At 40.9% G+C, this 55280-nt stretch overlaps 5 protein-coding genes across 6 annotated transcripts; 1 reads left to right on the top strand and 4 right to left on the bottom strand.

Annotated features, from left to right (window-relative positions):
• Window positions 1-459: 459 nt before the first annotated feature.
• On the bottom strand, window positions 460-8008 carry vegfd (vascular endothelial growth factor D). Its single transcript, XM_069663105.1, has 8 exons — window positions 7081-8008; window positions 3884-4085; window positions 3679-3799; window positions 2732-2801; window positions 2475-2602; window positions 2271-2386; window positions 926-1091; window positions 460-642 (listed from the first exon to the last, which is right to left on the bottom strand). Exons 1-8 carry the CDS (start codon window positions 7192-7194, stop codon window positions 624-626), a joined length of 936 nt encoding a protein of 311 aa, XP_069519206.1. The 5' UTR covers window positions 7195-8008; the 3' UTR covers window positions 460-623.
• Window positions 8009-8328: 320 nt separating this feature from the next.
• On the bottom strand, window positions 8329-22159 carry pir (pirin). Of its 2 annotated transcripts, none has more exons than XM_069662419.1 (10): window positions 22069-22159; window positions 20968-21086; window positions 20792-20884; window positions 18243-18323; window positions 16058-16264; window positions 13164-13248; window positions 11155-11199; window positions 9517-9599; window positions 8982-9048; window positions 8329-8882 (listed from the first exon to the last, which is right to left on the bottom strand). In XM_069662419.1, the coding sequence occupies exons 2-10, from the start codon at window positions 21061-21063 to the stop codon at window positions 8764-8766; spliced, it is 876 nt and encodes a 291-aa protein (XP_069518520.1). In that variant the 5' UTR covers window positions 21064-21086; window positions 22069-22159; the 3' UTR covers window positions 8329-8763. The 2 variants fall into 2 exon arrangements, with proteins under 2 accessions (XP_069518520.1, XP_069518528.1); XM_069662427.1 differs by having other exon boundaries at window positions 20968-21064.
• A 507-nt stretch (window positions 22160-22666) lies between these two features.
• Window positions 22667-29461, bottom strand: LOC138589331 (uncharacterized). The gene is made up of 11 exons (XM_069659574.1): window positions 29426-29461; window positions 27314-27514; window positions 26360-26515; window positions 26050-26265; window positions 25209-25285; window positions 24886-25136; window positions 24115-24236; window positions 23789-24028; window positions 23217-23378; window positions 22944-23033; window positions 22667-22840 (listed from the first exon to the last, which is right to left on the bottom strand). Exons 1-11 carry the CDS (start codon window positions 29459-29461, stop codon window positions 22670-22672), a joined length of 1722 nt encoding a protein of 573 aa, XP_069515675.1. The 3' UTR covers window positions 22667-22669.
• A 2525-nt stretch (window positions 29462-31986) lies between these two features.
• LOC138591412 (uncharacterized) lies at window positions 31987-38430 on the top strand. The gene is made up of 7 exons (XM_069662007.1): window positions 31987-32022; window positions 32133-32245; window positions 33267-33363; window positions 33545-33926; window positions 35043-35162; window positions 35273-35412; window positions 36902-38430. The coding sequence occupies exons 1-7, from the start codon at window positions 32011-32013 to the stop codon at window positions 37115-37117; spliced, it is 1080 nt and encodes a 359-aa protein (XP_069518108.1). The 5' UTR covers window positions 31987-32010; the 3' UTR covers window positions 37118-38430.
• A 597-nt stretch (window positions 38431-39027) lies between these two features.
• Window positions 39028-50094, bottom strand: ace2 (angiotensin I converting enzyme 2). The gene is made up of 18 exons (XM_069662945.1): window positions 49906-50094; window positions 49658-49816; window positions 49420-49513; window positions 47997-48140; window positions 47743-47858; window positions 47540-47645; window positions 46365-46462; window positions 46055-46227; window positions 45231-45457; window positions 43856-44000; window positions 43583-43681; window positions 42301-42423; window positions 42025-42203; window positions 40486-40544; window positions 40242-40339; window positions 40021-40137; window positions 39222-39416; window positions 39028-39133 (listed from the first exon to the last, which is right to left on the bottom strand). Exons 1-18 carry the CDS (start codon window positions 50092-50094, stop codon window positions 39028-39030), a joined length of 2427 nt encoding a protein of 808 aa, XP_069519046.1.
• Between the last annotated feature and the right edge of the window lie 5186 nt (window positions 50095-55280).

Genomic DNA, 55280 nt, shown 5'->3' with positions numbered 1-55280 from the left:
TGACGCTGATGGGGGCCGGGACGGCGCATTACATTCCGCTTGCTTTTGTTCTCCTCACAGACTGTTTTTCCTGAATACGACACCCTGCTGATACGTGATTGGTCAATATTACTCAGACTACAAGTGGAAACCAGAACCCTTGCCGTTCCGGAAATCCACGTCCCTGCCTGTAAATAGAGATTAGTCTGAAGTAATACGACTGTATTGACTTAGTTCACTTTACAACTTATTTTTTCATGCAGTTCATCCTTCCAGTGAGTTCTGTACTCCGTCATGTTGATAGTGAGGAAATGAAGATAAACGAACAGTAGTGTTATTTTCTGAATAATCCATAAATTCAAAGCAAGTTCAAATAATATAAAAATAATCTTTAATATAAACTACATATTCAGTGCACAAAGAACAAATGTACAAATCATAAAAACGTTACACATTGATTGAAACATAAAGTAAGCTTGTTAAAAAATCAGTTAACATTGTCACGTGAGTTAATATCATCTTAATTAGTTAAAGTGATCGGCATAAATAGGACTGTAAATAAATTATGAGTCTTTTTTCTCTGCCTCCAAACATCCAAACATCCTTGGTGGGCAGGTTGTCGTAAGTATGTCCCTGGTGGATTTCTACTTGGGCCATCGGCATCTGTGAAAAAGAAGGGATCATTTAGAGGCAAGAAATCAGACACAATAAAGCTCAGCCTTCATCCTGGATGAACCTGAACTCAGCAGCCGTTTAAGTGCTGATCACTTTGTTTTTGTACAATTCATTCTGCATGTTTTCATGGTACAAGTTGCTTGTATGATAATGAGACGGACATGCCAGAAGAAAATGTTGTCTACAGGGTGTCATATGTCCCTTTAAAGTAGCGACCAGAGCGTTGAAAGAAAGTGTCTATTGCAGATGGATTATCTTATCAAAGCACTACCTGCAGGAGTTTTGATCAAAACGTTGTTGCCTCTGCGCACAGATAGAAGAGTTGAGATGACAGTGATTGCTTGGTCTTGTCTGAAGAGTCGGCTCAGTTCGAGGGAGACAGTCACAGCGCTCCACATCTATCTCACAGTCGGGCATCCACGAGCTGAGTGGAAACTCTGAGCAGGAAGTCATAATGGTGCGTTTAGGTTACAAAGACAGTAAAAGTACAGGAAAATCCTTTGAGCTATACTGCTAATGTGCTGCCAGAGACCATGCCAGCATGCTGATATTAACCATTAACTAATGTAAAAAATTTTGAAGGCATTTGGTCATAAAAAAATGAAATTTTAAAGAGTACTCCACAAATTAAGCATTGCACCCCGATAACATTGTTCAACTTATGATGGATGGTTAAACAAATATGAGCTGTGTCTTAGTTCGGAGGCTGCATCCTTCAAAAGACGCGGGCTACGAGGGATGCACTATTTGTATCCTGTGCAGACCGCTAAGGCCGGAGTGAAATGAGACAGTCTGGTCTACGGAGGATTTCCTGTTTGCGTCACCAGCTGTTCCCTCCCTTACCCTTGCCTCACCAAACGCCCTCCTGTCGCCTAGCAACAGGTAGCTAACTGGCTAACTAGCTGTCATAACTAACGTCACATGACTTAACCTATTATTTTAAAGATAATTTGTTTCAAGGCCCCTTTTGTTGTTTCTGTATCGCTAGTTATTCGATTGAGTTGAAACCAAACACATTTAAAAGTGTATTCCTTGATCCACCATCTCGTTGGTGCGCAATGAATCTCAGGATACGTTGGGCCACAAAGGATGCACCCGATGGATCCTTCGTGGCCCGGGAAAAGGATGGCGCATTTGTCGGCCGCATCTGAAGGAACCTTTGAAATGGGACAGCCTTCGATGTGCCGCTCCGACACAATCGGCCTTCAAATACATCCTTTAAAGGATGCGGGCCCTGAATTGGGACACAGCTATTTTCTCATAATGAGATGCAATTTTCTCTCTTGCCAAAGTCTTCCAACAATACAACTCCTCAACAATTCAGACATTGATTGGGCTTTATTATGGCAGCAGCAGCTGATGTAGTAAAGATGCCTCTCATTTTTGTGAAGTGAAGTTTATGAGTAAATTTAAATGTCAACGATCCCTCAAGTGTCACTATTTTGACTTCTCGGAGCACATGTTTTGACAACAGTTGGTGTACATAAAAACTGACTGACTGTTTTATGCACGATGTTATAGAAAGAGTGCTCATGCCAAAATTCCTAACAATATATATTTTCACACACACACACACACACACACACACACACACACACACACACAAACACACCCACCTGGTGTACTGGAAGGGTACGGTATGCATCTATCTGCTGCACAATCCCAAATCAACCCACTGGCGCAAAGTCTCCTGGAGTCCTCTGCGTCTGACAGCTGGCTCATGGGAGAACAGCTGCAAACAAACCACAAGATTAGTCAAAAAAAAAAAAAAAAATGACATTTACCATATTCATTTTAGAAATAAGAAGTTTTGGACTCACCCACTGCTGCTGCCCGGTTGAGCATTACGCCGTATTATGGCGGGCTCCATGCACCTGCACTCTGTGTGATTGGCTACTTTTATTAGCACGGGTTCTGGTACGAACTTGAATGGAATTACACTGAGGACCTGAAATAAACGCAATAACACGCACACACAAACATCTGTGTTAGACGGCTAAAAAGTATAGCATCTGTTGCAGAACTAAAACCCCCTGAAAAGGTTCATTCAAAGATAATCCGAGCTTTGATCACTCACAGTTTTATTCACATATTCAGTAGTTGTGTTTCTGCAGGTGACTCCCTCTTGGTTGCAGCAACCACTGCACCTGTCAGTAAAAAACAAAGTCACACCTGGGTAAAGTGATGTGCACAGCAAACATATAAAGAGCTCCACTGAGTTTTCTATGTTTTGAAGGATCATATTTGGTCAGAGTTAAAATAAAATCTTTTAAAGCATACAAAAAAATTAAACCATCCCGATAGGTAAATATATGATCCAACACATGACTGAAGAGATGGTAACTGATAGAATATGGCTCCGCATTTTGGGAACGCTTATTTGCTTTCTGAGATTAGCCAGCAGCCAGTTAGCTTAGCTTAGCACAAAACCGTACACAAGCCAATCTTGTTGTCATCTTAACCTCAAGGAAACATCAGGAAGTTGTTCTTTGTGACTGAGAAATAGTCCGGCACATTATACCATGTAAAACCACAAAGTAAGGGGTTTTTTTTGCAAACTGAATTTTGTACAGCTCAAACTAACAATCTATGTGTTTGTTGTTCATTAGAGGTGCTGGTAAGTGTACTTTGGGACAGATCAAGACCAGTTGTTTCCCCCTTTCTGCAGGCTTTCTGCTAAGATAGGCTAACCAGCTACTGGGTTCAAACTATTCCTTTAGTTCTACACATAGTTTTGAACTTATATTAAAGAGATTTGCTGTATTCTATTAACCACAACATTTTTTTTTTAAAGGCACTTGTTGTTGGTCCTTTAAATATTGTCAAGATTAAAGCACCTCTGCGGCTATATTGTCCATAACTTCTACAAGCACCTCTATAGGTTTGTAGAAGCCAAATATTGACATTGTTTCATCACTTGTATCCTGCTACTGAACATGACTGAATACATGTTGACATATTATTAATGACTGCTGTAAAGTTTTGTCAGCTTGTGAGTCCAATCTGGTTTCATGTTAAACAAACCTGTGGACGGACACACAAGGTGGCTTGAAGAACATGGAGGGGTCCGTGCCCAGCTCCTTGGCCACGTCCACACACGTTTCCCTCGGCATGCACTGAGTTCTCTGCCACTCTTCATCTATGGCTAAAGGAGGAAGAAAGGAAACGCAAAGTTCATAACCACTATACACAAATGTGCATGTACTGTATACTGTAGGTTTTATCTGACCTTTCAGTATCTCCAGGCTGTAAGACTCGGCAGCGTAGCGAGTGGAGCGATGTGAGCCCGCTGACGGTGGAGAGGAGAGGCTGTCGGGCTGCTGCAGCCTGAGACGACACTTCCACAACTTCCAGTCAGGAAAGTCTGCGAGCATCAGCAGCTCGTCCAGGCTGGAGGCTGACCGCACCTTCCTTTCCCACTGCTTCATCACCTGCACGAAGGAGTGTTATGAAAGGAGCTCATTAGCGCACAATTGCAGCCCCTCTGTGGACAAGTTGGTGGCAGTTACTAAAATAGTACCATGGTTAACATTAACTAAAGTTATTCAAATATTACATGTAGCCGGCCACCTGTGGACACCTAGTTTAGATGCTATAGTGTGAGCCTTTGCTAAAAAAACATTTCACAAGCTTCTGTTAGCGCTACAGCCGCCCGGAACCATAATACTTAGACCTGATGCATACCGCTGCAGATCCGAAACAGACGCAAGACTGTGAATGTACCTGCTGTTAACCAAGAACTTAAGTGATGCATGCTGTGTTAAATCATCTTTCCTGTATAGTTTTTTGCAAAATGTACTTGGCAACCAAATTTAGGGGCCTGGTGCTTAAAAATATTAGCTTCTATCCCTGATAACTTAAATAAAGTGCATACAGAGAAAAAACACATCCCTGTCAACAAACACAAATCAAAAGACCAAAGAAACTTCTATTTAAGCTATGCTAGCTGCATGGCTGCCGGTGTTTTCGGTGTCTGTCGGTCAGTCTACCACTTCAGACTGAAATACAGCAACAACTTAAGACTGTATACTTTTTTTTAGCACCATCAAGTCAAAATTTAATTTCTTTCAATCATTTGTTTGCCGGCAAAACAAATTTGCTTCATTTTGAGTGTAAGCTAAAAGTTAGCATGCTAACAGGCTAAAACTAAGAGGGATAACATGGGTTGTGTCTGAAATCACATGTGGTACTCTTATAAATCCATCATTTTGTGTATTTTTTCTTGACATTAGGACATTTTTTCAGACACAGCTCTGGTAAGTATTACATGCTTACGTTAGCATGTTAGCAATGCCAACTATTAATAGCGTAAGAGCTGCTAGCATGGCTCATAGTCTTGTTAAAAACTATACAACTAAAGCAAGTTAAATAAACGGGTAGACATGGGTAAAATTAAATGTGTTTAAAGCTTTATAATGTGCATTATTTCCTGCTAGCATGCTGAGGTTGAGTTGATATGACGCATGCTGCAAAGTCGACTTGGAGCACTTAGCCTGATGTCATAGCTATTAGTCAGAGTGTGATTATCAACAGCTGCTGCGGCAAATTTGTGTGTCTGCTCCAGTCTGCTTTTATACCTCCCTGAACACTGCTCATTCTGCAGACTCATGGCCCTGCTACCAAACAGTACGTCTTAATATACGCGGGAAGGATGACATGCAGCTGGATTTAAAAGAGGGTAGCTGTGCTGTCAACTCTAAGCATACACATGCACACACATACTGGCACACAGTTTAAAGTATCAGACGAAGTTTGGCACCTCTCCATTAAGAAGACAAGAGCTGTGATTTAGGGGTGGGAGAAACTGTTAAACCACCTGTCATGCTACCACAGTAGGGCAAAGTTCCCATGACGACATAAACCAGAACAAAATGGAAGCAGAATGGAGACCAATGCTAAAATGTATCTTTTTTTCTTTACTTACATGAAATATTATCTGTTGGAAAACATCAAAAATGTCCTGTATGAAAGTTTTTTCCTGTTTTAACTTGGGAAGGCCGATATGGGATTTTTTGCCGATATCTAATATGCCAATATTTTCCAACCCTTTTTGCCGATTGCTGATTTCGATACCGATAAATTACCCACGTTTGTTTTCCACCTAATTGCAGAGAACATCAAGTCTCTGTAGTGGAACTGATATCATGCGTACTCTTAATTTAGTGGCCAAAAACTGCTATACCGCAGACATCTTGTACCTTTCTTCATGCTTGACCAAATAGGTGTTGTAAAAAAGGTCATGTGTTTGATCACCCATGTTTCTGAGCGCACCTGAGTTTTTGTCACTTTTTAGTCTTTATTTGTATATTGTTGATAACTTTGCGCAGGCAGTGCGCGGCACACTCCTGCCGAGTTAATGTCGTAACATTACGTCAAGCTTTTTTAGGGAATCATTGAGCATTTAGGCAGAATTAAAGTGTTCTTTTATCAGCAGAAAATATCGGCAGAAAAGCGACATATCTGCCGATGCCAATATGTTATTTTCAAGCCATTATCTGCAGATACCATTAACGTGCCGATAATATCGTGCATCCCTTTAACGTGTTGAAAATGTATTAAGACTTTAAAGATCCAGGGATGTGACCTATCTGAGCATGAAAGTTATGCAGGAGAAGAGTTAAAATTTCAGACTTCCCAGGCAAATTTTTAGTGCGGTGAAAGGCAGGCACGTTAGAGAGCACAGTCATGGAACATTGCACTTGTCTGCACAATGTTTGCTTTATTTCCTCCGGACAACTGTAACGATCTGAGCCCTCTGATGTGTTCAGTGTGTTGCAGAACGGAGGGTGGGGCAGGTTGGCTGGGTAACTGCTTCCACTTAAATCAAAGAAAAAACAACAGAAAATAGGGAGGTTTCCCCCTGCTTAATTTGTACCAGGGGATGGACTGGCTAATGGGAAACAGAGGGGGAGAGCGCCTGAGAAAGGGATGACAGGAACGGAAAGGGAAGGTAAAGAGGGGGGGGAGTTCAAATGCAGGGGAGATGAATGACAGATGGAGAAAGGAAATCGATTAGGGAGAAGAGGTTCTCTGACGCAGATACGATGTTGTGTAGTTCCTCTTTCAGCCACATGCAAATGCAAACATGATTACTGTTGATTTTGGTTTAAGCGGACTGAACGCAGCGCAGACGTGAACGTGCTTGACTGTTAGCAACTGGACAAGAGTTAGGTCTATGATATAATGAGTGAACACAGGAAAAAAGTTACATAATACAGTGAAAAAAGAGGGAAACCAGGCCCTGAATGCATCACGAAAAGAAGAAAATGCTGTGCTTAAATTTCTCTGGACAACACAACAAATTATAGTACGTCATTTTTTGTTGCAAGTGGAAATAAATCTGTCATTATAGAACAGCTACAAGAACCTTACGTCGCTGCTTTAACATATATATTGCATACATTTAAAGCTCCACAGCACACTTACCCTGCTTCCTCCCTCTCTATGCATGCTGTGGCCAACGTTTATCCAGCTCAGCTCCACCACCAGAGTCACCAGGCACGAGAATCTGCACAGAGTCCGTCTCATCTTCATCCTCATCCCTTGGCTCCGCTCGCTCTCTCTGAGAAGCACGCAGCAGTTTGAGAGCTGGCTGCCTTTTCTGACTCCCAGACCAGCTGAGTCCCTCAGACCACACACACTTAGGTTCTCAGTGCTGGTATGTGCAACACAAACTCTTGATCTTCCGGCTGCAGCAAAGAGTGTGTATGTGTGTGTGTGTCTGAGCCAGACGTAACCTGTCACAGACACCCAGACACGCCAAATGGAGGAGGCTAAAGAGGCTTTAAAATGCACCTCTTGCTGCAGCAGCTTTGATGCAGAACCCAAAGTGTCCAGTTAAATATCAAGGAAATTACTTAGAAGAAAGGTAAAGATTTCCCTTAAGATGTTTTATCAGCACACTGTCTTTTTTGTCCAAATGTATTGGAGGCTTTTGAGATATTTCAGAGCCTGTAGCTAGAATATCTGAACAAATTTTTTGTTGTTCAAAATCCTCCTGAAAAATCTGCTTCCTTCTGACTTCCCTTTACAGCTAATTTCAGGGGTCACAGTATCTGTAAGTTTAACTTCCCCACTGTCAACCCTAAGTTCTTCAGATCCAGCCGTGGTTAGTCCATGTAGACACACAACTCCTTCCTCTTAGATGTGGGCTACCTGAAAACACAAGAAGCTAAACCTGCCTGTCTTGGGGTCATTCCTGTCGGTCCTGCTGCCTCAAAGCTCGCCCCTTTTTATTTGCTTGTGTGTCCCCGTCTTCCTCTTTTAATGTCTGTCTGTCAAGTGATCGAGTCCCCCCACCAGTTAAATCCCCTATCAGTGTCTGAAGTCTCTGGAGTTGCCAAAACGCACACAGCCTAAGAGTAGGAACATGTGTTTTAAATGTGATCCAGACCTCCGTTAAGTGTGAGGGGAAATAAGATGCCAGCACCACCCCTTTCCCACCGACACCCCACCCACTTGCCCATCCAGGCCCATTTGATTTAGGTTGTCAGAGGTAATCTACCAGGAACATAACAAAACATAACGGAGGAAATATGAGAACAATATTCAGAATTTGTATGCAAATTAGAAACAGCAGCTTGGGCATCTCTTCTGCCGGCTGAAAAATGCACTTGTAATCATTATAAAACGCACAGAAACACATTAAACATTGAATTACTGTGAAACCTTTACACTTTAATCTACATAAAATATGCTCAATTACCTTCATAACAACAACACGTGTGCAAGCATCTGCTCATAGTTTCAAAACTTCATAACGGCTCTGCTACAGTGTACAAACAGCAGGAGGAAAATGTAATAAAGCTTAAAGTTAACAAGGGGCGTGGAGAGCAGTTAGAAGCACATTTTCCCTCATATCTATATCTAACAAGGAGAGGGAGGTAACGCACTGCCCTGCTAACAATGGGGCGTGTTTCCACAAAGCACTTAAACATGGAACAAGTTATAATACACAATGGAAAGAACTAAAAGTCCCATAAACACACATACATATATCCTGAAAAATAAATACCCACATTTCCCTTAATTACAAGGAAACAAATTTCCGTTTTCAAGTGCTTCCACAGCAACAATAAGGCAAACATTTTCACCAGGGAAAAGTGCAGTTCAGAGAGAGTCTCTGATCTTGGACCTCCAGCTTACGGCCCTCTCAAAGCCATTTGTGCCAGTCTGGTAGTCCCTGAACGCCTGTGTGATCTCTTCCATTGTGGTCATTACAAATGGACCTGGTGGGCAGACACAACACAGGAAAGTGTTACATTACATTTATGAAGTTCTGTTTTTCACTTCTAAAACCCATAGAAGGAATAACACAGACGACGTACCGTGTTGTACCACAGGCTCTTTGATTGGTTCTCCAGCGATCAGAACGAAGTGGGAAACTTCAGAGCCCTGAAGGGAAAATAAGAGGCCATGCTTTTTTTTATTCATTGTGGTTTCCTAACTAAGGAAAGATAAACCTGTGGGGTCATAAGTCACAGAGGTTGGGAGCCACTGGTATTAATCTGTAAAGCTGAATACATGTTGAAGTTTTAAGTGGGAAAAATGAACAAACAAAGGTGCTATGATGCTAACAAGACGACTAAGATCAAGGGATTGATGTAATCCAACAATTAAACTATATTATAAAGAACAAGATGGACTGACTTCAGGTAACGTGCATCCAACAAAAATAAAGTAATCATCAAACACATCAGTAAATACGTCTTATCTTATCTTATGTCTGTGTGAACACACTGAACTCGAATAGACGCGAATCTGCAGCGAGATTACGAACAAAGTCAGTGCAAAGACGCGAGCAGATGCGAATTGAACGCAGTTACAGTATAATTTATTGTTGGATTCCCATTTAAGTCTCACCTTGTTTTCAAACTTGACACAGTCTCCATCTCCGAACACCACAGTGTGATGGGGCTCTACCTCCTGCTGCTCCTGATCCGGGCCTGAAACAAGACAAGAAACGCTGGAACTGAAATCTGTGCCTAGAACTCGACGATTTTAAATGACGACAGTCCAATCTCTGAACCCACCCAGCCAGGGTAGCTATCAGATGTTGGTTTAACAAATATCCTGGCCCAGATTTCCATTTGTAATCTTATTTTTAAAATCCATCTAGTAACTTGAGACAGCAGATTTATGCTTGAGTGTAAAGACAATTTCTACATATAGCATTTATTAATCATTAAAACCGTTTAAAAAAGCTTAATTATTGTCACATGATGGCCAATAGGTTCCATTTCGGCCAGCGCATTCTGCCTCTTGTGCTCTGCACGCAAATCATTTTCTTGCATGCAAACTAAAGCCTGCTCAAACGTGATTGGTGACCGTCAATAAAACTAAATTTACAGACGGACTACAAACTGAAACCTTAATGCATTCAAAAACTAAATCTTGACTTTTGCACCAAAAACTTGCTTACTTTCTGCTGAAGAGCGGGCATGTGCATCGTTAGTAAGTGTTGCAATTGTTTGATGAATTATTTCAGGGTATCACAGGTCTGTATGACTTGAATAGAAATACAGGCACCTGCACGTTTCAGACATTTTGACCTGGCGTAGCACAACTGCAGCACTAACAGTACTGAAGCTAAATGCTGAGAAACTCCTCATCAAAGCCAGCTGGTCGTGATTTGGCCAGACTACATGTAGAGTTTGAAGACTGTAGATTCAAAGAACTTCATTAATCTTAGCAGCTTTTTCCTCCTCTCATGTCATCAAAACATCTGCCTGCTATTACATCCAGTCTGAGAGATCCTGCTGCGTAATGATGGAGAGAAATCAAATCAGAATAAAATTGTATAAACGAACATTAAAAGGGGAATTCAGAGTGAAAAAAACAGATTTCAACAAACCGCGAGAGCCTCTGAAAATAAGTGAACTGTCTGAGAGTGTTTGTTCTCATGCGAGGGGAATTCCCTGATCACACAAAGTCGTCCAATAAGACGAAAACGGAGCATTTTGCAGAATAATTTCTTACAACCGTGCGCAGTTCGGACATGTCAGCGATGTGACTGATAGGAAGCCAAACTCTGACATGGTCATATTTTACACACAGTAGCAGAATGATTTTATTCTATCATATTGTGTTCAGTTCAGATTGAGCTGGAGCGGTCAGAAGTCTTAGGAGATCATAGTTTAGAGACAGTATATGAATCCATCAGGCTTTAAAGTGGAGCACATGGGCGTCTTGGCTGAATGTCGAAGGGAAGTTAATACTGGACGGAGATCACACACATTTTTGTAACGTAGATATGGCAGCAGGGAGAGCTGGGAGGGAGTGAGGGAGTGATCAAACACACTGAAGAGAGCGCACATGTCCAGCTACAGAAAGTTACCCTGTGTGCTTCCCTGTTATCAGGGATTTATTATTATCATTGTTACATTCAACTGAAATGTTGGACGATAAGAGACAGGATATTTGTTTTATGTATTCAGGAGCAAATTAAAGAGGTGCATATTGGGTCTTACTTTTAGAAGAGCATAAACGAGACAAACTCACCCACATGAATGGATCCTGATAGTGTGTAGATGAATGTCGTCCATCCTATCAAACACAGAAATGTTGTATGCTCTTAATAAGGAGGTTGTTGAACCATTTTAAACAGTTTCCTTCTCATAAACCTGCAATAAAAATCTTGGCCACCGGCTGGCGACAGAAATGAGTTATGGGTACATAATCATCACTGATGTATTATCACATTTTAAACTGATACCACGTTCTTGTACAATACTTTGCTTATTTAAAGAGTAGTTAAAGAGGAACATTAACCATTAACATAGCTCTGTTTTTGGTCTATGATAACTCCTAATGGAAGTATCTGGCCTTTAAGCTGCTTATGGCTCCACTTTTAGCTAGTTGTCTGTTTGTTGCTGAGTCAGAAGTTAACTGGGTTTTTGGAGAAAACTATGTGTGTAACTGTGTATTTTTGTCACCTGCAAAAATTGCTAGGCACATTCCTGTAAGCAATATTTATTTTTAATGTAACCTTTATTTTTGCAAGGAACAATCCCATTGAGATACAAACTCTCTTTTCTGGCCAAGACAGAAGCTTGAAAGTTTTACATTAAGAACAAACAACTGACTAAAGTAAGCCGGAATTATCATCAACAATAATATCAATCAACAATAAATAAACAGCATTCAGCAATAAGACAGGTGTATTAACTGGTCAAATAACACTTACCGTAAAATTCGGTGTAAAAGACGCATTTCTTTACATTCTTACATTTTTATCTAAAAAGTGGGCTGCGTCCCATATACCATGATAAAATGCAGAGGTATTTCATTGTATTTTACCCAGACGATGGCGCCATAATCTAGCTAAAGCTTTCCGCAGTCATGATCGCCAGTGCAGCCGCCGTTTCACAACAATCACTCAACGACCGCACCGGTAGCTAGCATGATTGCAAACTCGACATGGCGAAAACAGATGTTAGGCTTTAATTTGTGTGCTTTGAATGTGTTTCAAACTAAAATAATTTGTAATAGTGTTGAAATGAAAGAACTAACTGAAATAGCAGACTGCATCTTATATTTCGGTGCGTCTCATATTCTGGATTTTACGGTAATCCTTCCATGCTAATAAAATGCTCCAGTTTAAGATGAGATGAGGGAGCAAAAACATTATATAATAACAGACATGTGACCGAAGGCTGCAGCCACTCAAAGTTTTAGGAGTCTGTAGAGAACATAAATAAGAGGGCAGTTCATGAAGTAATGCCTTAAAAGAAAGAAAGAAAGATGTATACAATTATACTGCACTTGTAACATGCAGAATGTGGGTGTGTGTAAATGATTTTAAACTGTCTGGCCAACAAAGTACAGTGACAGAAACATACAGTATTAACAGGTAAAGGGGTTTTGTATACAGAAGTAACTGAAGTTTTCTTCCTTGAGTTGTAAGCTCGCTCTCTTTAATGTAACAAGCTGTTGTGTCCCACAACTTTACGAGGTATTTGTGTTAGAACTATAAAAGTCTGCTGATAGCATTCTAGCACGTTTCTCGTACTCTTACTGCAGCCTTTGAATAAAAAGCGAGTGTGAACCTTGTGTAGACTGACCTAGATCCTGAAGGAAGCCTGTAAAATGCTAATGTCATCATTTGGAAATTAGAATGAACGGTCGTTGCAAGTGATAACTGCAGGTTAATGCTGAATGCTACAACATTAGCATACGTAGCAGCCACAGCAATGTCCATCTTAACGGTACCCTGTTGAGTTTTGGACAAGTTTTTAACTTTTAGCAGCCTGTCATTAATAAAAAACAGATTCTATGAAAAATGAAACAGAACCGGTGAAAATGTTTCCATGATATGTCTCTTGCACTTCATGCTTTCAGTGACATGAAAGAAAGAGACAACTAAGAAAAGATGGCGAGATGATTGAGAACCCAAGGTAACCATGAGACGCTTTTCTGTAAACGTCCTTCCTGACCAGGTAGACACACTTTTGTTAAGAACCAACCATTTACCGACACACAATAGTGTATTAGAAATGTAATTCTCCTACCTGAGGGGACTGGCTGCACATGCATGGCCCCTTGCTGCGCTCTGAAGTCCAGGTACAAGGTTGGTGTCCTGGTGTAAACCTTTGACTAAAGGAAAGAAAAAAAGTCCATCAGAAAGTATGCATATTTTATCTAACACAGAAACAAGTACAAGCTTTAAAGAAAATCAGAAAACACATTCATGCTTATTTTAAAATAGTGGCGCCAGTAACTGTCATCATCATTTGTTTCCAACGTCAGAGGCGTCAGCGCTGTGACTCTCTGGCACTGGAGAATGAGCAACACTGTTGGAGCCAAAATGTGTTTTTTTAACTTTGTGGTGTTTATTTTATCTTTCCATGATACAGTTTGTAACCGAGATTGTTTTGTATTTAAATGTAAGTCAGACACGACACGCTGGGTGGAGCCTTGGTTTATGTGCAGGAAGCTCCAGTGTCAGATTGTGAATTTAAGTTGAGTCTGTTTTAGATATATTATATATATATAATAATGTTTAATATTATGAATATGGATAATATTGGGGTTTTTTTAAGACAATTTTTTGGCTTTTTATGCTTTTATTCAGAGAGAGAGGACAGTGGATAGAGTTGGAAACAGGGGAAGAGAGAGGGGGGGATGACACGCGGCAAAGGGCCACATCAAGGACTGTAGACTCTGTACATGGGCTGCTGATTTAACCACTGAGCTAAACCAACTCCCAATATTATGAACTGATTAATGTGTTGTTTTGTTTATAACCAGTTTATAACCAATGCCTGTATATATAGATGGATGACACATCTTCATCTGCTCTCATTGTACAAAATTGAAGCCAAAATAGCGCTGCCATCTTGCGATGGTAACGTCATTTGGAGCCAGAGCTGCGCACTAGAGATCGACAGGTGGAGCCGCAGTAGCCACTTCCGCTACCCAAAACAGACACTTAACTTACAGGAAAAAAAACCTGAACAAGGATCCCACACGCCGGTGTATTTAACAGCAGAACAGCTACTTGTGTTGGTCTGAAGCAGACGTTCACAGGTATGGGAACTTCAATGACGTCCCCTCTACTCTGCTAATCCGGAACAGATCGGCTGCAGGAGCTGTCAACAGAGCTGTCAATCATCCTTTTTACAGCAGAACTAACTATAATGACAGAAACCACGTTTGAGAAAAATGTATTTGACGTGTATTTTGATTTTATAGTTTGACTCATGTCCCATCTGTTAACATGGAGGAGGCGGGCTTTATGAGCTATACTGCAGCCAGTCAACAGGGGGCGCTTAATATCTTTTGGCTTCACTTTTAGGGAGTTGTAATTTCATCCATCTTTTTATACAGTCTATTGCTGTGTTCGAAATGCCATACTATACTAGCAATACGTACTGATTTGGCCAAAATGTAGTATGCAGTATGCAAACAAAAGATACCCGGATGTCGTACTGATTCGGAAAAAATCTCCATTATTCATTGGACCAGTCTACCTCGCCTACTGTATCCCACAATGCAAAGCGCTGGAACGTCACAGCAGTAGTTGAAATGACGGACAGCAGCAGCATTCCAGCAGAAGGGGGCGCTAAAGAAGTTAACTTCCGCCTGGCGTAGCATACTGCAAAATTAATTTGAAAAGCTCCTCCATACCACATACTACCGCCAAACGCAGTATACAGTATATAGCACGTAGTATGTAGTATATAGAATGGCATTTGGAACACAGCCATCGTTTATAACCAAGATAATGCTGAATAAATGGATCACAGCATCCAAAATGGAAATGTGGACGTTGGGATTGTTGCTTTGGCCAGAACACGCGTTCAAAACTTGTTCCAATTCTCCCCTCGTTTTCTTCCATAGATAAAAATGAGTTTTGTTTACATGTTGGCACTAGAAACATGTTACAGCTGCAATTTGCTGCCCACATAATCTTGTTATGTGGCTTCACAATACTAATAATCTCATGGTATTTCATAGAAACAAAGGCAGAACACATTATTTGTCGTTGGCTTACTCTATAGGCCGGGGACTGCAGATTCAATTTTAAATCTCTTAGTATATTTTGCACATTTTCAGAAATGTTATCAACGTGAACTGTCCCCATCAAATAAAACACTAAATAATAAGCATTGTGTAGTATTACCTCTGCGTAGCAGGTTTCATCATCATGTTTCAGAGCTTATTTTGATCTCTCGGGTGGCAGGATTATGGAAACACTAGAGGCTCAGATTTTTCTGGAAGGGTGCAGCACGTGCCAAGGGAGAATGGATTGTATGTTGTACATCATCCTGATTTGACTCAAAGGGGCATGAAATCGTGGGAATATTGAGTACAAAACAATTTGTTCTTTTTAAAAAAGCTAAGTAGTATTTTAAAAGAACCAACGAGTACCATGACCTGTGTTGAACCCAGATGTAGAGGTTTCAATGCCAGACCACAGCGAGCTTTGTCTCCTGCCCTGCAGTAACCCTGCATATTGCACAAATACACACACACACTCTCAGCCTCACAATGGACCGTCATGAGCCCTCTCTTCATTCTGCACGACAACATCCTCTCACGTTCAAGTGTAATAAAATAAGATTACACACACACACACACAGAGACAGACATGCACCATCCCTCGCAGGTCAGGACAATCTGCTCCTCATTTGCTGTTTCCTCTTTTCAAACAGACTCTCCCTACACTCACACTGAAAAAATATTGTGGTTAACAGGCATTCCCTCATACACACACACACACACACAACCGAATGCATTCACATTTATGTCATTGTTTGTTGGTTGTTCCTGTTTGCCTCGAGCATGCAGCAAAAGCACAATCACCAGGAGATCAACAGCCACCAGAGACGTAAACATCAGGTTCGGCTTCTCTCACTGAGGCCCTCTCAGAGAATTAAAGACACACACAACGAACACACACCTTTGCTCCTAAAGCCTCTCCAGATATGACAGTGACTGTAACTCCTCCTTGGCTTGGTTTTGGGATCTCTGTGCCCTTTAGCTCCTGGTACGCCGGTTCCACCATCTTGTCCCGACTCGACAGGTTCACCCACAGCTGTAAGCCCACCACAGGCTCCTCTGACACGGGCATCTCTGCATGGACCACCCCCCGACCTGCAGTCATCCACTGGTGGACGAGAAGTCATACTTTAAATATGCCTGAGACACAAATATACCCATTTAATGGCTTATATTTTTAGCACGCTAGCACGCTGATATTTGCAATTGGAAACAGTAATTTTCTGTTAAACACGGTTCCTGAATTAAATAAAAGACATTCTCAAACATGGAGCTGGTTTCAGGTTGTGATTCAAAACGCAGGCTGACACAAAGTTCAGCTCAGCTGCTTCTGCTTCTCCGTCTAGCCTGCTGGAAATTTCCACTCTCCAGCTTTGCTTTAATGCAGCTGGCCACTGATAATTATTCATCCGTGAGTGTTCATCGTGCTGCTCGGTTTCTTTTATTGCCGTGTTCTGGGTTTTACTGTCAGGGATCTACTGGATCATAAAAAATGTAGAACAACGGAGGAGAAATAACTAAACCCAGAGAAAAGAGGCAACACAGAACTGTGCTTTTAAAATCAAATGACTGCTAACTTAGGAATAAGCGCTCGTGTCTGGGTACATAAAGTCCTCATTAAGATTGACATTGTTTATGAAAACAACTCAAACTCTCATTTATTTTAAAATATGATACAGCTTGTGATGTGCTACTTCCTGCACATTTTGGTTAGTGATTTAAGTTAAAAGTTTCTTTAGACTAATTTTCTTTGATTTTATAATATTGTAACACCATGCAGGAATTCCCTCCACCCTCTTTTCTAAAACGGAAATCTACAGATTCATTAACTGAGAAGATTCTCAAACAATTCTCTGCCTACGTGCTTTCTTTACCACTTCCTCTTATAATGAAACCCTGCTTTAATCTGAGGCTGTGTTGGAGCTTTCCCCAAAGGGCCGACATGATGTCGGAGCCTGCAGAGGGAGCACATGGTGGTTTAGAGCTAATTCAGCTAAACTGACTGAACCTCTGCTGCAGATGGAGGCTGAGTCAGCAGACTGTGTGTTTGTGTGTGTGAACGTAACTTTACTACTTTCAAAACAGAGGAAAAAACCCACGGGGCATCATATCCAATTAGTGAGAGTGCACAACATTATAATGCGTATGTAATGAGTTTGTGGGGATTTGTATGCCAATAGGCTCGAGTCTCTGTTCTGCTCTTGTTTGTTTAGTGTTCATAACAAATGGTCTGAATGTTTCTCATTCAAGTTAATGACTTGTTTTAAATCTACCACCCTGACTTTTATTAGAGAATTAGAATAAGGACAAGAATGATATCACGGTTAGAAAAGGTGAATCTGCTGTCTAAAATAACAAAATATAAACTATAATCAAGTCATTCAGTAATTATAAAGCTGGCAAACTGAAAGGAATAGTTTGGGAAGTATGTTTATTTTTCTTGCTGTGAGTTAAACAAGAGGACTGACTCCACTCTAATGTTTGAACAGTTCATATGAAGCTCCAGTCAGCAACCGGTTAGCTTAGCTTAGCACAAAGACTGGAAACAGAGGAAACAGCTAGCCTGGTTCTGCTCAAAGGCGACAACATCTGCCTAACAACCCTTTTAAAATGTACTTATTAACATGTTAAATCTTAAATGGTTTTAAGACACAGACTACTTCCTGGACGGGCAAAGAACCTTCTAACAACCTTGTTGTCATTGTGCAGTAGCTAAAGCACTACAATACTATAAACTAAGCTAACTGTCTGTTAAAGGTCAGCAGACAGTTAGCTTGACTTAACATCTAGCTTGGCTCTGTCCAATAGTAGATACATCAAAACATAAGCCTATGCTTAATGGTAACATGTATTTTATACACTTCAGTTTTTGTACAAACAAACAAGATATAATAAGTAAGCTTTTGTTAGTTTGTAGATTCTTTTTATTTTACTTTGGACCAAGTTTAGCTTGTTGTTTACCCATTTCAAATCTCTGCGCTAAGCTAAGCTGACTGAATGTAGCTTTATAGAATAAGCGTATTTCCCAAAATGTTAATGGCTTAACATTCAGAAAAAAATGAACACTATAAGCAATGATGCAGTACCTGCAGATCTCCAGATTGCAGCCGTCCAGAATGGCCACAGAAGTCCTCATGAGCCGTGATCCCCTCGAGAACATATGTTACCTGTTTGAGGAAAGACACACGTGGAGCATTTTAACGGCTTTTGCAAAATCTTTATAGGTGTCTTTACAAACAGTTATAATTAAAGAAAGTGGGCAAAAAGATATCTTATTCATCCTTTTAGCTGTGAGTTTAACAGCTCTATTATAAGTATTCAACTTTTTCTGCATTAAGTGAAAAATAATGTTAAGTCAGGCCAAGAGCTTTCAAACAAGTGCTGCTTCAACACTAAAGCACGTGCGTGCTTGTTTCACTGCCCCTGTGGTCAGACTGGACAGGAAGACGAGGCTGAGCGTGGGGTCAAGGGTTCAAAGGTGAACATCTGTCTATGGGAGGAAGGCTGGAGGCCCTGCAGTGAGCTGCCTGTGATCTGTCTCCACAGCTGTGGGATTTCAAAAGTCATGTGAGTGTGAGCAAACACACCTGCTGAAATGCCTGCTGGGAGTGTAGCCTTGTCCTGTCCAACCACACCGGGAGATTTGAGTTGAATCTGCCAAATCAAATACACATGGAGGAACGTCTGGCAATCTAAGGACAAGTTCGGCTTTAAAGACGTGCAGCCTGCCACATTACCTCCACTCATCAGCTTGGTGTTGCTGCCGATACCACTGTACAGGCTTAAACCATAATGTTTAAACACACTTGTGGTGAATTTAATATGGATTATGAAGCTCAAAGTGTTCTTTATAGAAAGGCTATCAAAGTCTGAGATAGACCAAGAGTAAACTCAGATATTGTTCCAAAGGCTTTGGGCCTGAATGTTACTTGATCAGACTTTCTCCCACTTTACTCAGACATGGATCTGATACAATAAAAAACAACATAAACCAAATGTCTGTCAATATTTAGAGGATTTATAAAATAAAAAACTGAATGAGCTCAGGAATAATGTCTTCATGTCAGGGGAACAAGCTGTAAAAACAATATCATTATGGCTAACACACAAAGCAAAACCACGCCACATAATCATTCACTGAGAGTCAGGTTTCTGTCAATCTGGCAAAGTTTAGTCCAACATTCACTCTCCTTCCATTTCTGTTTTTTTCTATAAGTCCTCGGGGAAATATCGAGCCTGTTATCTACCAGATGCACTGTTTTGTATCACCACCTGACTAAGTAGTTCACTTAGTATTTGGTGCCAGGAGGTAGCATAGAGCAGGTTTATCAGAGCTGCCTGCTGTTGCCTGAAATGTAGCTCATGAGAGATGTGATGCAAGATTGATTCAAAAACAGTTACAGGACGTAAAAACAAAACAATACGCTGAAAGGTGCTTAAATGGTCACCAGAGCTGATTGGAAAACTACAGATTTGTTTAGGTGTTACTTCTCTTTTCTTGAGAGGAGCGTGTGTGTGCTTGTTTATGGGAAGAAAATGAGTGAATTACTGTATTAAATGTGGTAAGTAGAGATTTTTTTATCTGTGAGAAACCACTGTATTGCGATGCACTTTTCTTGGCCTTGCATGTGTATTTGACCGCACTGAGTGACAGCCAACATGTCAGTATGCCAGGAACAATGGTCAGTGAAAGAGTTTTGCTTTGGTGGAGACAAAATTGATTTATTTCAAAATTCCTGGAAGAATAAAAAAACCACAAAACCAAAAATACAGCAGAGGCCCGGCCAATTCCCCTCTTACAAAACAGGGAGTTTTCATGAGTTGTCAGCATTTGTTTTCTTAAACAAAAAAATAAATGCTGACTTGAGCTCATGCAAACTTAAGAAGAACACAAGACATTATTCCTCTGATATGTCTGGCTCTCTGAATGATTTTTAGAAATCTATAAACCATATTCAGTACTTGGGGAAAGAGATGTGGGGCTTACTTTTAGGACACTGTCCTGTTGTCGCCCTCTAGTGAACAAAATATGAATTTCACTGCTCAGTCAAACCAGTTGCTCCCCCGTTACTGTTCAAATTTGACATGATGATGAGGGTGATACTTTTCTGACCTTGCATTGGTGTGTAGAGAAGCAAAACTGTAAAAGGCTTTATAAATATAAATTGTGGCGTTTTGTGTAACTTTATTTTAAGTTTATATATTTTTTAAAACATTTTTTTTGGCCTTTTAGCCTTTATCAGACAGGACAGTGGATAGAGTCGGAGATGTGGGAGGAGAGAGTGGGGATGACAAGCAGCAAAGGGCCGAGGGTCTAAGGTGAACCTGGGGCAGCTGCATGGAGGACTGAGCCTCTGTACATAACCCGGCGCCCTGATGGTGATTATATTGAGGTTTATATGTTTAGTGCCTCTAGTGATCTAAAGGTTACTTGACTGATCAGGAGGGTATCTCCATTTTGACATAAATAATAAATAAAAATTTGGCAGAAATAAACTTAGACACTGTGATGAAGGCAAGAGAGGCTAAATTGTTAGGTGGGTTGAATAAAGCATGGTGTCCTGGAGAACAAGGAAGGTTTGCTACTGTGTTTAACTTTCTTTGGTTAATCTTTGTCATTTTCTAAAACACTTACTGTCTCAAATCCTCTGTGAGGATGGTCCGGGAAACCTGCCGGTTTCACCACTCTGAACTCATCCAACATCAGGAAGGGATCCAGGTTTCTCAGCTGGAAGTAAAATATGTACAATTTAGTGTTATTTAAATTAAAGTGTTGATGGTTGAGCTATGAGAACATGTTGAGGAACTTACCTCCTTTCTACCGATGCTCCTGCGGACACGAGCACCGACTCCCTCCGACTGTTCAACACTTAAAACTGTTCTTTCCACTTTCCTCACAGTCGCCATGCTGGGGAAGGTTTAACTAGTCACTACAACAACATAAAATATACATATAAAGATTTTTAACCAGTTATTAAAGACAACAAAAAGCATTCATCCCCAAAATGTTTTTTTTAATGAAAAGAGTTCCCCCTTTTTCCTGTAAAAAAGTCACACCAAGTTTCCTAATACAAACAATTCACAGTTAAACAGGAGGAGAAATATTAGGTAACATCTTTTAAACTTAGCCTTTTATGAAATGTTTGTAATACACATTAAACTAAATGCAGTGATCCACTGTGGTCCATAAACAAACATGAATATAGTCATTCAGGTATTAATCATTGATACAGTCACAAACAAGTTACAAACATCTCACTTCCTCATTCACTTTCTCTTATTCAGAAAACCAAAAATCCCCTGGCCTGCAATGGGTGAAAGGCAAGTAAACACCCTGCCGAGACAAAATGCTGAGTAATATGACAAAGCAAAATAACCGGAAACGCCATGCAATCCGAGGTTTTCCCCGCTTTTCAAAATACCACACGATATATTGAAAACTCTCAGGAACTAAGTCTGACATAACCAAAGACTCGTGAGCGGATCAGCTGATCTCAGAGCTGCTGCTGCTGACTCTCACTGCTTTTACCACATTTACTCAAGGGACACATTATTTTAAATATTATTATATAATCTCTGTCCCGATTTGTTCGTACATGAATCAAATGTTTACCTTCTTAAAACGGATCATCACATTTATAAGAGCACCTTGTTGAAGTGTAGGCCTATAGCTTCTGATGTCGGATCTGTTGGCAGTCGTTTTAAGTCTTCCTCGTTTGCGTAGCCTACTACACAACACCACTGTACAGTTCCAATTAATCAATTTATTATTTTAGCATATTTTCATTATGTTTAATTGAAGCGCAGCGTGCTATTTTACCTGTAGGAACTTGTTGCACCTGACACGAATAACACTTACTTACTAATATTTCAACATTACCGCCAACGTACATGAAAAACAGCCCCACCTACCTGGAAGTACAAGACAAAAGGCACTTTTTCTGATAGTTTCCACCGTTTTATGTTTGGATAACCGCCAGTTTGCGCTCTGAATGCAGCCCTCTTCACCTCAGGTAACTTGACAAATGCGGAAGTGAGGCAGGGGGCGTGGCTAATGATATTTAACACCGCCTGGCGCTATTAGGACGTAGTAGTAGGCACATTTAAGCTAAAGCTGTTCTCCTTGTCATCCGTAGTTCACTTACGTAGCCAGATTTGTCTTATAGCTTTACAATATTAATAGTTTACTAAGCCCAATATTACAAGACCATCGATATACAGTGCATATTATATAGGCCTATATTTTTCCGTTGCCATAGATAGATAGATATATAGATGTACTTTTTTGATCCCAAACTGGGAAACTGTGGTATAGCCTAAATGTAATTAATGCTTAACTTTCACTGATAAGGCCCTTAAGGATAATTACATCTTTATCTCAAATACAAATATGGCTATGGTTCCCAATTAGTCAGTTAACACAATTTAAAAGAAGGCAATTTATTAAATCAACATACACTCATTATTATCAAGAACAGATAAGCACTCGCATTCATTTTTATTAGTGTTTAAGTCAAAGCCATAGTAGACCTCGCATCTGTTGAATATATTCCTCAGTTTTAGATTTCTCTCCACTCAGCTCAGAAGCGTCTGAATCATCCTGCTGCTGACGACTCATGATGTCCTTGGCGATTCGCATGCTGGCTGCCTGTCCCCCCGCCAGGTTTACTGCATGAGGTCCAACCTGTGAGTGGGGAAAACATAAGGGGCACACGCACGGCCCATTAGAATAATTGTCCAGATTGTTGTTGAGAGCTTTTTGCACGTAAACACCACAGAAGTTCTACCTGCAGAGCGGTGTACTGCCCCATCAGGTAGAGCGGACAATCTTCTGCCCATCGTAAGCTCTCTGATATGCACGGCCATCCATCGATCACCTTCATCAATCAGGACACATTTTATGAATACATTTTATTGTTTTTCCTTTTTCATGTGACATTATGACAAGAGAGCATGAAATATATATATATTTATATTTAAGTAATGTAGAACTCTTTTTAAATCAACCAGAAGGTATATTTTGTTCCCCTGTCTGTTCCCCCATGTGTATGTCCACCCACCTGAATGGGGTATTCCTTCATCGCCTCAGAAAGCAGGGGGTCCTGTTTGACATCAAGTTTGCAGCCGGTGGCGAGCCAGATCATATCACCTGTCCAGTGGTCCCCGGTGCTGAGGGAGAGACTCCAGGCCTGGCTCCTGTAGCACCAGCTGGCTTCACTCACCTGGACAATAAGTAAGTTCGAAATGTCATAGCATACCTCAAGTTAGATCAACTGCCTTTCCACCAAAGGACTGTTAGTGCTGGGGGCTACTTTTCAAGGGATTAAAAGGTCACATCTCACTGTTTTCTACATTTCTACTGAAGGAAGATTAGGCAAGTTTGTCTGCTTACATGAATCCTGGAGTACTTGACCATTAAAAATGTTCAGCCCTTCAAGTCCCTGTACTTTCAGAAAGTACTACCTGCCTAACAGGGATTTTTTGAAGGGTAAAATAAAGTCCTTGGAACCTTATTCAGACCCTGGCTCCTGCTGTAGAAACCTCCTAAAGACCCTGGGGAAAGTTCTTGCAGTAAAAATGCAGCTTTAACGTTGAATCACCTGTCATGACGTAATCTTGCATGCTTTATTACCTGACAGTATGTCTTCACATCCACCTGTCCACTCAGGATGAATGGCTGTAGGTGGATGTAGGCCTCTGGAGTAACGGCGCCTCCTTTCCTCGCCTGACGAATCATAGCCAACCGTTTGTGGAGACTGCGTTCATTGTAGAACTGTCGCAGGTAGGCTTGGCCATCCATCTTGATGCCGTGCTCCACATGGGAGTAACGGCCCACCAGGCTCTCCACATCGCCCACATCAAACTGCTTTAACTGTAGAGGAAACATTGAAGGTTGATGCGTGTGTTGGAGGCCGACAGGTGTAATGTAGTGTTCTTTATGTCACACTGTCACTAGACCTGGAGGTGCTTCCTCATGACCCATGTCACATGGCTGGCGCCTTGCTGGAGGGCAATGGAGACGACATGAGCGCTGGTCAGACCTCCACCAACTACCATTACTCTCTGCCCTGCCTCACACACTACACACATTTTTAGACACACAGGCGTATATCGCTTAAAGGAAAGTGGTTCAATGAGGATGGGGGGTCAAACTTCAAGTGAAAATGTGTTATTGAATATTGTAGCAAAATGATACAATCATAGAGGCCTTACACTTAAGCATCAAGGATTATTTTGTTTTCCGTGGGCTGTATAGAAGAAGTGGATGTAGCCATGGGGTCTGAAAAAAGCAAACCTGCATTCTTTCCAATGGCCAGTAGGGGGCGACTCCACTGATTGATTGTATAGAAGTCTACAAAAAAATGATCCTACTTCTCACATGATTTATTACTTTAACAACTTTTTGCATTACGAGTAAAATTGATGACAAAGCAGGGCGTACTGTAAGGTGTGGGGAACATGGTGACCTCTCAGTCAGGATTAAAGCGTAGAAGTGCGTATCCAAGCTTTCCTCCAAATACAGTCATTTAAAGCAACCAAGATGACTACAAAATGCAAACTCATCGCTTCAAAACGGTAGTCATCAAACCAGCGGGTGATGTCATGGTGGCTACTTCCACTTCTTATATACAGTTTCCTATCCTCACAACTTTTGGATAAATGCTCAAACAGTGTTTCCCTGCAGAGCTTTTCTGTATCATCCGATGCTACAGAAGAAATCTGTCTCACCTCGAGAGGGTAAATCCTCCGCCTGTGTCTGACACTCTTCATCTTTAGGTTTGGGCCCTGTAGTAGCCAGGTGGTGCATTAGGTGCACTGTGTGTTGCAGCCTCTCCTCCGGGTAGCTCTCTCCAATGTTTTTCACCCACGACGGGATGTTTGCCATCTGGGCCCGGGTTGGACCTGTTGCCATCACGACCTGTCGGGCTTTTAGGACGATGCCTTCATGAAGTTGAACCTGGAAATATTTCACTCTCTTCCTCACACCATTGCACTTCCCCTCAGTCACTCTCATGGCCTCAGTATCCGTTTCCTGATCTTTAATCCGGTCATTCTCTTCCTCTATCACAGGTGTGATGTGCGCCACTGTTCCCTTCACCAGCAGTTTGTCCAGGTTGTATCTCTCCACCTGTATGTTCACATGCAGCAAATCAGCACCAAAGTAAGGCTCAGATTTACGTGCTCATGCAAGAATAGTGCTGGCAGTATTCCATATTGTATCTTCAATAATCGCACAAAGGATTATTGATTATCTGTGGTATTCTGCTACAAGACTACTTCTACTTCTACTACTGAAGACATAACATTTCTAAATAAGCTGCAAATTTATAGTTTCAGTGTCACGTGTCATTTTAAAGGTAAAGTTATGCTAAAAGATTGATTTACATCTCGCACGGCAAAGATTTACAGCGACTGATACATTTGACTGTCAAAAGGAAGCAGGAAACAATACTAAGGCATATACAGGATCAGAGAAAAGATGACACATACCACTTTGTCTGCAGGGGTAGCTGAGGTCGACACAAACCATAAGTTCCTCTAAACAGCTTAAATGTATTGCTTAGTAAAAGCTTGTGATTATGGGACTTTACCTGTTCAGTTTTTTTTTGACATTTCACCTCTTAGTTTGTTAATAAATGACTCCAAAGAAGCATAAAGCAAACATTCAAACTACAACAGAGGTTATTAAGATGCACTGTTTGATGCTTCTATTAGGTTTTAATGTGAAGGCATGGATCAGATGTTAGACAGTGCAGTAGTTATTACAAATTATGTGTGTACTTAGACGTCAAGCAATGCAATGTTTTCAAAGTTATTACAGGTGCAGAGTGTTAAGTTAGTGTTACATTAAACATACCGTGCAGACACACACACACGCTCTGTGTGTCCGACCTGATCTTTAAAGAAGTCCACGCTCAGCTTGGTTCCGGGCAGACTGAAGGATAAACTCTTCTTCAGTGTGGAGGTGACGTTGAGGCGTTTCCTCTCCTTCTTGCCGAGCCTCATGTCGTTAAAAAATGCGTTTTCATCCAGAATGTAAAGCTGGTCTGGAAGACTGTGAAGCTCCGATGAGCGATGACACTTTAAAACGAACTCCTGCAGTGATTTCTGAAACACACACACACACACACGTGATTATTTACAGTCCCTGTTAAAGGGACTTCCTTGTTCCTACTTCAGGGGATTCTGTTTGTGTCTCTACCTTATTGAGAGGGTCCGTGTGCACCAGAGTGTGAGAGCGCAGGTGAGGGATGTTCAGAGCTGTGAACTGGCTCTCCCACAGAGTCGTCCACACTCCGTAGGAATCTACCACTCGCAGACTCAGCGGGGGGCAAACAACCCTCTCTGATAATGTCGTCTTTTCAAGCCGCTCCTCCAGAGTCACTCCTGCAGAGACTGATCACAATTATGTATGAAGTGAATTATTAGGCCATTTTGTTCACCAACTGAGGCCTAGACTGCTCTGAGACCCTCTGATTCTCCGTCCACATCTTCAGTGATTCAAATCAAAGGAAGGACAGAAGAGATGTTTAGTGAGTCTGAGTGTTCGAAACAGCAAGGATTGGAATATTTCTCAGTTACTATCTCCATCCAATATCTATCACGCTTATTTTGTTCAGGGTCGCACGGGGGCTGGAGACGATTCCAGTTGTCATTGGGGGAGAGGCGGGGGACACCCTGGACTGATTGCCAGTCAGTCACAAATCTGACACACCGACACAGACAACTTTTCACGCTCACACTTCTACAATGACAATTGTGAGTCAAACATGAACCTAACGAGCATGTCTTTGTACCGTGGGAGGAAGCCGGAGTACCTGACATGCTCAAGGAGAACATGCACACTCCACACAGAAAGGCTCACTATGTCCGAACCTGGATTCGAACCAGGAACCTTCTAGCTATGACCGTGCAGCCCACTATTTCCATTAATAGATGAAAAGTTTAGCCGATAAAATGTCATAAAACATCAAACCCCGAACATTTTTAATTTACTGATTCCTAAGACTAAGATGAGCAGCAAATCCTCACAATTTTAAAACAGGATGTAGGAAATGTTAACCATGTTTCAAAGTTCTTTCAGCTAAAATGACGACAGAAGGTCCAAATTATAAAAATGTATCTCTTTAACATAATCCTGTCATGTTGAGCAGACTGTACCAGTTGTGTTCCTCCTCTTCTTCTTGCTGCTGCAGCGTTTGTTGTTGGATGTTTCTGGGTTTGTCTTTGGCCTCAGAGGGTCCGAGCAGCTGAAGGGGGATTGTGCTTCAGGACTAGGGTCGGGGTTTGATAGCAAGCTGGCCAGGGTTAAGGCGTGAGGGCCGGCCCCTATTATTAATACATCGAGTATCACCATCTGAAACACACACAATGACAACAAACACACACGCACACAGATTATGCAGAACAGTGCCTTACAATTGAAAAAATATTGATACTTTCAGGGCCAGAGTAATCACAGTTAGTTCCTTTAACTTTACGAGTCGTTACTGTGACTCTGAAAGAGTAAAAAAAGCTCCTTGAAACTTTGGATTTTTATTTTAAATAACACAATGAGACCTGAGCTTCTATTTTATGTTTAATGTGTTAATTTATGTGTCAAGGCTTTTTTTTTTTTACCATAATAAGATTCTCCCTCATCCAGTGCTGACACAAACATTAAAACAAAGTGAAGCACGATGCAGAGGTCAATATTACTCTTCTACTTCAGCTGATACAATAATAAAACACTTTTCTCAACAGTCAGACACACACACGTCATGCAGTGCATAAAATACCTGGTTGAGCTTTGATTATCTGCGCACAGCAGCCACAGAGAAGGTGGAAACGTGGTCGGTGTCTCAGCTCTGCACTGTGTGAGCTGGTACTAGCTAGAAAGTTTGCGACAGTGCCGTGTGTCCCTCATGTAACCCAATCCACCTCAGGGTCTACAGATTTAGCTGGACTTCACAGGCCCAACAGTGAAAGCTGCAAATAGCTATAGAGTGTGTGTTTGTGTAAATTTAGTAACACAAGTCATCCCGGCTGAGAAACAGTAAACATTTTGCACCAGGTGATTTGTTTGCGGTTACGTGCCCACTTTCTTTTCCTTTATTTAACTGGGTAAAAGTCATATTTAGTTTAAAGCCAATAGTTGGATGAAAATATAAAAACCATGCTCATATACGTCCTTTTAATATGAAGCTACACAACCAGGACACTGTTAGCTTAGCTTAGAGAGCAGGGTCTCCGTGTGTTGCGTAGAAACACTAAGACTAAGACTCCAATATGTAGTTAAGGTAACCAATGTTGTTTTAGCACTAAACAAATGACATATAATGTATTTATTTTTTAGCTGAAGAGGTGCTAATAAGTGGATTTAATAAGCATTGAACTGATCGAGGCAAGCTGTTTAGCCTTGTTTCAGTCTTTATGTTAAGCTAAGCTAACCAGCTGATGTAGTTCTCTGTAGACACACAGCATCATACAGTGGAGGTTTGGACCCTTAGTCGTGCTTTGGTGCCATGTTTTTACAAATGTGTGTGCCTGATTTGTTAGCTTTACGCTAACCTGTTAATCACCAACAAAGTAAAGAAAACAAAGTGCAACATACAAACAAACATGGACGTAAAGAATGCGCTATTTCAAGAGGAGTGTGTTTGCATGTTCTCCATGTGCATGCGTGGGTTCCTTCCGAGTACTCCAGCTTCCTCCCACAGCCCAAAGACATGCTCGTTAGGTTCATTGGCTACTCATTGGCTAGGTGTGAATATGAGCGGTTGTCTGTCTCTGTGTGTCAGCCCTGTGATTGACTGGTGATCAGTCCAGGGTGTACCCCGCCTCCAGCGCCCTGCAACCTTACTACACTTTACACCTTGTCTCAGGACAGGATAAGTATTGTAGATAAAAGTTTTAAACCACATCGAGAATGAGATGTAGCTGAGTGTTTGGGAAAAGTTATGATTTAAAAATTAAAGTTTTACAACATTTAACAGATGGTTTTACATAGTATTAGAAATGTAAAAGGAACAAGCCAATAGAGACTTACACATAAAAATGAATCATTGTATATATCTGTTAATAGAGAGTGATGTCAACACTGTACGTAAGCACATCCTGTAATAAAAGTGGAGCTCTGACCCTGAACAGGTGCAGGTCAGCTTAATCTAAGAATAATCATCTAAATATAAAAACACAGAAGTTTTAAAAGAACGGTTGATATTTCCCTCTATTTCTAGTCTGATAGTAAAATCTAGAAGCACACATAATATAAATACACATTGTTTACTCTCTGAGCCACAGAGGAAGTCATCTCTGTTCCCATGTCGCATGTCACATAAAACGGTTGTCATTTCCACTTCTCTCTCAGGATTTTGTGTCTGAAAACATTCAACTGTAAACTGGCAAAGATTAAGGAAGTGAACATGCATTCAAGGAAGAGAAAGGTGTGTCACATGATATGTTAACTGTTTGTGTGTTAGAGCACAGTGGAGGCTGGTGTGTGTGGGAGGAAGGTTTCACTTGTCATTCTTTAGTCTGACCTCTTCTGCTGTTTGTGCTTGTTTAAATCAACCGAGTGAGTCATTTAGGTCAATTGATTTTTATTTAAATCGCACCAAATCACACCAAAAGAGAGACATAGAGAGAGAGAGGGAGAATTTTTCATCCCGACTTTTTGAAGACTTTTTCCCTCCAGCCTCCTCGTAAAATGTACGCAAGAAGTCGGGGAGAGCCGATGTGTGACTGCAGCAAGTAAGCAAGGAGCATTCACCGTGAGCAAGTGGGCGGGGTGAAAAGGTTTATATTACGAGACCGCTGCGAAACCAGAAGAGCGCCATATAACAGGATGATTAAAACCATCTGAGGTTGAAGAAGAAGGATCATTTACAAGACGACAAAGATGTCTGCAAATTGGAGAGATGAAGAGATTCGGGAGCTTCTGGCTGTAATGGCCGAGGATAAGAGGGGTGGCCTGGCCTGTCACAACAATCACAATTTGAAACAGGCTGCTAATAGCTTTCTTTCCATTTCAATGTGGCACATTTCCTTTCGTTCTTAAATTGTTACTCTGACCACATCTTCTGTATGAGTCCTTAAAGACTTAAGCTTAGAAGGAAGGGTTAATTAAATGCTATTGATATGCGTGTGTGTGTGTGTGTGTGGACACATACTTCATGCCACCCCTGCATAAGTCAGTGCCCCAGTTGGGCCACCCCAGTCAAAAAAGTCTGTATCCGCCCCTGCCGAGGATGAAATTGTTCGCCAGTTGTGGGGACTTCCATAGTGTACTTACTTTGTACGTCCTGTCCTGCCTCATGGGACCCAACCACCCCACCTGATCTCCCGCTGTGAGGAACATGTGTGAAAGGGCAACTCTGGAAAATGTCAGGGGTAACTGTAACAAGAACAATAACAACAGTAAAAACTAAGATGATAATGATTATAATAACTTTATTGATTATGTGCCTTTCAAAACCAAAGTTACAAGGTGCATTACAGGCAAACATTAAAATACACAGAGTAAAAACAGGCGGACAAAAGACAGTTATATTAAGATGTTAAAATAACCATAATAAAAATCACACCAGTTAAGAGAAAGCCCTGAGATAAAAGAGAGTCTTCAGTAACGAATCAGCTAATCTGAGATCCTCTGGCAGGGACTTCTAAAGTTTAGGGGCTCCAACAGAGACGGCCCGATCACCTATTTCACAAGAAAAATAGAGACTAATATGAGCCATGCTAACTATTTCAATTATATAAATATCATTTGTGTTAGCAATAAATATTATATTACTAATTATAACACAAATAGTTGTGATGTGAGTAAAGCAGGTCCCTGGCAGCAGATGGCCCCTAACCCTAAACCTGAGAACCTGGTGCCACGTCTTCCCCAGGTAAGAGACGCACACTCACCCGGCCGTCCTCATGATGTTAAAGAAAACGTGATTCATCAGACCAGGCCTCCTTCTTCCATTGCGCCATGATCCAGTTCTGATGCTCATGTGCCCATTTGTAGGCGCTTTCAGCAGTGGACAGGGGCCAGCATCGTCACCCTGACCGGTCTGAGGCTACGCAGCCCCGTACGCAACAAGCAATTTGTGCTACAATAGCTCTTCTGTTGGATCGGACCACTCGGGCCAGCCCTCGCTCTGCATGCACATCAATGAGCCTTGTTGCCAGTCCACCGGTTTTCCTTCTTTGTTAGGTACTGACCACTGCAGACGGGGAACACCCCACAAGAGCCACAGTTTTAGAGATGCTTTGACGCAGTTGTCTAGCCATCACAATTTGACCCTTGTCAGAGTCACTCACATACTTTCACTTGCCCATTTTTCCTGCTTCCAACACATCAACTTCAAAGGCTCTATCTCCCATACTTAAGAGACTTTAGGAAACACAAGCAGGCCTGCATCATGGGGGCACTATGGGCTCTTTAAGATATGATGGTGTCTGACCATGAAGGGCTTTGTTTTAAATTGATGTTAAAGCTAATATGGGAGAAATATGATCTGTTTTCCGGATTCCTGTCATTACATGTGACCCCAGAATGCTGAAAATCTACGTAACTGGTAAAATAAGATGCTTCTATTGATGAACTCTCGCCTTTTGTTCTTCTATATTTGTCACAAGTTCTGTTTTTTTTTATTCATACACTGTGTCCCTTTTTATTGAAGATTTACTAAACATCTATCACTTCCCCTTCTGACATCAGTTCCCCCTCACTGACTGTGTTGAGTGACCTCTCATTCCTACTTCCTCTTCTGTTCCTGCAAAGCAGAAGCACCGTTTTAAAGAGACACTTTAAAAGAGAGCCTCCTCCACTGCTGTCGGCTTCACCGTTTGGTTTGATCAGCAACGCACACGGCCATCACCATGGAGCAGAAGGTGGGTGACAAAATACGCTGAGATATGTGAGAAACATTTTAAATGATGAGACTGTGTTTATTGTTGGATGTTGAATTAATCAAAGTATTGTTATTTACTCCTAATATCAGGATTCTCTGGTAAAGGGAGGCGTGCTGGTCGTCCATCAGATCCAAGAAGGAAAGCATCAGTACGAAGTGGAAAATGTGATGAAGCACCGAAAAGGAGAGAAAATGTTTGTGAGGTAAAAGACACTATCGCACTCTTTCTCTCATTGTGTTCTGACCTAAAGTGACCTTAAGAGTTTCTACAGCTTTTGGTTAAAAAAACAAAACAGCTATAAAAAAAGTTGCTTTATAAATGTATTATAATCAGTCATATATATAGCAAACCCCTTCATTTGTGTCAGACTGTTACGAGATAAAATACAAGAATAATTTATTTTCAACAGAACTTTTAAAAACCAAATCATAGAGAAAATTAAAAAGAGACATGAACTTCTGTCCTCAGTGCATCACCTTCTGCCTCTACCATGTGGAGTCCCCCTAGGTTCAATTCTTGGTCCCATTTTTTTTCTCTCTTTACCATCTCCCCCTGGGATTGATTTTTAAAAAACATGGCATCTCTTACCACCTTTATGCAGATGACACACACATTTACCTGCCCCTAAAAAGAAAGGATGGCAGCTCCCTGAAGTCTTTGCTGGAGTGTCTTAAGGACAAACTTTTTAAAAAGTAAAACCAAAGTCCACGGTGTTTGGACTCATTGGTGCCTGTGATGCTCCTCTAATGGACCTGGGCTGCCTGTAACCGTATGTAAAACCCATGGTTACCAACCTGGGCGTCAAGATGGACTGTGATTTTAAATTGGATAAACAGAAAAAGTCTTTAGTTTATTCTGTTATGTTATAGAGGCTTTGCTTTTATCTCAACCTGTTTGGACTACTGTATTGATCATTATGTTGGCATTAAGCAACGGCTATCAGTAGCTCAGCAGTCATAGTAAGGAGCTGACGGGTGTTATGCATTTTCAGGGCCTTACTCGCTTTCTAAGAGAACATCGGGCCTGCAGTTTTTTCAGAAAGAAAAACATTGTAGGAAACAGATATTGGTCCAGATGCTCTGCAGCGCTTTTCTAGAATGTATATTGGCTTTAAATGAGTAAAGCTAGCTACATTTCTAAATCAATATCATAATAATTAAAATAATCATAAGTTATACCTCTGAATAAAGTACACAGCTAATGTTTGCTTTGTTGTTTCTCAGGAGAGGAGACAAACTGATGCAGGTAAACGGTGTGGACCTGCAGGATCTCAAACCAGAGGAGTTAGCACAAATGTTAGCTGAGGGTAGTCCAATGCTGGTAAGTTCACGGGTCCTGCACACTGAGACTCTTAAGGGTACAGTCCCTGTTTCAGTTCTGTTGTAGAGTTTACTGCAGTGTCTCAGTCTAACAGGTCAGTTTGTCACAGCATCTCTTGGATGCATTAAATAAGTCTACATTCTAAATCCTTCCCTTTTTTCTCCCACTTTCTGATGTTCAGACGGTGCACAAGGCCGGCGTGATGAATGAGCACACCGGGCACTCGTCCCCGTCTGAGGACACTTTGCGTCCCGTCTCAAAGGAAACCACTACACTCACTTTCTGCATGGAGATGAAGAGGGAGGAAGACCTGGACGGGACTGATGCGGGGCAGGAGGGAGAAGGAAAGGATGATGGCGATACAGAGGAGGAGGTTTGCCGACCTGATAACGGGGTGAACGGGGAGGGAGGGGATCTGCTCGTTATTTCCATGGTGAAGACCAGCATATCTGTGGTGAGAGGGCGGGGCTGTGACAAGGGCAGTCCCTGCGGGGGGTGCCATGGGACGGGATGCACCTATAATGACGTGGTGGTCGTGTCAGAGTCCCGGGAGGTGGTGCTTGGTGAGTACGTTTAAATCATCACTGTATTGTCTTCTTTTCCTACTCGCTAACATTTTAGATTGTGGTTACACAAATGTTCATCAATCAGTCAATCAATCAGCTTTTCTTTATACAGCGCCAAATCACAACAAAAGTTATCTCAGGACACCAAAAAAACAATTTTAAAATGAGTCCTTTCAAAGTAAAAGTCCTTCATAAACCTGCTTAAGTTAAAGTACAGAAGTATAAATTTACCCTATGTATCAAGAGTTTTCACTCTGCATATAAAGACCGGTGTGACGTTCTTTTTTAAATTTAATTATCATTTATTATTTTATGTACTGTATCTTACATTATTATTAATACTGTTGGCTGAAGGATACTGTTATTTCTGGTTGATGAGAAGCTGCTTTTAATAACTTTTACACAGTTTGGTAGATTAGTCGAATGGTTCCCAACCTTTACTTCAGACCCCCAGTGACATTTTTTTCAGAAAAACTGGAGGATTCTTGACCTCTTAGAGAAAGATTTATGGCCTAGAAAGGTCAAGCAAACATAAATGATACAATTACGCATGTTTAAATATATTTCAGTCTGATCACAGAGCAGATTTATGGAGCAGTGTCTCTATGCAAGCCTTGTTTAAGCCTCAGGGGTAGATGGTAGCTCAATCTGTAGGGACTTGACTTGGGAACTTGAGGGTGACCGGTTCAAGTCCCGGTATGGACCAAGCGTGGAATTGGGTAGCTGGAGAGAGGTGATAGTTCCTTTCCTGGGCACTGTCGAGGTGTCCTTGAGCAAGGAAACTGCTCGTGCAGACATGTGCAGCCCCCTCACTCCGACACCTGTGTGTGTCCATAGGGTCCTGTTTGTGCATGTCTGTTTTTCAGGCCTTTGTGCGTGTAGAATGTTTGTACTAACGGAGTGAAAAAATGTAATTAAAGTATGTCTTCTCCTATAGATTACATACAAACTGAGTAACTTCCTTCTATTGGTATGACATACTCATTTAGAGCTAAAGAAGGAACTCATCATCTGTGATAAACAGAGACAAGATACTTTTTTTATTCTTAAAAAATGGATACAAAACATGATCTCCACCCTCTCTCATCAATGTGTTTTATTTGACACCTTCAGTTCCAAGAGGAGGTTTCAAGCAGGAAAAGCACGCAAACTATGAAATCAGACACGTGGCCTCCCACCAGTACCTGAGAGGTCTCTGTTTGCAGAACTCCGTCTACACCTCACCCAATCCAGGTTAGTGCTTTAAAGACACAGGCAATGATAATTATATTCTCTACTTATCTATGAATTCTAATAATAGTTGTACAGCTTGTATCATGTAACCTTATGTCTGTTGTGTTCAGAGAAGATCACCATCTACTCCTACAAGTCTACTTACATGAGCTGGTTTGCCAAAGGAAAGCCGGTTGTCCTAAACTTCACCGGCTCCAACTGCTTCCTCAAGTGCTGCAAGGAAGGCGAACGGGTGCTGCTGCGAGTGGAGGTAAAAACATTTACTGAGCGAGTGAGATCATGTAGTTAGATTTACAGGAACATCACACTGTAACAGTTCGGGAACAGAAGTCAGATTTTGTTCCTGAATTTCCTCTCATTTACTGTCAAAGCTGGAGAGGAAGGGTGTGTTGTTTCAGGCTGGAACAACAGCAAACTTAGGTTATTGTCTTTAATGGCAAAATTTGATAGTTTGAAGCATCAGCAGCGTAGATTGACAGGATGACTATTGTTTGACTGGTCCATCACAACAAGACAACTATTGGACAGGTTCTAGGTTCCAGGTTTTAGGTTCATCATCTGGGAAACATGAATGTATTAACAGTACTTTAAAGAATCAGCCTTGTAGTTGTTGACAAATTTTGCTGCATAAGTCAACTTTTTAAACAGATTGTTGCGATACTGTGAAAACAGAATTTATTCTGCTTTTCACTACCGGAAACCGGTGGATTGCCCCCTCCAGGTGGGGAGTGAGTCTCTGCCTCAAGCGAAGGAGTTGAGGTATCTCGGGTCTTGCTCACGAGTGAGGGTAAAATGGATCGTGAGATTGACAGGCGGATCGGTGCAGCATCAGCAGTAATGCGGGTGTTGTACCGGACCGTTGTGGTGAAGAGGGAGCTGAGCCTGAGGGCAATCTTTCGATTTACCAGTCGATCTACGTTCCAGCCATCACCTATGGTCACAAGCTTTGGGTAGTGACCGAAAAGATGAGATCGCAGATACAAGCAGCTGAAATGAGTTTCCTTCAGTGGGTGTCTGGGCTCAGCTTTAGAGAGAGGGTAAGGAGCTCAGAGTAGTGCCACTTCTCCTTCGCGTCTAAAGGAGCCAGTTGAGGTGGTTCTGGCATCTGATTTGGATGCGTCCTGGGTGCCTCCCTTTGGAGGTTTTCCGGGCACGTCCAACTGGAAGGAGACCCCGGGGCCGACCCAGAGCTCACTGGTGGGATATATCCTGTCTGGCAACGGAACGCCTCGGAATCCCCCAGGAGGAGCTGGAAAATGTTGCTGGGAGGGACGCCTGGGTCCCCTTGTAGAGCCTGCTGCCACCGCGACCCGGCCCCGGATAAACGGAAGATGATGGATGGATGGATAGTTGCGATACTGTAAATGAGAAGTAAGGGAAGAAAGCCTGTGGAGGAGCTGGAGATCGAACTGCCAACCAACAATCGACTCTCCCTCTGAGCCACAGCCGTAGTATCAGAAAATTTCAGTATTTGACTTGATGTTGTCGCTGGAGGAAAATTCAGGGGATCACCTGAAGTCGGTGCGACACATTATCTGGGAAACAAAATGTCCTGACCCTCCTTCCAACAGTTGTTGAGGTTTATCTATCTGTACCAAAGTGATGGACAGACTGAATGACCGACATCCATCTTTATGTGGTGTTAAATAGATGCATGTTATAGAGAACTTTATTTTGACATTTGTGATTGTGATACTTGAAAGTAAAGCTTCCTGTACTCTCCGTGTTTGTTTCCGTAGACGTGTGAAAAGGCGAGGCTGAAGCAGATCTCCAAGACCGACGAGAGCACCCTCTCCTTCGTCTTCTACATGAAGTCCGACAAATCACATCGGAAGTTCGAGTCAGCGCTGCACCACGGCTGGTTCATCCAAATAGTCAACTCACAGGTGGTGAGAATGGCAGAGAGGGATGGAGGGAGTGAAGATCACTCGTTCCTCTTCATCATTCAGAAGTGACGGAGAGTCACTTTCTGCAGGCGGATTCTCAGTTCTCAGTCAAGTCAGTTTAACGTGTGAAATTCTCTCGTGAATTTCATTTAGGACTTGATATTTACACAGACACAAAACGCGGTTTCTCTGTGTCATAATCTGCTATTGCAGAAGAGCGTAGATATGTATCATACAAAAATATCTCATTTCGAAGATGTGGTTTTTTGTGTATATCTGTTTGTTTGTTTACACTTATTTTGTTATTACACGGCTATGTTAAATACTGGATTCTGATTCTGATTGTTTAATAATGGCATTCCAAGGTCTGTTATTTCTCGATAACAGACTGTTGCTAGGGATTCAGCTCTAATCACACTATCCAGAGGACTAACTGTAATCATATCAAAAAAAAGAAATGAGACGAAACGGCAGAGAGAAAGCAATAAAGGAGAGGAGGAAACAGAGAGATTGACGGTGATTAAAGATGGTGAATGAAAAAGAAAATGTAAACAGACTCTGACAATGACGAGACAGAAAACCTCAATCAGGTCATTTTAAGAGGGCTACAGAGTTAACCATTGTTTTGGACGCAGCTCTCACTGTGAGTGTAAATAATAATTTTCAAATTAATAAAATCATTTCGTAAGTAAATATCTGTGTAATAAGCAGGATAATGCACAGTGAGCAGGTTGTTATCGCGGAGGTCCTGCTCACACCATCGGGGTTCCATTCCACAATAACAACCTGCTCACTGTACATTATCCCTTACATAACAACCTGCTCACTGTACATTATCCCTTACATAACAACCTGCTCACTGTACATTATCCCTTACATCATTTCTCCTCTTTGGTAACTTTTGTTGTTTAAAGTGAATTTTCAAACTGATAAGTAAAATAATCCTTTAAGAAATGTGATAAAAACTTTATTTAAAACTGTTTTTGTACATTATTAGGTGCTATATCTATATCTATAAACATGAATCAAATATATTAACACAAGTATAAACATTAATGTAATTGAATACTTTCTTTGGTATGTTGCCATTTCCTGATGCACCTATACTGCAGGCGTGCATCAGCAACATTTAATTTGATATTTTAGAACAAGTTAAGGTAAGAAACAGTATTACAAACATGTCTGACCATCAAAGCCTTTTACAGAATCTTAAACAGTAATGTGACAGAGATCATTTTCTCATCCTTTTCATCACCACTTGACACTTAAACAATCTGAAAATCCACATTACAACAACAACAGGACATGTAGGATCAATTCAATTATAAAAATGTAGTTCTGATGATTACAATGTTAAAAATCTGAAAAATGTACCATCTAAAAGGACCTGCACATTAAATAAAGTTTGAAACAAATACATGTTGTCTGTTTGACATATATATCACTGCGTGCATTCATGAAGTTATGATAACTGCATTTTAATATACTTTGACATACTTGAATTCTATATTAAATTAAATTACTATAAGTATTTTCACATTTTAAAGTATATTAAACCAGTGTTTCCATTTATTTCATGCATATTTAAATTTGTCAAAGACAGTTATAGACAGTGTGTTCATTAAAGCATACACAAAGTACAAGGTAAACATCATTATTTCAAAAAGGCTTCCCTAAACACACTTAAAAAAACTTAACGCTCTCCAAAGAACAACTGAATTTATGTGTTAAATTGCAACTAAATACAATTACGTGTACTTTTTACAAATATATGTAAGATAACTATCTGTGAGGGTCAAACTCCTGCATAATTAAATCTTTCCTACATATACACATTGAGCAGTTATGTTGATGTTTGTTAGGGGGCCCTGCAGCACAGACAAGCCTCATGAGAGCACGAATTTACACTTCACCATGTTTGGATTATGAGTCTACTTTACATAAGTGTTAATGACAGCTTCCCTCTGGTCTTCACTGACTCAGAGTCCAGTTTGTTCGTTGTAACTGTCATCATAGGCTTTGTTGACGTGTCCATCAATGTTTGTGTCGTAGGGGTTCTCCGCAATTTCATTTACAACCTTTTTCCTAAAAACAAACAAAAAACAAAACATGACTCACAGTTATGAAAGTAACACGTCTGACATGGCAGAAAAGGGTACGAGGCCAAACTCACTTCTTGCGCTCTCGGACACCAGAAACGACGAGGTAGACGCCCGCTAGGACCACGATTCCCATTACGACCCCAAACACCACCAGCCAAACCTCCACCGGCTGCTCAAAAGGAGGAGCCAGCGTCGGGGGGATTCCCACAAACTCCAGCGTGTCGTCGTCCAACTTGAAGGCATTGTTGATTCGGCCTCGACTTAACCTGGGATCAATATTGACATGGATTAATTTCTTCTCGAAGCTATAAAAAGTCTCCAGAAAGTTCAAACGGAGCTGTATACATCAATTTTAGCAATTTAACAAAAATACCCACAAGATTATATATAGACTTTAATAAAGGGTAAAGAAGCACTGGCAGCTCTGTGTTCACTATCTTAGCTTATAGTGTGAGCATGCTAGCTTTAGCCAGTTAGAAGTTGGGAGTGTCATTTGTTTTGCAGGTATTTGGTCATAAACCAAAATACTGGACAACAAAGAGTTTTCATGTTGACTCTTTGTCTGGAAACTAAACTGTTTGTATCTATTCATCCAGTATTTAACAGGTTAAGTGAAATCTTTAGCCTCCTGGTGGCAAGTGAGAAGAATTCATCCTTAGTTCCTTCCAATAGTTATTGATATATTGTCCGGACCAAAGTGGTAGACCAGTATTCAAATCCCTGGAGCTAGCATGACGAAAAATTGTTCCTAACTAAATGTATTTAGCTTTAACAGCTACTTAGGACGTCTATAGAAAACAAATTAAAAAAAACATATTGCACTCAGTGTTTTTGAAAATGTGTATCAACCAAAAGAAGCAAGTTTCTCACCGTATGGCCGCCTCCAGATCGCTCTTTGAAACATATGTAGCAGGACTTTCTGGAACTGTCACCACCACGTAAAAGGAGATTCTGGGAGATTCCTCATACGTGATTACGTTTTCAGATCTAAAGGATGCAATCCGAGAAAATTTCATTAGAAAAATATAATAACAAAGATGAAAACAAAGCAAACAATATCTTCAGATTTGTGGTAGAAGGTTGACACTCACGTGAAAGGCACTGTCTTGTTCATTTGGCTGTAGTACTGCCTCAGAGCGTACGCGATGTTGGCCTTGAACAGGAACAGCTCGTTGCTGTTCCAGGTGTACTGAAACACAAGTGAGTTGATTGATATTTACCCTGACATGGAACACACTGATGTTCACTTGAAAGGTACAAAATGAAATCCAGGTGTTGTCAGGTATTCTAACTAATAAAGTAACAACACTTCTAACAATGATTCATGATACTCACAGCATCATCGCCCATGGCAGCCTTCAAACTTAGTCTCACTTTGATGGCGTACTTGGAATCTGTAATAAAACAATGCAATTATTAACTCAATTAATTATTATTCGGCTGGACACAATCCTTGTTTCCTGTTGTCCATGTTGTCCCGCCCTTGACCCTTTCATGGGTGTCATCCCCGCTCTCTCCTCCCCTGTTTCCTGCGCTATTCAATGCCCTCTCTCTCTTAATAAAGGCTTGAAAGCCCCCCCAAAAAAGATAAGACAGTAACAATAAAAGTATATATATATTAATTCGGCTTTGTAAACATGAATACAGTCATACTTGGTGCACAGGTGCCCTTTGGCATGTACATGGCTTAGTGAAAAATGGTGCGCAGTCCCATAGCAACAGTAAGAATTCTTGCTTTGAATCTTCGGTGTAAGAATTAGCAGCAGCGTACGAGAATCTTACACACTTTGTATAATAAAAAGCACATTCCAGTGAATTAATGTGGTTTGACGATGAAAACATTTATCATGAAAACAGCAGTGACATAAGTCTGTGTTTTTCCTACTTCTTTAAAAATGTCCTCAGGGAGTTTTTGTTGTTTTCATCAGGGCCAGCTTGTTAAGTGACATAGCAAATATTTCATCAGACACTACACCAAGTACTTCTGAGTCACACATATTACATCATGATGAGAGAGTTGTTTGTCTACTAGTTTAAAGGCCCCCGGGGCAACTTTAAGAATCTATCAACAAGTATTAAATTATCGTGTTTGTTGTGGACTACATTAACACTTCACAGCAACCTAAATACACTCAATTTACTGTGTGAATTGTGCTTTTTTTGGCTAAAGTTAAATGACAAGATTGAAACCACTCTCTCTCATCTGTAAGCTCAAGCCTTGAGATTGTTAGCCTAGCTTAGCATTAAGACTGGAAACAGCTAGCCTGGTTCCATCTAAAAGGGAAAATAATCCACCTACCAGAAGCTCTGAAACCTTTTAATTCACACATGATATCTCTCTTGTTTTTTCTGAACAAAGCTAAAGTGTCAAAGGAGAAAAACTGAAACAGAAACAGTTCATGGGGCGCTGGTTTAGCTAAGCGGTTAAGAGGCTCAGTCCTCGACGCAGCAGCCTCAGATTGACCCTCGGCCCTTTGCTGCTTTGCTGTTATCTTAACTCTCTCATCCCACATTTCTACCTCTATGTATCCACTGTCCTACCAACCCAATAAAGGCAAAGGCCAAAAAGTAATCAAGAAAAAAAGAAACAGTTCAGCACATAACCCCCCATAAAACCACAATGTGCTGTTTTTTTTCTACAGATTAAATAAAGAAAATCAAATGTGTTGATTAGTGAGCTTTAGAGGCGCTGCTTCTGAGCATGCTAAACTTTTCCAGGTTTTTCGCTAAGCTAAGCTAACCAGCTGCTAGCAGTACTGTCATATTTACCATACAGGCATGAGAGTGGTATTAATCTTCTTAAGAAAGTAAATAAGTATATTGGTCATTATTTTAGTCCTACAAATCTTCATTGTGAGTATCTCTTATACTCACATGGGTGTACGTTTGTCTTCCAGCCCACGACCCTGTTGTGTTTCTGGTTCTCGTTCTTCAGCCAGACATAAAGCTTCTCGAAGTAGTCCAGCAGGGGGCGGGCGTCCATTCTAGTGTCGCCGGATATCGTGTCTAGAGCCCGAGTCCAGGACTGAGACCTTCCCAGCTCCAACATGTCCCTGACAGAAAACATTGACGATGATGGTGAATTACTGCTGCACGTAAACGTAACCTGTGTACCACAACGGTGTAAGATAATAAGACATGAGTCCATACCTCAGCTTGGTTCCTGCTTCTTTGGATCCAGTGATGTCACATGACGACAAGGCTTCAGTGTGATTGGCTGCGTCGCAGAGCGCCTTTTGGAACTGGAACTGGTAGATGGTTCTGGTGAAGTACCTGTTTACACAACCAGCGACAAACACAGACACACAGGTGATGTTTGAAAGCAGAACTGGGAGAATTAGTTTTAATCTGGACCCTGATCTTTTTTATTTATATTGTCATAGCTCATCCCTCACAGTTTCAAATACTCAGCCACTGCACAGGGGTGGGATTTTATACAGCTGACATGAACAACCAAAAGCCAATCAAATACATCCAAATATATGTTTTTACTCTACTGAAAGTAATTTTAAAGAGTCTTAAATTAACATAGATTTAGGCTTTTCTTAAACAGTATTTAAGCTACCTTAGTTTTACGACTGTTTTAACACTGCCCGTTCGCTTTCTGCACTCAAGCTTTTGTTGCCTGTGCAACAAGAATGACAGTCCAAGTGGTCTGTTCATGAATAATCAAAAAATTAAAAGTAAAAAGGCGACATTACGTGGTTATTATAGATGGATAGACGAATACCCTTTAAGTTTCTCTGGGATGCAACAGGAAAACAACAGCCAAGTTTGGAATGAGTAGCTCTGTTGTAGCAGAACTGAACAGCTTGAAAGCAAAGCAATTGGACTTTCATGTAAAGTGAAACTGCATCAACATACACAGAGTAACTAAGTGCGGTAGTTCAGAGGGAACTGGAAAAAAAAGCCTTGTTTTGAAACTGGAAGGATATTAGAAATACTGAAGAATTAGTTCTGCACAAAAAATGCTTCTTGTTCCTGGACCAAACTTGTCAATCATCCTTTTTACAGCATCATATAACTCATTAAAAATAAACTTGTTAGAAAAATGAACACTTGGACGTAAATCAGCATGATAAGAACTAGCTATAATGACAGAAACCATGTTTGAGAAAAATGTATTTGACGTGTATTTTGATTTTATAGTTTGACTCATGTCCCATCTGTTAACATGGAGGAGGCAGGCTTTATGACCTATACTGCAGCCAGTCAGCAGGGGGCGCTCAGTATGTTTTGGCTTCACTTTTAGGGAGCTGTCATGTCGTCCATCGTTTTATACAGTCTGTGTATCCGACCCACAGGCCAGATAAATAATAACACACAGTAACCCTCTTGGCGAAGCAGATGTTCACTAATTCCAGGTTCAAGGTGTCAAATGATTTCATTATTTAATTTCCTTGATGCAGAGATTTAATCCGGGTAGTGTTACCTGATGAAAGAATAGTCTCCAGACACGTGGAACAGAGCGGGCGGGTCACAGTAGGTCTCATCTCTGGGCACTGGCTCCGCCACCCCGACCAGCTCCCTCCTGATGACAACCGAGAGTCAGAGCTGATACAGATGCAGGTTACACAATATGAAACACAAAACTAAGTCCACTTTAGATATACCAGACTAGTTTATATTCAAGCCCGTATTTGACCTGAGCTGATTTACCTATATTATATTATAGGATTATACCCCTAAACTCTACATTGCTTACTTCATCTCCCACCAGCGCTGCATCCACTCATCCTTGGTGATGTTCCCTGCAAACACCTGCCACCTCCACTCCTCCAGCATGTAGGTGAACGGCAGCGTGGCCACGATGGTGAGCGCCTGCTTCAACAGGAAGTTGATCTCAGTTTCTGCAAAGAAAAGAACACAAAATAATTGAACAAATAAAAAGAGGAAAGGTCAAGAAGCTGTCTGTTACCGGCATAAACATCATTTTATAAAACAAGATTTGAACTCTAAAAAGGACATTTAAACACGATATTTATTTTATTATTTTTGGGATCTTTCAGTGAGCTTACTATAAAACCGAGCCGTGTTTTACATGCTGCACTTAATAGGCTTTTTATGATGCCTATGTGAGACACTGTAAGTAAATGAGTTGACTAACAGTTAGCAGAGGGTCAAAGGTCAGGTAAACAGGTGACTGCGGGTGTGTCATGGTCTGTGCAGGTGGCCCAACAGGTGCTGAAGCTATTTATATCTCACATGCTGTTCGAGCAGCCAGGGGAATCATTTTTCCATCTTCAGAGACTGAAAACATCTCAGCAAATCTTTGTCATTGGGGCTTTGTAACTCAAAAGTTAAACCTGTAATAACATTGGTGTTTTTTTTGGCCACTAGAGGGCAGTGAAAACAAAAACACTAAAACTACTGCTAAATTTTAGATGCTTAAACCTGCTTAATATCCATAATTATACAGTTAGCTAACAGTTAGTTCCGACCAAGTAATCTGATCGGACAAGAGGCATTCCATAAGTGCTGATATAGAGAACATCATCACTGAGACTTTTCACTCTGTGTATCACTCCGCCTCAGCCAGGTGTTCTGAAAACTGTTAATTACCATTACAGCAGAGCGTGTATGTCTACAATGATCAAGCTGGTACCCCTGAGTCATACAACAGGTTGATGATAAATTAAAACAAACACATAAATGTACATGATGAAAAACAGCTGATCTGTGGTAACCTGTAGACACACAGGTGCAGGAGAATGTTTGGGTTGCTCGGCAACAAAAGTCCAGTTTCAGTTCAGTTGTGGAACTTGTTGAGTTGGTGGAGCAAAAAATAATCTGTTGTTGATTGTTACTGTTTACTACTATTTGCTGCTTGTATAACTTACAGATGTTGTACTGAATATCATCACGGATTTTCGTCTTATAGCGATGCTGGCAGTCACCAAATAGCTTCAAATATATGAATATTTCCTTCTGGCTGATCTTATTTGCTTTTTTGCTCAGAAAACCAGTCAGAGATCTTATTTAGATTTGTGATCTGAGACATTTGGAATGATGGTGAAAACAGGGCCGTAGTTATTTCATCCCTTATTATATTGAATATGGCAGTTTATCATGATTTGTACCTTCATCGTAAACAAAGTTAGCCGGCAGGAGACCCAGGCTCTTCAGGTGTTTGGGCGTCGCGGCAGAGAGGGACATGATCTCTCCGACGGCCTCGTGGAAGCCCTCGTTGGCTCCGTCCCTCAGCAGGTAGGTCAGGTTACGGTAGGCCATCTGGTACTGGTTGTGACCCATCTCATGGTGCACCGTCAGGAAGTCGTCCATGTTGACCTTGGTGCACATTTTGATCCTGGGGATGGCACGGGGGAATCGTTGTTGTGTCAGCAGTTATGATGTATGACACAGACATGGCAGGGTGCCTTATCAGACATACTTTATCAATAAAACCGGCCGTGAAATAACGTGTTTCTGATGAGCCACATGTAACAAACACTGAAGCCCAAGATCAGTCAAATATATAATGTCCTTGCTTGAGGAGACAGGTGGACTCACATGGTTTTATGGTCATTTTAATCTAAAATGCTTAAAGTTTGACTTTTAGAAGGAGTTATATTTTACGTTTGGAGAAACTTTGGTACCACAGAAACTTAAACGTACAAAACAGTCGCTGCTGGGGCAGCTGTACTGATTAATATTTGACAGCACAAAGACCTTGGCTATCTTTATCAGCAGGAAAGAATGACTCAGAGATTAATCGATATCATTGTTCGAGCAGGTTCATATTTATGGCTTCATGTACTGATCTACAGAGAGATTACTTTTCTCAACGCAGCATAAAAAACATGTAAATCACCTCACGTGGCTTCAGTTTAATTCAACTGCTACCAAATTATACTGCACGGCTGGGTGTGTTTGTGTGTGTGAATGACATGTGCATGTGTCCTACCTAAAGTCCTCCCTGTTTCCCATGTCCCAGGCCGTGGGGTGGCACACCACCTTGCGTCCGTCGTTGGGCTTAGTCAGCATCGAGTTGTCCCAGAAGTTGGGGAACATCTGGTACAGGCCGACAGACATGAAGAACTTCTCCGCTTCTTTGAAAAGCTGTTCCTCGGTCCAGCCCTGAAATTCAAGGAGACGTTCGGTTCAAGCAGTTGATTTTAATGTCTTGTTTGTTGAATTTCTTTATGCACTAAAAGTTTCCTTTATATTGTTTAATATACAAACAGAATAACAGAATAAACCAAGCTGTGCTGTACCTTCTCCACCATAGTGTTGCTCACATCGATGTCTTGTTTAGCGGGGTAGGGGGTGGACAGAGAGTACAGGTTGGTCCAGAATCTTCCCCACATGTCACCTGAACAGTCAACACAAACGGTCATTAACTTCACTGAGATACTTTACACCTTGGTCAGATGTCTGTAGAACGAATCCTTTCAAAGGTTTTTTTTTATTTATTTTGTCTATTATTTCTGAATTTAAAGGTGGAACATCGATCCAACAAAGGATGGATGTTGCATCTATTAGTATCAGCTAAATCAGGAATACATACGAGGTCATTTGTTGCATTTCCTTTCCTATGTAACAACATTTATCTGGATTATCTTTAATCTACTTTTGTTTTTAACCACATCTCAATTTAAATATCTCTGAATACATATGTTAAGCTCATTTTGCAGGTTTTGTCGGTGATAGTTGATCCATCCCTGAAAAATCCTGAAAATTAAAACTCAATCTGTCGTGTACATCACCCTGTTCAGACCTGGTATCAACATGTTTTCTGAGTGGGGTGGCCTGTCCGGGGCACTCATGTGGGGATAGCATGAAGTATTACAAACATTAAAGTATCTAAAATATGTTATGTGTATATTTTTTAACTTTAAAAAGTAACACAACAGAGCGACAACAACAACATAAATCTTCTAAAATTAATTCTTTAAGGGCTCAAAAAGAAGATGTAGGTCCAGAATAACAATTTAAAGTATTAACAAAAGCAAATGTGCTACATTGAAATGCACAGAGAGCTATTCACAGCCTGTTGCAACACAGGCCAAATATTAACACTCTGACAAGGCAAATCATAGTTTAGGATTTTAGGGTATCACCTTGGGTGGCCAATCAGATTTCAAGGGGGGCCCAGGCCACCCCCTTGAAACGCCCATGCTGGGACGCATTTATCCACATACGTCTGACTCTCTGCCATCTTTATATTTAGGAGTTGTCATTCCCTGTTTTGTTTGTGTACTTCCTGTTTCTAACTTCCTGTTTCAGACTTTTGAGCGCTTTGTATTTAATCTGTGATCGATGATCAGAGAGGACATTTAACGTCTCTGCATGTGACAATAAAACACTGAATCTTTGCTCTTTAATGAAAGGGAAGATCGTCTGGTGTCGACTATGTGACGGTTTCTTCTTCACTATGAGGGAAACATACCGAGCAGGTGAGCCGGCAGGGTTCCTTCGGAGTCCAAGTGTCCGGGGTAAACCTCCATGAGTTTGGCTCTCACGTAGGCATGCAGCTCCTTGTACAAAGGCAGGATCTAAAAAAAACACAATAAATGACAGTTGTTAATAACAGATTCACAGATTCAGTCACACGTCTCACAAATGTAAAGACAGGTGTAAGTGTCAGCGTACCTCTTTGTATACAGCACGGACGTCTTCCATCAGCTGATCCCTGTTGTACTTGTACTTAACTTCCTCCTCAATGGTCTCATAGTTATACCTCCAGTAAGATCCATAATCCTCAAACCCTGTTAGTGAGTGTCAGAGAGGACAGGGCCAATTACGTTTCAATACAGAACAGTGAGGCTGCCGTCAGTTAAACATTTAAAACACCCTCATGATGAACACTGTAAATCACTCCAATGCTACAGCCAGTCTCATGTTACCGTTCAGTTTGGAGGCTTCGTTCTTCAGGTCCACATAGTCCTCGTACAGAGGCCTCATCCTCTTCCCCACCTCCCTCCTCCAGCCCTCCCACACATGCAGACGCTCTGCGTAGTTTGTGCTGTTGGCCATCACGTGCTCCAGGCCTGAAAACACGGGAACACAACGCACATCAATGTTTGTCTTTTTATGAAAACAAGTACGATAGCAGAGAGCACAAGTAAATATGTTTAATTTGCTGCTATCTAATGATGATTGACACTTTTATTCCACTACATCTGGAAGGGAAATATTGTACAGCTACAGTAACCTTGTCCAACAATGACTTCTGACTTTTTTTACATTGTAGTAGAGCTACAATTATTTAAGTGAAAGATCTTAGTCACCACCACTGTATGGTAGAAGTTTATGAAAGTACTTATATTTTAAAGATACTCTATCACAGATTAAAGATGTTTAAAGTCCTACCAAAGTAAGTGTGAGTATTGGTATTTAATTAACTTATATACAGCTAGGTTGTTTAGGGCTGCATGGTGGTGCAGTGGCTAGCACTGTCTCCTCACAGCTAGAAGGTTCCTGGTTTGAATCCCAGTTATAGGGGGCCTTTCTGTGTGGAGTTTGCATGTTCTCCCCGTGCATGTGTGAGTTCTCTTCCTCCCACAGTCCAAAGACATGCTCGTTAGGTTCATTGGTGACTCTGAAATTGCCCGTAAGTGTGAGTGTGAGCGTGAATGGTTGTCTGTCTCTGTGTGTCAGCCCTGTGGCTGACTGGCGATCACTCCAGGGTGTACCCCGCCTCTCTCCCAATGACAGCTGGGATCGGCTACAGCCCCTTCGACCCAGAACAGGATAAGGGTACTAGATAATGGAAGGGTGGATAGGTAGTTTAGTCCAGTGGTTGTGGATCTATTGGTGTTATGCCCCCAACATACATCTGAGGAGTTCTGAGATTAGTGCCACTTTAAACCGTATTAATGTTGTGTCCTTTGCTGCTTCTGAAAAATAGTGGATTAATCTGCCTCCTTGCCATGAAAAGTTTATCAAAATAAAACTATCTGCGGGGATTGAAAGTTCAATATCTCTGTGGTGGAAACGTTTACACCTCAGAGACATTTAGACGGGGGACAAGAGGCCCCAACTTAACACTGAGGGCCTAAAAGACTTCATCTAAAAGGAGAAATACATAATTAGAAATAGTCAAGTGAAGTATTTCACTACTACTTTCTACCAGTGGAAACATGAAGGTTTGATACTGCTTTTCCACCTGTTTTTTTGTCACAGTTAAAAACAAAATCACTTCCGCTAAGTTTTACAGAATCTTTTTCCGTTTCTGAGCGACTGTGTTAATTATAAACTGCTTTATCTGACTGAGGCTGACAGAAGCAGGCGGCCACGTCGCCATAACTCTTCCTCATGAACACTTACCTGGCTCCAAAGTCTGACAGTTCAGAGGGTCATCCATGAGACACACTGTGGCCGTGCTGTAGATCGTACTCATTTCGCTCATCACCTTACCCAGCTGGAGGGAGAAACAGAAGAAAAACAGAGGGATTAAAAGCTTTATTCAGATTTATGTCATAGAATTTAGTTTAAACTTTTGTTGTAGTTCAGAGGATGAAGTATCCAGGCGCATATGAGAGTGAAATTGAACATGGAGTCTTACATGTGCCGCTTTATCTGCAGAAAGAGCACCAGAGCCTTTGTCTTGCAGCAAGATGAGCTGTAATTTGATTTCTGGATCCGTCATCTGGTCGATGGGGTATGCCGCTGCCTGTTCTGACATGCTGGTGTAGAAAGCGCCCCAAATGTTCCCCTGTTCTGTCTGGGTTAAAAGAAGAAACACACACAAACTTACACCACATCTGCTTTAAGCTTCATGTAACAGAGCTGTAAAGGCCTCCGAACGCTCACCAGTTTGTCCGAGTTCTCCTGGGAGATGTCCGTGTTGTAGGCCCATGACGCCAGCGAGTAATTGTACATACGCTCCGTGGCCTCCTCGTCGAACCTCTGCAGGAACTCCCTCGCTTTGTTCTCCAGGTCCGACTGGGCAGAAGCAGAGCAGGTAACAGCCAGCAACGCTACGAGAATCCTGGCAAACATGTTGGCTGCTTCATCCACACACTAAACTGAGATGGGCTTGGACACTGTACTCGGTTATACAGTATCAATTACCTTCATGCTGCCTTGATCTTTGGACAGCAGAGCCATAACCCAGGGTGTATCTGAGTTTTCATTTACAGATAACAACAAACACTTTGATACACAGAAGTTGCAAAATAAACACTTCATTTCTTTTTAAAGGTGTTTTTGTAAAGCTCTTTCATATTTGACAAACAGATTAGTTCAGTTATCAAGAGAAGCTTCTTTCAGTTAAGACGCCTAGAGCAGGTGAAGGCCTATTTTTCCCTTAATGAATTTTAAAAAGTCAGTCACATGTTTATTACTTCTCATTGGACTATATCATTGTATTAAGGTGTAGATTAGTCGTGTCTTCGTCGCTTACAGCTGGTTCAGAATGCAGCTGCACGTGTTCTGACTGGGAATCACACGGGTACTGGCTTCTCTTCACTGTCAAGATCCAGTTTAAGATCTAATACTTGTTTTTAAGACTTTAAATGGGCTGGAACCATCATACTCCAACATGCTCCAGTCAGAGCACTGAGGCCAACACATGCTCTTGGATGAAAACCAGAGGAGACAAAGCCTTTGTGGTGTCTGCTCCTAACCTGTGGAGCAGTTTACCTGCTAATATCAGAGCGGCTCAGACCCTTGAAAGTTTTTAATCACGGCTTCGGACTTTAGGTTTTAATTTAATTACATTTTGCTCTTCTTTACTGTGTTTCATTTTACTCATATTATTTCATATTGTGTTTTAAGCTTAGACTTGGCTTTGACTAGTGACTCAGGTGATCTGAGTGATTATGGCTAGAGTATAAATGACAATAAATATAATGTGAATCATGAGAAATATGTTGAACTATGACCTCTCCTTGATAAAAAAGAACCCTTTACCTTACAGTACATGAAAACAAACAAACAAACAAATGATGAGAAAATCTTGTAAATTGTTTCTGTAACTGTTCCTTTGGAAAATAATATCTTATTTTATATCTGTTGAATGTGAATGTTTGTAGACATTGATTTTGCTATACTAAATATATCTAGCATATGTCTATGTATGTATTGACCTATTAATTCTTATGTGCAACTCTGTTAAAGTATGAGCAGTTATAAGAGCATTTTGTGGTCTACATGTATGGACATAAACAGGTTACACAGTATTTTTCTTTTTTCTTTTTTTTTGTTTGATTTTTTTTTTCAGGATCTAAATTACTCAACAATCTCTTCTTTTTTATTGTAATAATATAAATATTAAAAAAAACCAATGAATCTTATTCTAAATTTCCTCTTTAAACTAGTTTGCATCTGTTTTACTTTCATCTTTTTCTCATGGAATTAATTCTGATTGTTTTGAATGTTTTTGAACTGACTTCCTTTTTAAACCTGTTTTAAAATGTTTGAATATAAATAAAGTTCTTATTCTGTTATCAACAGGTTAGCTCCTCTACTTTCTTCTGAAGTTCTCCGGGTGTCATTTCTTAAAACAACATGACCCTCAGAGGTGACAAAAGTCAAGGAAACAGGAAACAATAGAGTTAGATGAGCCTCTAAACACCTTATCAGGTGCAGGTATATTTCCCAGCAGCAGTTAAAATGCAAGTCACGCACTGTTAAGAAATGCTGATAAGAAATCAGCTGTGAGGGCAAAGTGTATTATTTACATTTATGACCAACAACATTATCTAATAGCCTCTCTGTTTCTCTTTCTCGGATACAAATCAGTCAGCAATCTACTAAAACATCAATAAAATACAAACAAACAAAAAGCACAGCAGCAGCAGAATATAAGTCCATAAAATCTTTAAATACTCCACCCTCAGTTTAGCATTTTAAATCTCAGCTTAAGGCTTTTTTTGTTGTATTTATTTATTTATTATAATTTTATTTTAATTTAGTTGTTTGTTTATTTGTTTGCGCTTTTAGAGAGCCACTTTCCTTATTGATATTCTTTCTATTAGAGCAACAAGTAGTCTTAAAGGCAGTGCACCTGTTTCACATCCCTGGGTACATTATCTAGATGCTACAGTGCCCTCCTGTGGACAGAGGTGGAACTGCAATATAATCTCCCTAAAACACAGTAGGTTCACATTTTTAAAATCTAACTGTAAACGATATTAACTGCCCTTGATTGACACCTCTCTCTGCAGACATGTCACAGTAGGAAACAGAATCAATTAAATTAAATTCATTGTTTTTATCATTTACTGAACTGTTCCTACTGTGACAGGTTAAAACGTCTTTGTGAAGGCATAAAATAATTCTTCTTAGTACATACAGTTACAGTTTACAGGCAAGCAATGAACAATGAACACAATAAACACAACGCATAACAATCACATGAAGTCATATAAAAGGCAGACAGCAGCAGGGACACATTAGTTTTTAAGTCTTCATTTTGGCAAACTGCATGTAACCAGATGGAAGCGACTTGAACTCCTTAAACAGGAGGTCACTGAGGTCAGCCAGGACTTTAAGGTCTTAGCCTTCTACCAATATGTTATGCAAATGTTCTTGTTTAACATATCATTCCCAAAACGAACATGTTCATTGGGGTAATGACTGTAACATTGATCTGAGGTTAACTCTCCGACAACATTCAGAGATTGTTGAAAGAATCACTGTTTCACATATATTCAATATTATAGGGAAACATTCAAGAAACTCTCCTGGGACATAGCTATTCACTATCCAGAACTTTCCAGGAACATAACAACAGCACTGGTTATACATCAGAGAAACAATGTTCTTTACAGATAAAGGGAACGGGTGAGGAACTAACTGGAAAATTCAATAAGACTTCCCAGAACATTCTGGAAACATAACAATAGTGTTGTCACTTTAATATCCAGAGAATGTCACACAGGAACATTCAATAAAAGTTTGAATAAATAAAAGAAAAGTTCCCAGAACTGTTTAACTGGTCTACACACTGTAGCTCCAAACTGCACCTGACTGGAGGCTGAATCACCTGTGTGGCTCTGCAGAGCCTTCGGTTTTTAGTGTAATTAATAATAATTTTGTCTGTCAAGTGTGGTGTAAAAAGTACATTTCCCTCTTTAATGTGGTGAAGTAGAAATATAACAACAAGGAAATACATAAGTAAAGTACCTTAACATCGTACTGGATTAAATGTGCTAACGGTGGTTACTATCCGCAGCTGCTGAGCTCATAAATAAGCAGAAATAAGACCTCATAAGATCTAAGATGTCTAATTTATAGAGTCACATTCAGACTAAAAGGAAAAGTGGAAAAATGTAAAGGCATAAAGAATTTCCCTTTCTGTACAAACAACTATCGATATTGTTCATTTAGCATTTTACATCTGCAGCAGCTTGTCTTCCTGTCAGCTCAGAGTGAGGCCCGTGACGGGTTACATGACGGGTTACTGTCAGTCCGTGCTGCCTCACATTTGCTGCAGCAGCAGGTTTACTGCGGACATGTCTATATACAGACTGAGCCTGGAGGCTACAGGCTAATCACTGTGAATGAAACACACAACAGACAGGCTTAGCATGCTGGAAGCACACATTCAGCAAAAAATAATCTGTTCACTGGACATTGTTCAGCTACAGTACGGGCTCTGCTGCTGCAGGTGAACTTTACTGACAGGTTTACTGTTTGGAAAGTCACAGTGTTTGACAAGGAGAAATACTGCACAGTGACATGTGCATTGCATTTTGTTTTATTGCGTCTGTTGCAGTCGTGTGGGATACTTGGAATGAGCTCATTGCTTTGCTTACAATATCTCCTCATGATCAACTTCTACTGTAAAACTGGGACCTCGTAAGACTGCAAATGTTTCCCATCTCTCTCCTTAATTATTAAACAGTCAGTGATGTTTATTGGACTTTACCCCGAATTAGACTCCTACCTTAAGATGAACCAGAGAAGGTAAAGTAGTGCATAAAGAACAGATATCTGGTAGTGTTGGGAAGCCGGGTCTTATGGCTCCGTTCCTTTCCAGTAGCTGTTCGCTCTGTTTATCAGGGGGCGGAGGTCACTAGGTTTATCTGCGAAATAATCACAAGGATAATGATTTGGATCAGATTCAAACTTAGAAGTCCCACCAATATAATTTCAATGTGCATGTTTGGACTGGGTTTAGTAGCACTAAATTACTCGACCTGCATTGTAAACATAACACAAGGTACATGATTCTGCTGCACGTGAGAGTATGGCAGAGTTGCAGTTGAAAAAAGCTGCCTGTGGTAATCCGGCATAAAGGGGAGTGGATCTAAGAAATTTGGGCACAACTATAAAAAGAACGGCTCTCACCTGTGACTCAGTTCCCGTCGTTCACATCAAAGAGCCGTTCAAAAGAATCGGATCATTTGCAAACGTCACAACACTAATATCTGGTGTTTAGCTAAATTATTTTTCAGAAATGCTGAGGTTTCAGATTCATCTGTGTAGTTTAGCAGAAACATTTCTATAGCGGACTTTTGAAACATCTTACAAGTTCAAAATCCTGTTTGGAAAGCAACTGTCAGAACATCTGGATGAACAAAGTCGTATCAAGGTGATTAAAGCAAGTCAAGAATGCCTGGACTCCAAAACAGAACCTCTCTCTCTCTCTCTCTCTCTCTCTCTCTCTCTCGGCATGAAGAGAAACTTGTAGCTGTGTGTTAATTGTCATGGCTGCTCCCTGTTCACAAGCATCAACATCTCCGGGTTTTACCTCAGTCCTCTCTCTCATCCTCTCAGCCTGCTCACTGTTCAGGCCACAGAGCCAGGCTGCGTCAATTCCGCGAAATAAAACTACAAAAAGCCGGAAACGCAAGGCTAGACCTGCAAAATAAAAGCTTAAGTTGTGCAGACTGGCTATTAAACAATATTTGTGCATTAAAAGACTTGCCTCTTTAAAAATACTCTACACATTGTTGTTTTATGTTTCGTCACCGCCTATTTTTTGTGTATAATCTATTAATTCTGCAGACCCCTCCTCCACGACGGTCATAATTCTACTTGACAGCGCGTTCTTATTTTGAAAAGTTTCCACCTTGTTTCCGGTTCTTTCTGGCTGGCTTGACGCTGCACGGAGGCAACCCATGATCGCAGACGCAACACGCATCCTCACACCACTGACCTGAGCTTAGCTGTGTCCTGCATGTGTGTGCATGTGTGTGCGTGTGTGAGCGGGAGTGTGAGTGATCCCCACAAACCAG

The sequence above is a fragment of the Semicossyphus pulcher genome, unplaced genomic scaffold (assembly GCF_022749685.1).
Source record: "Semicossyphus pulcher isolate SPU_LCO1_2020_fin unplaced genomic scaffold, fSemPul1.0.p SCAF_1, whole genome shotgun sequence".
Taxonomy (NCBI): domain Eukaryota; kingdom Metazoa; phylum Chordata; class Actinopteri; order Labriformes; family Labridae; genus Semicossyphus; species Semicossyphus pulcher.
Note: the sequence above shows the minus strand (reverse complement) of the source record. Positions and strands in the feature narration are given on the sequence as shown.

Bases quoted from the DNA above. Each gene is read 5' to 3' on its own strand.
- vegfd (XM_069663105.1), bottom strand. From the start codon at position 7,194: ATGAGGATGAAGATGAGACGGACTCTGTGCAGATTCTCGTGCCTGGTG. The intron at 3,800-3,883 runs GTCAGATAAAAC...TTCCTCCTTTAG, and splicing joins CAGCCTGGAGATACTGAAAG to CCATAGATGAAGAGTGGCAG. The intron at 1,092-2,270 runs GTGGGTGTGTTT...CTTCCTGCTCAG, and splicing joins GTACCCTTCCAGTACACCAG to AGTTTCCACTCAGCTCGTGG.
- pir (XM_069662419.1), bottom strand. From the start codon at position 21,063: ATGGCGACTGTGAGGAAAGTGGAAAGAACAGTTTTAAGTGTTGAACAG. The intron at 11,200-13,163 runs GTAGGAGAATTA...TGTGTTTGATAG, and splicing joins TGTGCAGCCAGTCCCCTCAG to GATGGACGACATTCATCTAC. The intron at 8,883-8,981 runs GTACGTCGTCTG...TCTGCCCACCAG, and splicing joins AGAGCCTGTGGTACAACACG to GTCCATTTGTAATGACCACA.
- LOC138589331 (XM_069659574.1), bottom strand. From the start codon at position 29,461: ATGGGAACAGAGATGACTTCCTCTGTGGCTCAGAGA. The intron at 25,137-25,208 runs TGACCGGATTAA...CAATGGTGTGAG, and splicing joins CCTGTGATAGAGGAAGAGAA to GAAGAGAGTGAAATATTTCC. The intron at 24,237-24,885 runs GTGAGACAGATT...AAATGTGTGTAG, and splicing joins GGAGGATTTACCCTCTCGAG to TGTGTGAGGCAGGGCAGAGA.
- LOC138591412 (XM_069662007.1), top strand. The intron at 35,163-35,272 runs GTTAGTGCTTTA...TGTTGTGTTCAG, and splicing joins CTACACCTCACCCAATCCAG to AGAAGATCACCATCTACTCC. The intron at 35,413-36,901 runs GTAAAAACATTT...TTGTTTCCGTAG, and splicing joins GGGTGCTGCTGCGAGTGGAG to ACGTGTGAAAAGGCGAGGCT.
- ace2 (XM_069662945.1), bottom strand. From the start codon at position 50,094: ATGTTTGCCAGGATTCTCGTAGCGTTGCTGGCTGTTACCTGCTCTGCT. The intron at 47,646-47,742 runs GTACGCTGACAC...TGTTTTTTTTAG, and splicing joins TCCGTGCTGTATACAAAGAG to ATCCTGCCTTTGTACAAGGA. The intron at 46,463-47,539 runs GTATGTTTCCCT...TTGACTGTTCAG, and splicing joins CCTGCCGGCTCACCTGCTCG to GTGACATGTGGGGAAGATTC.